General features: G+C 34.1%; 1 pseudogene across 1 annotated transcript; it reads left to right on the top strand.

The window, feature by feature from the left end:
* The first annotated feature begins 40,729 nt into the window (after positions 1-40,729).
* On the top strand, positions 40,730-69,831 carry LOC307051336 (small ribosomal subunit protein eS26-like; annotated as a pseudogene). The gene is made up of 3 exons: positions 40,730-41,124; positions 61,636-61,755; positions 69,757-69,831. The product of its transcript is annotated as a small ribosomal subunit protein eS26-like (transcript).
* Positions 69,832-72,089: the final 2,258 nt, after the last annotated feature.

Raw genomic sequence — 72,089 nt, 5'->3', positions numbered from 1 at the left:
GCATAAAAAGAAATAATTCAATGAGATCTGCTCTTGAACAAGGCAATTCAATCATCTATACTATAATTCAAACTTTATAGAAATGTACTTAGGGAAAGAGGAATAATTTTGGAAACTAACATGATAACAAATATGGCACCCTGGTAATATGACCTCCACCAGGACGTCCAATCACCTCAACTTCCAAAACATATGTAATTCCATCCATCTCTTTCTATACCACTGAGAGAGAAACTGTTTTCTGTGGGGTTAAGGAAGGTCAGCCAGTTGTTTTATTTTGAGATGTTCAGGGTGAGATGTCAACTGGATATGGAGGTGGAGATGTCAAATAGGGATTCTGACATATGTGCTTGGACTTCAGAATTGAGATCAGAGCTGGAGATTGAGAACCGAGGTCTTTAAAAAGTACGTGTATCAAAGTCCTGGCACTAGATGAATGCACAGAGCTAACACAGGGATAAAGAGAAAGAAGATCAGGCTCAAGCCCTGGGAACTCCTCACATTTAGAGCTGTGAAAAAAATAGAGCCCACCAGAATACTCAAAAAGATGTCTAATGAAGGAAGAAGTAATCCAGACCTATGTGTTTCCTTAGAAGCTGAAGGAAAAAGGAGTTGCAAGAAGGAGAATTAGATTAATGAATTAAATTAGCTTTTGAGTATTCAGGTAACAGAAAGATGTGACCACTGGATTTGGCAAGAGATATGTCATTGTCTACCTTGAAAGAGCATATTCAGTGGATTACAGGGAACAGAAACATAACTAATGTGTACAGATGGGATAATGAGAGGGGAGAAAGTGGAAACAATGCATAAAGTCTGCCTTCTTGATATAATAACATGGATGTGATTTTGACTCTGTCATGGGCTTTCCAAATATAATATAGCTTTTCTCTGCTGTATGTATTGAATATAGTGAGATATTTTTATCATTAGATAATTCTGAATCACATTTATGATAATAGACCACACTTCAAGGTGATCGTTAGTTAGAAGTAAGTTGTCAACTTTAAATAATTTTCTTCATTCATGAAATATACCATGGCTATGTATCCTTTTAATCAGTTAATTAACCCTCTTTTATGAAGCCTGTATGCAGACCTCTGGAGTAAACGTTTCGAGAAATACCAAGCTAAGGAGAAAATGAAAACACCCATCAAGAAGCTAATTCTGGTAGATGCGGAGCAGCTAAAACTGATACTTATACCACTATAATAAGATTAAATATAAATAACACAAGGGAAACAACAATAACAATCTTTTTGAAATTAAAGGTTATCTAAGGAGGTAGATTATATACCTGATGTAAATCAGGAAAGGAAATATATGTACAGTTGAGTTCCAAAATATTTCTAAGATATAAAGAAAATTAGAGCCAAAAGAAAAACAAAACAAAACAGCAGTAAGAATCATTGATTATACCTGAGGAGATGAGTCTCATTTGTGAATATAAAGTGCATCACAGGAAATAGTTAGAAAAATTGTTCTCGAGTTTAATTTGAGTGGACTGGGTAGAGTGTTAAGCTTTACTATTTTATGTCCCCCTCTTACTCTTTCTATGTTATATTGTGAACAAATCTTTTTATTAACTTTTAAAATAATTACTTCTATAAAATTATGTATTTTACCAGAAACAGCTGTTCTCATTTTATCATATTCTGATGATTCATCTTGGTTTTGTTGCAATATTATTTTTTTGGAATCATACTTTCAAAAAGTGTCTTGCATGGGAAACACCCTCGGTAATAATATGCCCTCTTATGTAAATATTAATTTGGCTTCAAATTAAATGGTAAGTTCAAAATTATCTTATTTTAGAAATTTGAAGATATTCCTCTACTGTTTTTCTAAAAATAAGCTTTATTTATTTATTTATTTATTTTTTATTTTATTTTTTTTTTTTTGTGGTACGCGGGCCTCTCACTGTTGTGGCCTCTCCCGTTGCGGAGCACAGGCTCCGGACGCACAGGCTCAGCAGCCATGGCTCACGGGCCCAGCCGCTCCGCGGCATATGGGATCCTCCCAGACTGGGGCACGAACCCGTATCCCCTGCATCGGCAGGCAGACTCTCAACCACTGCGCCACCAGGGAGGCCCTAAGCTTTATTTAATGAGAGTTTTAGGTTTACAAAAGATTTGCAAAGATAGTGCAGAGAGTTTGACATACTTCACACTGAATAATATAGTCTTCTGTATGTAGAGTACATTTATTACAATTAATATGTCACTACTGGTACATTATTATTAATGAAACTTCACATTTTATTCAGATTTCCTCAGTTGCTCTTTAATGTCTGTTTTCTGTTTCCAGGCGCCCATTAGAATACCACATCACAATTGAGTCATCATGTTTCTTGACGCTCCTCTTGGTTCTGACCATTTCTCAAACTTTTCTTGTTTTGGTGGGTATGGTTTAGAAATTTTGTAGAATGTCCCTCAACTGAGATACGTCTGATAATTTTCTCATAATTATATCAGGTTTATGTGTCCTGGGGGAGGAGTAGCAAAGAGGTAAAGGGTCATTGTCATCCAACCATATCAAGGGTACATATTATCAACATGGTTTATGGCTGTTGATGTTGACCTTGATTATCTGGCTGAAGAAGTGTTTGCCAGGTTTTTCCATTGTGAAGTTATTATTTTCCCTCTCTCCTTGCTGTGTTCTTTTTTTTTTTTTTTTTTTTTTTTTTTTTTTTTTTGCGGCACGCGGGCCTCTCACTGTCGTGGCCTCTCCCGTTGCGGAGCACAGGCTCCGGATGCGCAGGCCCAGCGGCCATGGCTCACGGGCCCAGCCGCTCCGCGGCATATGGGATCCTCCCAGACCGGGGCACGAACCCGTATCCCCTGCATCAGCAGGCGGACTCTCAACCACTGCGCCACCAGGGAGGCCCTTTGCTGTGTTCTTTAGAAGAAAGTCACTATGTGACTTTAAGGAGTAAGGTGTTATGCTCTACCATCTTGAAAGGGGAGTACTTACGTAAATTATTTGGATTTTCTTCAGCTTTATTGAGGTGTAACTGACAAATAAAATTATGAGATTGTTGTAGTGTACAGTGTGGATTTCCCCACTGAGTAATTTAAACATCTATCACCTCATATATTTACCTTTTTGGAGGGGTGGGAGATGAGAATATTTAAGTTCTACTTTCTAGCACATTTCAATTATGTAACACATTATTATCAGCTATAGTCACTATGTTATATATTAGATCCACAGACCTTAGTATAACTGAAACTTTGTACTTTATTACTTATTGTACTCCCCATTGTTCTCCTCCCCCACAGCCCATGCCAACCACCATTCTATTCTGTTTCTATGAGTTAACCTTTTGTTTAAAGTTTCACGTGTACGTGATAACATGCAGTAATTGTCTTTCTTTGTCTAAGTTATTTCACTTAGCTTAGTGCCCTCCAGTTTCATCCACATTGTCACAAACGACAGGATTTCTTATTTTTTTCAGGCCAAATAATACTTATTGTATATATAAGCCACTTTTTCTTTATTCATTTATCCATTGACAGAAACTTATGCTGTCTCCATACCTTGGCTATTGTGAATAATGCTTCTGTGAACATAGAGGTACCACTTTCTTTTGGAGATAGTGACTTTATTTCCTTTGGAAAAATACTCAGAAGTGGGATTGCAAGATCATATAGTTCTATTTTTAATTTCTTGAGGAAGCTTCATACTGCTTACCAGAGTGGTAGTACAAGTTTACATTCCCATCAACAGTGTACAAGGGTTCACTTTTCTCTACTTCCCAGCCATCATTTGTTTTCTTTTGTGTTTTTGATAATAGATAGGTGTGAAGTGATATCTCATTGTAGCTATGATTTGTGTTTCCCTGTTGATTAGTAATTTTGAGCATTTTCCTTCCTTCCCTTCCTTCCTTTCTCTCTCTCTCTCTCTCTCTCTCTCTCCCCCCTCTCTCAAATTCTTTTAAGGTTTTTATATATACCAATAACTATGTTAGCTGTATCAACTGTGTAAGTATCCACCTGCTCAGTCAGATAAAATGAAGTATGAGAAATACTCAGACACATATCATAATAAAACTTCAAACAATAACACTAGCTACTAGTTTATAGAACATACACTTCAATGAACTGAGAAGGGAATTGTGTGTAAAATGTTCCTAGACTTCACCTGTCCACTACTGTGGGGGTGTGGAGTGGGGGCAAGTATTCCCAAATCCATATGGTTCTTTCCCTGTAGAGAAAATTGATATAAATATGGATCTCCCTTCTGGATCTTTTATTCACTCTATCTAAGTTTAAGTCTAAATTTTTTTTATCTGATTGGAAAACTAAAAAGGAATGAAAAACTAGACAGGCATAGTTGTTTTGCCCTTCTTCCTGTTAGGAGAAAGCACCACATTTGGCGGGAGCAAGTGACTCAGCTATTATGTCAACAGGCAGCCTCATGACAAGGATAAATCTGGCTTTTCTAAGAACATGCAGAATGTGCATGGGATTCTGCCTAATTTTCTATTTATATAGCATGTCTATTTGTTTTCCACGTTGAGTTACGTGCTTCAAATCAACTCCTATTAAGAATAAAGGTTATTCTTCTTCTACCATTCTTTATATTATTTTATAATTTCTTTAGAACATGGGTAGGGAAGAGGGGTGTTATTTATTGAGTCCCTCAGAATCTCCCCAAACAACCTCAGCATCCTCTTCATCATTATTAGTCAAATGAACATCTGAAAATAAAATAATTTTAAAAATTTAACCAATACTTATCTGGTAATGATTGGGAGAAGGAAGTGGGGGGTACAGATAGAAGTAGCTGACTCAAATATAAATACTCATATAATACTAATTATCGAAAAAAACAGCCGAAAAATACTTTATTATCAAGGAAAAAGTTACTGATAAGATGCTTGAAAAATTCACTCTATAACAGAGTACACTTTATGGTACAAAGTTTTGAAGCATTACAGATACTCAACAAAACATGAGCAACATGAACTAAAATGACATTTAGAATACGTTGAAGGCATACTTGTTAGAATAAAGAAAAGAAAGCAAGGAGATGACAATAAAGTTGAGATATTTAATATTCTTTATAGGGGAAAATGAAATCCTGAAAAATGGATTCTCTAGATACAACAGTCATAGGAACAACAATGGGGACATAGGTTAGAATATCACAGAGGAGGGAGAGAAAGCAAACAGGTAAAAATGAGTTTCAAGAAGATTATTTTTCTGGATAGAGGCACTGCAGGTATAAAGTGCATGTAACTGATGTGTTTGAAAATGTATATATAGACCAAGAAAATGATACAGAAAATATCCAGAATAAATATAAGAACATTTCCTATAATAAAAGAAAAACTGAATAGGCAGTTCAAAACACTCACTGTATGTCAGTGACTCAAAAAAAAACATTAACAAAGATAAAAAAGACTGAGACTTTTTTTGAAAAGTCATTAATCTTCAAGTTTAAGGACGAAAACCTGCAAGTATCTAGGGAAAAGAAAAGGAAGTCACTTAAAAAGGAAAATCAGATGATTTTCAATTTCTCAGCAATTTTAGATGCCAGATAACAGCAGAGAAATCTCTACGATGTATGAAAAAGAAGTAAATATAATCCCCAAAATTCTATGACCAGTTGGCATGTCATCCGCTGTACAAAACAAAATGAAGATGAGTTTGACAAACCCAAGGCTTCAGGAAGAAAAACATTCACCTACTCAAAGTTAAAAAATACACCTGTGAAAAATGTCCATTTCAGTAGAATTGCAGGTAAAAAACCATGGAAAAGATAAATATAAGATAGAATGCAAAAACTATATTTTTTAAAATAAAGATGTTTAATATGAATAATAATTTGACTCTAATACACTCATTCGAAATGTGTCTAGGTATTTTACCCAGTCTATTTAGACCAGAAAATGACTAAATAGTTATGAAGATATATTCATTCAAACATTCCTAGTATTTTAAAAATGTATTCATCGAATGATTACAATATGTCAGGAAGCTTTCTGGATAATGAGGCTACTTCAGAGAAGAAAAACAAGAATTCCTCCTTACAGAGCTTATATTCCAGAGGGGTAGACATAAATTCAAAAATGATTAGGTGGATACATAGGATGCTAAAAGATAATCAATGATTTATAGAAAAAAGGAAAGAAGGGGCATAAGAATTGACTAAAATTGAGGTTACAATTTTAAATGGGGCAGTCAATGGAGACCTAAATAAGGTATTATTTGAGCAGATAGCTGTATGACCTTCAGAACCCTGTGTGGTCAGGACAGCTAGATCCCATCATTCTTAAAATAGCTGAGATAGGGTGGAGAGAAAGGGGAGAGATCAGGAGCATGGAGGGAGAGAGTAGCTACATGCTAGGTAGCAAAGTTTGGCATTAATTTTCAGTTTGGAATGGCTGCATACTGGGACAAAATTTTGTCGATTCTGGACAAATTCAAGTATCATAATGCAAAGAGTGTCCACCTCATTCTCATACTACACACACTTTACCTCCCACCCTGGGGCATTGTTTTTGACCCTGAGGCAGGAGAAGCCACAGGACTGACAGATTTCCATGCACAATGTTGACTTTTGGGTGAATTAATGCCCCATAAGGCCAAATCTAAATCAATCTGAGATAAAACTGGTGAATACATTTTTCTTCCTTCCATCTCCCAACAGGTCAAACTGACAATCATTTGCATGGCTTCTTAGAAGAGGATCTTGCAAGACTGAGTAGTCAGTAGTGCTTGATACCAAGTGATGGCTACTTACATGGCTTTCTATCCTTCCCTGTCTCACTCCATTTTTCCTTGTCTTTTTTTTGTCTGAGGTTGTACTCCCTAAAATACAGTAGAAGATAAATATATGTCACAGGGTCTTCTTTACCCAGTGTAAAATACTCTTGATAACTTTAAAATTATAACGATTATAAATTCATGGGTCACTAACTGTCACCATTCAGTTATGTTTGTTGAACATAACTCTCTCATAATGGCATTGTAACTCTCTAGTGGGTCAAAATTGCCCCATTTTTTTTTTCTGGGAGATTAAGTGTATACAGGTCTATTGGAAAATGGGTTAACACATAAAGAAATGTCCTGGAGATAAAGGTGTTAGGATTTTGGCAGAACTTGTAGGACAGTAATCAGCATTTCACAAAACCAGATGTTTTATGAGTGAGAGGCTGTCCCTCTTTACACATTCCTTACCCATTTCATGGAAAGCTCTTTATTCTCCCTCTCAAGGATTAAGGTAAATTTTTGTTACAAATGAATGCATAATAATATAATTGTTCTTTGGTAAGGGAGTGATGACACAGATGAGACCAATGTTATATGTCCCATCTTCTCAGAACACCTCTGATTTCAGCCACTGTAATGGACAATTTCATGTAAGATCAGCTTGTGCTGATGGCATCCCATCTAATGCCTAAACTGTAAGTCATACAACCTTCTACTCCAAAGCCTTTATAAGGTCTTTTCCAATACATACAAAGAATGTAGGAGAGCTGAGATACCCAGGATCATACTTAAGGCATATGGATATATTCCCCAGCTTCCCTGTATTTCAGGAGGAAAATTCTCAAGAAAAATTGTGTACGTTGCTTGGGAGGTATCAACAGAATCAATCCCATTTTCTACAACTGTGGTCTGGGCAAAGCACTCCCCTCATTGGCTTCTCCATCCTCTGTGTGACTGTCTCCTTGCAATCTCCCTCCTCCTTCCTGCAGTTATTACCCCATACCTCCACCTATGTCATTGCTTCAAGCTCTGCTCTGGGGAGGTAAGTTCTAAGGATATAAGAGATTTTATTGCATAGGAAAAGACCCACTTTTGCAAGAATTACATTTATGGTGCAGGAAAAGGAAGGTCTGGTGGAAAGTAAGAAGCAACTATAAGAGAAAAAAAATGTTTTACAAGGGTAGGGGATACTGAGTAAACCACTAAGACAGACCTGTGTGTTTATATAATTTTATGTAAGGATAATCTTACTCATAGGATCAAGGATTTTCATAGATATTTCAAATTGTTTTTCTAATTAAACTATAGTTTTCATGACATAGATGATCAAACTTTCTATATGCTAAATAAAAGCTGCTCTTTGGGGGCAAATTATACAATTTTTAGATAATATGACATAAGCAGGCAATTTAAGAGACCAACCCCCAACCCCCAAAGACTGGAAATAAAAAAATAAAAAAATAAAAGTTTAATAAAAAGTGCCTCTAAATGTTGGGAATTAGAGGGAATACAATTTTTTTTCAAAATTATTTTAAGATCTAATGACATCCAGAGGAGCAAGATTTTAATATCACCAGATTGAAGGCATTGAACATAAAGACAAGCTATTCATTGGAGTTTGTGCAGTAAGGAAACATAAAGAAAGAATCCCAGGGGAAAGAAAACCAAGTCAATTATTGTTTTAATCACATTGTGGGAATGCACACATTAGATTATTTTCTAACTCGTTTTATTTTGACCCCATGCTTGAAACATAGATATAGCTTTGGGATTTAAGAGTGAGAGAGAATTGAGAAAAGAATAGATTGTCCTCATGAATTAGCAGACAAAATATATTGGGTTACTGTACTGAAATATGATGAAATTTTTAAATATCCATAAAATCAACAATATACATTTGTCAGACATAGGTGACAGTTTCATTTACTGTGACCTGAAACAACATAGAATTTTTTATCCATTTAGATATCAATGTGAGATATTTAATATCAAAGAGCAACAATTTTAGGCTAAAAGAATTGCTTGGGTTTAAGAGAATCATAGTTTCCGAAGATTACAGATTTAAGAACCTGGTTTTCCTTTACTTTTTTTTGTTTGTTTGTTTTTGTTTTTCTTTACTTTTAATTTCAAGTTAAAAGTCAAGTAAATTTCATATAAAGTCAATCACTTTATGAGGGCTTTGATTAACTTTACATGTGTACATTTCTTATAAATAAATTAGTTCCACAATTAAAATTAATTCATTAATTTCCTTTAAGCATTTTACGCTGCATTTATTATTTTTTTAAGCTTGATTTTATTTTAAACAATTGATGTCTGATTGAACAAAGTTGAACAAAGTTATTTAAACAACGTATGTAAACCTAGTAAAGCTATAAATATAGTAAAAAGTAGTTTGCTAAAATATTCAAACACTCTGTGCATTAACTAAAAATATTTTATATCTTTCAAACTAAAATCATAAACCTGAAATCAATTTTATATTTTTAGATTGAGATCATAGGACTGATCTACTGGGTTCTCTAATAAGTCAAAATCTTTCAAGCATAACAAATACTTCAAATGACAGATTATTCCTAACTTTAAAAAGTGGTTAATGTGATATATTTGATCTATTTATTCACCTTTATATTTATCTCCCTTTAAAAATAAACCTAGAAAATCATGTATCCCCTAGGAAAGCAGCTTTTCTATATCAAGTAGTTGGAATTACCAGTTCAAATATTTAGGACCATGTGATGATTAAGATCTCAAAAAAGTTTCAATGAGGTCCTGGAAGCTGCATTTCTTCAGGTGAAGAAATTCATTTCCTGCTACACATGAACACTCTTGAGAAATTTTTGTCATTTTCATGATACAAGATATCTCCATTGCTAAAGTTTCCACCACTACATCGAGATTGACTTCAAGCATTCAGTTTCCAGTTCTAATTACTTCCATATATAATGTGTTCATCTGATTAGAATAGATTTAAATCCACACACACTCTTGCAGGTAACTAATTCTATAACTTATTTGAATTCTCCATTACATTAAAGCTTAATATATTTTTCAACATTTAAAATATTTTAATGGCCTTATCTTGAATTCTAAATACCTCTAACAACTTTATCTGACAATCTTTTAATGATTTGGATGTCAGGCAAATGAAATAGAAAATAGAAATAGAATTAGAAAATCAGATTCTCCCTCTGGGTTCAGTAATGCTGTACTAAGCTGTTCTCAATCATTTTAGACATGATATATCTATGCTCTGTAATCAAAATTAGAGTAATAATTTCCATTCTTATGTAGCCTTCAGAAGGAAAAGAATAGCAGTATTATAATTGCCAAAAAGAAATTTAAAAAGCCATTCCACTTTATATACCTCAACCTATTGTGTCTTGTGCAGAATCTCTGAAGAGTTGAAGCAAGTGAAGTATATGATCATACTTGCATATCCCATAGTTGCATATCCAAAAAAAAAATCACTGAAACTATATAGAGGCAAATGGAAGGTATGATGGCCCTGGAAGCAGGGAGATTCCTTAGGAGGCTCCTGCAGAGAAGTAGGCATGAATAATTCACTTAAATATGTTTGGAAGAATGAACAGACTTGGTAGAGGTTTAGGAGAAAGAATTGTTGGGAAATGTTGATTTAATAGAAAGGGTGGAAGATGGGTGTTTGTATAATAAAACTGTGGCTGTTTTGGCTTGATTTGATGAGGATGTTGTCAAAGAGTCATCTTAATTTTGTGTTTTTTGTGACAATTTCCAGCTCTCCGAAGTGTCTAGTGACAGGAATTAGGAGAGATGAAAGGAAGGAAGGAAGGACGGAAGGACAGAAGGAAGGAAGGAAGGAAGGGAGGGAAGAGAGTCAAGCTCTAGATAGATTGAATTGGACATTCTGTAACCTACCCAGGAGGCGCTATTGAAGAAACTGTAAACTATGTGTTTTTGGAGCTCAGAAACAGGTTCTCAACAAAAGAAGATAATTTAGTAATCACAAGCTATGGATAAAGGTGCAAATTCCAGAAATAGCGCGTAGATTGTTAAGAGAATACAGAAAATTGAAGACAAATATTTAAGGGGAGGGGATAAAAAGAGCACTTTAAAGAAACTAAACAAGAGCATAGGCGGAGGAGGGGGAAATACCTACCATAAATTAAGTGATTTGGTAGAAACAGAGAGAGGAACCCTCAATATCGCTACCAACCCTGTTGCACTAACAGACTTTCTTTCTCATTTCACAAGAAGACTCTTGAGACTACTGAATGAATGACTTCTTTCAAAATACCCATAATCTATCTATATGCATCACCCATTAATGTCTTTGCTGTGTCATATTTCACAAAGAAAATCATGGAAACATATATATCTATTCCTCTTATCAACAAATCTGCACATCACTCTGTATTTGTGCCTTTTTCTCTTTCCTGCCTCTTTTTGCAATGAAGGAACCAATGACCATCTACTTCACCCTTTAAGTTTATCAACCTCGTATTGTCCAGGTATTTGATCCACTTTTAACACTTTCTGTCCTAGATCATCATTCTCTCTCTTTCTGCTGGTTGGGTATATATTCCATCACATTTTTTTTCCTTTTAAATGCCATTATATAACCTATCTTAATAGTTACAATTTTTTAGGTACCAAAAAAATGTCTAGACTTAGAGTAGTTTAAATAATGGTGTGTTTTTCTTACAAACCAAGAGTTCTGAAGATGAACTGTTGCTGCCATGGTTCTGTGGTTACACAATGCCTGGAATGTTTTTTCTGAAATTCTTTTGGGCATTCCTTAATTCTTGTATCTCTGTGATCACAAGATACATCACATAGTTCAGAAATCATTTTTATATACTCTAAGGCATGAAGAAGGGTAAAGATTGGATCCAGAATACTAACCTCTCTTTTGGAGTTGTTATGAAGATTCAATGCATAAAATTTTTAAAGCTCTTAGAACAGTGCCTGGTCTATAGTAAATACCACATAGGATAGTAAACAAATGAAACAAACCAACAAACATAGAAGTAACAATCTGTAATCCACTCAGCTTTTAAAATTATTTATAGGACCCATTATTCCATTCCCTTTCACAGACTAACTTCAAAAATAATTGCATAATTTTCTCATTTCCTCACATCCCTTTTTTCTGTTCATCTCATTCTAATTGACCTTATGTTCTAATCAGTCAATTAAAATTTCCTCTATCAAGGTTTCTGGTGTACATGTTTCCCTCCTCATTTTTCTTAGCCCCTCATTAGTAGTATTTTCTGGGGGTGACCATGTGCTCTTCTTAACATGCGTACTTCTTGACTTCCTTAAGACCATACAAGAAACTTTCTTCTGTCGCACAAGGCACTCTTCTTCAAGGTCCTGTGTTTCTGTATTTGACCTCTAATTATAAATAGATATTTTTTTTTACTTGGTCTTATGCCAGTTATCTTTGCTTTATACAGTTTCATAATTACCTCCAGATAAACCTCAAATTTGTCCAATTCTCTATTTCCTTACTCAATTATACAAACTAATACTAATCAGAATTTGAACTTACTCCTCTTTATCTCATGCTACATGTTTTACGTACAGTAGCCTCCTTTATGTTCTCTTAACATAGTTAAGTCTTTATAATTCAGGGACTCTTTTTCTCTTTGTAGTGAAACTTATTATTTGACCTTAACTTAAAAGTGCTTTATAAACCATCTGTCCTTCATTAATTTCTAGGTTAACATCATAGTTTTTCCTTTGTAGTCTATGTCACAATTTTATTTATTTGTAGTTTTTTCCTTGTTCCTAATTCTAGGCAATAAATTCCATGAGATTATTATTGCCTAAATTCTAATTTCACCTTAGACAACAAGTTCAGATATTATTTGCCTAGAATACTAGTTAGTAGAAGAGGACAACTAAGGGAAAGGTCCCTAATACTCAGTCTACCCTTTTCTTTAGTCTTTCCTCCCTACCTGTATGTATTTAATATTTAGGGGAGTGGATGCTGCAAAAGTTAATAATGGATTATTTTAACTCTTTCAAATTTGACATCTTAATATTTGGATTCCCACATAGACCATTTGCAACTCCAATGTATTGGGGAAGGGGAAGCTGTAGGTGATGGCATTAGAGAAACGCATAAATCCTTCTCATTTTTATTCACCATTTTCACTCTTTCCTGTATTGCATTTCATATTTTATCTTATTTGTATGTAACCTCTCTAAATAATCCTGATCATATTTTAAATATGATTTTGTGGACTGTAAGAAAATCATGCAATGTAAGAGCTGTGAGTTGAGTTTTATTCAGGGTCTGGCTGAGGACTGTACCCTGGGCAACAACTTCTCAGGTAACTCTGATAGACTACTCTAAAGAGCTGTGGGAGGAGCCAGTATATGCATGAATTTTTTTGGCTAGGGAAAACATGTATTCAAGCATACATCTTGGTAAAAGATTACTGTTTATCTAAAAGACCAGATATTTAAAGTTAATAATTTTAAAGCTTTTATATATATGGGAAGATGCAAGAATCTGGGGTCATTGAAGTTCTTCTTAGGTACACAACTAGACTACCTAGGGGCCCATTTATCCAAAACACAGAATGCCTCATTTTGTTTTTCTCCATCCTGAATTCCCCTCAAGGTGCACTGTCAGTGGGTGACTACAGTGGGCTGCGATTTAACCCTTTATAAGAGGATGTTACTGAAGCAAAGGTGGGTATGCTTGCCTGATGCACAGCAAAGCCAATCGACCATAATTGGGTTGTAGTGAAGGAAAGCACAGGAAATCAAGCAAGGGAGTGGGGGATAAGCCTCCAATCCACTCCAACTTTGTCTTTGAGTCAAGCTTTTTTTTTTTTTTTTTTTTTTTTTTTTAGGGGAAGAACAAAGAAGGTAAGATTAATCGTCATCTTGTGACATTTGTTAATCATAGTTTTGGGAGTCAGGATGTCTCTGGTTTATGATTCTCTGGCCAGGTGGTCCATGGTTTAGGAATCTACTAGCTCATGTTACCTTGGAGGGACAACCTGAGTTTGTATGTTAGCAATGATATCTATAATAACAATTTTAGTACATTACCAATGTTATCTTATCAACAACAGCAATTTTAGTCATCTGACTCCGGTTGAGTAGTGTTCAGTTAGCACAAGATTGAGGACAGAGGGGTCAAGAAAGGGAATAAAGTTTTGGATAGAGAGATTAATCATATACTCATAAACTCGGTAAGGAAAATTGCTTCTAGGGGACTCAGTTTCAGGGATGTTGTGCTTTGTTCCTTTTTTTTTTTTTTTTTTTTTTTTTACAATTTCATGCTTCATTACAGCTTTTGGAAGCTCAAGTCTCTACAGAGACAATTTCATAAACAATTTGTTAGGGGCAAGCAAAGCTCTCACCATACAAACTGTATATTCACAGATATTCTTTATGGTCTAAAACTGTATTTATTTTGTATAAGAAAAAGAAAAGCTATTGTAAATATATAAAGGTAACAATATAGAGAAATATAAAAACTACTACCTTATAATTTTATGCTTGTATTACTTTGTATGTTGACTTAGAAAAATGAAACAATTTTGTTTAAATATGTGAGTGTAATTTAGGTGATATTATGACCATTGAGGATTTGAACTAAGGAATTATTTAAATATCTGTTTTTCTCAAGAAAATATATTTTCTTTTGCTGCTTTATTATTTTGGCCATAAAATTTCATTATGTGACTCAGAGGTATAATGTTAGGTTTTATGTATTTCTTAGAGACTAGCATTGAATTTCCAGATTATTTAATGAGCCATTTAAATTTCAATTTTCATATTAAACACTTCCAATATTGACAGAAAAAAAAAGTGATATGAACTTTCTTTTAACAGAGATTTGTCCTGAGTTAATGACAGTGCTTATTTGGAACTAAACTCACCATATAGTCATGAAGCTTAATCCACATGGAAAACTGTTAATTCTGAGAATTAAAGGCTTGACCTCCAATGCAATGCTAACACTGCAATCCACCAGAAAGGTAATAATTATTTATTATGAACTTCTGTTTTGAATATATTCTATGCTCATCATCATCATGATTTGAGCCTCTGTTTCTGATCTTTACCATGGATATTATACATAAGTCATTTTTTGTTGTTATTTGTCTATGATTTAGTTTACTTTGGTTATCTTTAGCATGTAAACAACAACAACAACAACACACAAAAATCACGTAGGACGTTTGCATCATGCTCAGCAGGAGTTTTTTCTTGCATTGTGTATACGGGAAGAGAAATGTATATACTTGGCAGCTAATATATAAAAAATAGCACAAACTAAAGAAAGATTCCCAAAGGTGCTCCAGTATCTCAATCCAGCACTTAAGTGTCTATGCTATGCCTTCTCAAAATTTCTAGATGAATCTTCTTTCATTCTTTAAACTAACTTATTACTACTTGTAAAAATTTCCTTTTTACTGAGTTAATGTTGAATTTCTGTTCTTGGCAATCAAATGATCCCTAACAAATTCAAATAGGTTGATAAATACTTTATTGGGTCTTTTCGCCTGTCTTGGCCTACCGATAATCAACGTTGTGACTGGATCGGCTCTTGTAGTTCTTACAATTGCAGGATGCCCTCAGAAATAACCACTAGGAAACTTTGAAAGAGACAAAGCTTATTACTTACAGGTCCTGAAAATGACGTGGCACACCTGGGGCCATACTGTGAAGTCACGGGCAGAGAGGGTCGACTGAAAGAAAAACATACAACGTAAAAGTCGTGAGTTAATTTTATTACGGGACCTTACTGAAGACTATAGCCCAGGAACCAGCCTCTCAGATTGCTGTGAGAAACTGCTTCTAAGGATTGAAGAGGAGCAATATAGATATACATGAACTTTTGTTTTTGTTTTTGCTGGGAAAAACATGTAGCGAGCATAAAAAGATTACTGCTCATCACAAAGAAAAGACATTCCATGTTAATGATTTTAGTGAACTTTAATAATGTAAATTCTTTTAGAGAAAGCCCAATTAGTCCTTTTACTGATTCAATGACTACCAAATTCCACTCTCATAATAAATTCAGTATGTGGAGTAAACATACATATGGCAAAGGGATATCCAGCAAAGACATTTCCAGGTGAGTGTTAAATTATCTAAAACTGAAGGTCATATAAACCTTAAGTTCTGTCAAGTCATTCCAGCTACTAGTATTAAGAAAGAAATTATTGAGTAAGAAGTTAATATGTAATAGCATACATCAGTAAATCTACAGGGTCACCTTTTAGACTGGAAATGAAAAATACACATAGATGTTAATTTCATTTCTTTGGTTTTGTTTTGTCATAATATAGAAGAGAGACCACTTAAATATTAATGATAGTTTCTCCTCAAAACTATTTTGATATGATCTTGAGATACCATAATACTTTAACATTCATTTAGATAATAGATAATATTTCAATTATTCATATACCTATTATATCCAGATGAATGTAAAGGGCACACTAACACTTGTAATAATGCCAACTAGAAGTATTGTAATTGTAATTGAAGATTTATATAAAAATATTTATCAGGTAGCTGATACTTTTATGATATTTAAGTACACAATTTCTGTTTAAATTTCTGTGCTCTAGTCTGTATTTGAATGTCATAGTATAATTATGAATTTAAAGTAGATTGTTGAAATTTCTTAGAAGTCCAACGAACACCTGTGTCTTAGTCAACATTTAAAGTAAAACTTCAATATGAAATAGTTTTATTTCAATTGAATATTTATTATTAAGATGTTATTTGACAATCTCAAAGGCCATAGGATATTTCAATGCTGTATTAGATAATGCAATAGATAATTATCTCAGTCAAGAGTCCTGGTTCTCAATATTGCTAAGACTTTCAACACATTTCAGCCATTAAGATGTGGATTGTTGGATCATATGAGAAATTTAAGGAGGGCAGTTATGTCTTCCCTGATTTAAAGAGTACCTTCTAATTTGAAAGATTAAGTAAACTATGCATGTTTTCATTTAACAAGTTACAGTTTTTCATTACATAAGGGCATTGATGACGGTTCTTTCTTTGGGGACAGCTTGGTACCCACTAGTGGCTATATCCAGATTGCTTTATTATTGTTGCTGCTCTTCTCTCTGATTTCAATTCCTGGCTGTGTCACTGAGCTACCAGGACATGGGTAAGTTACTTCAACCATTTTCCCTTCTCTGAATGGTGACCAGTATCTATTACAGTATTATGTATTAATATATGAGCTAATATGTATTGGTAACAGTAATATTTTCATTGCATAAAGTATATAATATGATGTCTCCTCTATTTTCATAGTCAGAGATGTGTATTTTCTCTTTCAATTTGATTTTATTGATATTATTTCCTCTCTATTTAGCTTACTCTTGATTCATCTGACATTTTGTTGAAGATAGCAACTCCTGCCTTTGAATTTCTCTTGTTATTTTAAAGTACAGCATGTGTGAGTTGATCAGGACATACATAGGACACCATAAATTTTTCAATTTTACTCTTATTAAGAAATTGTCACATATGCCATGTCTGATTGTCCAGTAACTTAAACTACACTTATATAAAAGATAATTACTTCATAGCCTCAAGTTCTGAAATCCATACCCTTATGAATCTGTTAACTCAGATGCGATGGTGATGATGATTATTGGGGGAGTAGTTTGCATGCAAGAGAAAACCATTCTTTCTTATTATTTGAAATTATAAATAGAAGTTAATCTGCTTCATTTTTATTTTATTTAAGAGTGAAGTTATTATTGCTTACATATTTATACTTCAATCTAGTCTATTAAATTCAAACAAGTATTCCTTACAGACCAGGTTTTAATAATTATCTGTAGAATATTAAAATTTCCTAATGCTGCTTTTGAAGCTAGAATCATAAATATAAATTTCCTCCTTAAATTACTACAAATCAACATTCATGAGTCATATAAACTTACTTTTAACAAGGAGTAATATTGAGTTGATAAAGTCAAAACATCAGAAAGGATCTCTCAAACAATTTTATGGATAGCCCTGCAATTATTAGTTCTTAAAGAAATCCCACACCACCAGCAGCAAATCTTTATATGCTTACAGTGTCCTAATCTTATAAGAATGTTGTGTGTGTGTGCTTGTGACAATTAGGAATTATCTAAAAAATTCAATGTCTTTTGGTTTCCAAATATTGGTTACTTTGATGAAAAACATTATAATAATTTTTAGTGGTCTCAAATGTTGCAAATTAAGTTAAAACATCTAAATTATAGAGATGTTTCTCCTGCTCAACTGTAAGTTACCCAAATGTTGTTATTGTGTTCTACTATTACTTTGCATAGTAGAAATAGTTCTTGCTAATACTCTTCTGAGAAGAAGATAGGGGACTGAACAATATTGGGCAAAGTAAATGGAAAGTTAAATGCTACTTCATGTGGACATTGAATAATTAATTTTGTGAATTCATAGTTTTTAAAAAATTTACCATCAAAGGGCCTAGATTAATTGCATTTATTGGTACACTTGGAGACTTAGACAAAACTGGTGTGTGCATGTGGATTTGTGTTTACAAACCACAGGACTTCACATGTCTTCATTATTGTAGCTGGTCTAATGAAAATTGTTATTCTGGAAAACTTCAGTCCTTGATCTGTCACAAATTCTTATCATGAAGACCCAAAATGCAGCTGGATTTTTTCATCAGGGTTTACATGAGACCACATATTGAAGTCACATTCAACATGTGGAATTTTGGGTTTTTGACCCTCTGCTCATGAACATTTTTTCCATTTTATCTTAGCCACTCTCTCCAAGTCAGATTCAAAACGTTTTCTTTTCTTGTCTTTTTCACTGAAAAATATTACAGAGCCTTACTTTCTACACCCACCACTAGAAGTCTAAGATGTTGGAGGCTTCCCTCACTCTTGTTAGACTCTGGGTGCTTCACCAGCCTTTGCCTCTGTCTTTACTGGGATTACTCCTCTTCAAATAGGTTGCTGTATTAAGCACTCTTGAATTATCTTGTCTGAGGACATTATTGTTTTATGCCATGACCTATTCTTGTGATTCTTCTTTTTATTTTGGTTCATGGATCAAGAATGAAGAAATGGCATATCATATTTAAAGCTTTGGGTTTCCTTTTGAAAGATGTCAAGAAATACTGGTGGCTTTTGCAAATAATGTTTATAAGATTATGTATACTTGAAGGGCTTTAAAAATAGATGCTGTTTTTCTTCTATTAACAGTAATGGAGGGTAAAATTGTATGTTCCCGTTAGTGAGGTATTTTTTAATTGGAATTCTGTTCAATAATGTATCTCACTGAATCATGGAGCTGTTAAATACGATGCTTTAAACTTACGTACAGTCAAATCTTGATAATGACCCCTTTTTAAAAAATAACAGCTTTAGTGATATATTGCTCACACACTATACAATTCACCCATTTGAAGTGTATAATTCAATGTTTTTTAGTATATTCACAAGTATGTCCAACCATCACTGCAGTAGATATTATAATATTTTTATCATCTCATGAAGAAACTCTAAACCCTTTAGCTATCACCTTCTGAGATCCCTACGCCCTCAGCCCTATGAAACCATGAATTTACCTTCTATTGCCATGGATTTTCCTATTCTGGACTTTTCATAAAAATGGAGCATGTACTATGTGGTCTTTTGTGACTAGCTACTTTCATCACCATAAGGTTTTCAAAGTTCATCTATGTTGTAGCATACATCAGTAACCCATTCCTTTTTATGGCCAAATGATAGTGTTATATGTGTATGACACATTTTATTTATCCATTCATCAATTGACAGACATTGGGTTGTTTTCACATTTTGAATATTGAGAATAATTCTGGCATGTAAATGCCAGAAAAACATGTAAATACTCTACAAGGTTTTGCAAGGATTTAGTTTTCATTTTCCTTAAAAATATATCTAAGAGTGAAATTACTATATCATATAGTAAATCTATGTTTAACCACCTTAAGAACTGCCCGACTGCTTTCTAAGGTGGCTGTACTATATTATGTTCCCACCAGCAGTGTATGAGAGTTCCAAACTTTCCACATCCTAGACAACCAATATTTATCTCATTTTTTATAATTACAACTATATAATTTTATAATTATATCTACCATAGAAAAATCATCCTATACACACACACAAAATGGGTGCAAAGTGATATTTTATTGTACCTTTGATTTGTATTACTCTGATAAGTAATGAATGATGTGGAACATTTTGTCATTGTACAATATATCTAATCACATCCTTTGCTCATTTTAAAAATTGATTTATTTACATTTTTTATTACTGAGTTATAAGGATTCTTTATATATTCTAGGTACAAATATTTATAAGATTGTGATTTGCAAATATTTTCTTCCGTTCTGTGGGTTGTCTTTTCATTTTCTTGATAGTGTCCTATATAGTTCCATGTAAACTTTAGGACTGGCTGCGTTTCTACAGGAAACTAGTTGAGACTGATAGGGATTGTGTTGAATCTGTAGATTAATTTGGGGGGTATTGTACCATTTTAACAATATATAGTCTTCTGATTCATGAGTGTGAGATTTTTTATATTTCTTTAGATTTTCTTTCAACAATGTTTTATAGTTTTCAGACTGTAAGTTTCACACTTCTTTTGTTAATTTTTTCATAAACGTTTTATTCTTTTAACATTATTTTACATGAAATTGTAATTTCATTTTTATATTGATCATTGCAAGTGATAATCATACAATGGATTATTTTATAATCATATTGTATCTTGCAATCTTGCTGAAATTTTTTATCAGTGCTAATAGTTTTTTAGTGAGTTTTTATAGGCATTTTTAATGTTCAAGATCATGTCATCTGTGAATAGATATAGTTTTACTACTTCCTTTCCATATGTATGTCTTTTATTAGTTTTCTTGCCTAATTACTCTAGATTAAACTTCTAATACAGTGTTGAGTAGAAGTGGCAAGAGAGAATATCCTTGATTTCTTGCAGATCTTAGAGGGAAAGCATCTAGTCTTTCACCACTAAGTATGGTGTGGGTTTTTCAAAGATGCCTTTTATGATGATGACTTCTTTAGCAAAGCATTCTTCTATAATACCATATGGTAACATTAGGGGCATGAAATTGCCCAGTTTCAAAGGTCAGTTTTGGGGTTTGTGTTTTGTTTTTTTTTTTTTTGGTTCAGTCTTCTCTGAGCCTGCTATTGGATAAATAAGTCAGATCAAGATTTGCATAGCAGAATTTCCTGGTGGCGCAGTGGTTAAGAATCCACCTAACAATGCAGGGGGCATGATCCCTGGTCCGAGAAGGTCCCACATGCCACGGAGCAACTAAGCCTGTACACCGCAGCTGAAACCATGAACCTCATATTGGGACTTGAACCCACGTGCCAGGACTTGAACCCGGCCAAAATACAGATTGGCACTTGAACCCACATGGCTGGGACTCAAACCCGGCCAATACCCACAGTCTTCCAACTGAGATCACATACCTGGTTTCAGGACTTAATGAAGCTCAGGGTCTTGATGTCCCATTGCAGAAAGAATTCAGTGAGACAAAGTGATAGGTACGAAGTGGATTTATTTAGAAAAAACACACTCCACAGACAGAGTGTGGGTCATCTCCGAAGGTGAGAAAGGCACCAGGGTATGGGGTTGTCAGTGGTTAATGAGTGGTTAATTTCATCGACTGAGAGGGAGGAGTATTTCAACTATTTTAGGAAGAGGCGGGGATTTCCAGGAATTGGACCACTGCCCATTTTTTTGATGCTTATGGTCAGTCTTGGAACTGTCATGGCAGCTGTGGGTTTGTCATTTAGCTTGCTGATGTGAGTGTATACTGAGGCTCAAGGTCTAGTGGAAGTCAACTTTCCTGCCATCTTGGACCCATTTGGTTCTAATCAGTTGATATTATGTCCTCAGGCTATGTCATTCTTTCAAAGGTGTGTCCTGCCTCCTTCCCTCCTGTTTCACTACTACTGAGCCTTCACTCTAGAGCCCTCGAGCCACAATTACTGAGCCCACGTGCCACAACTACTGAAGCCCATGGACCCTAGGACCCGTGTGTTGCCAACACTCAGCCTGCATACTGTAACTACTGAAGCTCGCGTGCCTAGGCCCCATGCGCCACAAGAGAATCCACCCCAATGGAAAGCCTGTGCACTGCAATGAAGAGTAGCTTGTGCTCGCCACAACTAGGGAAAGTCCATGAGCAGCAATGAAGACCCAATGCAGCCAAAAATAAATAAAGTAATTAATTTAAAAAAAAAGATTGGCATAGCAAAAGTGATCATTTTGTCTGGAGGGAGAGAAAGTCAAAAAGTATACCAAATGCTCTCAGAGCTACATGGCTTTTTCCACTACAGCACTTATCAGAACTGTGCATGGAAGGAGAAGGGAGGGGTTCTTATATTTTCCAGCCATGAAGTCAGTATTTCCATTTGAATACTGTTTCTTTCTTTTCTTTTTCTAACATCTTTATTGGAGTATAATTGCTTTACAATGTTGTGTCAGTTTCTGCTGTATAACAAAGTGAATCAGCTATACATACACATATATCCCCATATCTCCTCCCTCTTGTGTTTCCCTCCCACCCTCCCTATCCCACACCTCTACGTGGTCACAAAGTACCAAACTGATCTCCCACTGCAGTGCAGCTGTTTCCCACTAGCTATCTATTTTACATTTGTAGTGTATATATGTCAATACTACTCTCTCACTTCATCCCAGTTTACCCTTCCCCCTCCCCGTGTCCTCAAGTCCATTCTCTATATCTGCATCTTTATTCCTGTACTGCACTTAGGTTCATCAAAACAATTTTTTTTACATTCCATATGTATGTGTTAGCATACGGTATTTGTTTTTCTCTTTCTGACTTACTTCACTCTGTATGACAGACTCTAGGCCCATCCATCTCATGACAAATAACTCACTTTCATTTCTTTTTATGGTTGAGTAATATTCCATTGTATATATGTGCTACAACTTCTTTATCTACTCATCTGTTGATGGACACTTAGGTTGCTTCCATGTCCTGGATACTGTAAATAGTGCTGCAATGAACACTGTGGTACATGACTCTTCGAATTATGGTTTTCTCAGGGTATATGCCCAGTAGTGGGATTGCTGGGTCATATGGTAGTTCTATTTTTAGTTTTTTGAGGAACCTCCATACTGTTCTCCATAGTGGCTGTATTAATTTACATTTCCACCAACAGTGCAAGAGGGTGCTATTTTCTCCACACTCTTTCCAGTATTCATTGTTTGTAGATCTTTTGATGATGGCCATCTGACAGGTGTGAGGTGATACCTCATTGTAGTTTTGATTTGCGTTTCTCTAGTAGTTAGTGATGTTGAGCATCCTTTCATGTGTTTGTTGACAACCTATATATCTTCTTTGGAGAAATGTCTATTTAGGTCTCCTGCCCACTTTTGGATTGGGTTTTTTGATTTTTGGATATTGAGCTGCATGAGCTGCTTGTAAAATTTGGAGATTAATCCTTTGTTGTTTCATTTGCAAATATTTTCTCCCATCCTAAGAGTTGTCTTTTTGTCTTGTTTATGGTTTCTTTTGCTGTGCAAAAGCTTTTAAGTTTCATGAGATCCCATTTGTATATTTTTGTTTTGATTTCCATTTCTCTAAGAGGTGGGTCAAAAAGGATCTTGCTGTCATTTATATCATAGAGTGTTCTGCCTACATTTCCCTCTAAGAGTTTAATAATGTCTGGACTTACATTTAGGTCTTTAATCCACTTTGAGTTTATTTTTGTGTATGGTGTTGGGAAGTGTTCTAATTTCATTCTTTTACATGTAGCTGTCCAGTTTTCCCAGCACCACTTATTGAAGAGGCTGTCTTTTCTCAATTATATATTCTTGCCTCCTTGATGAAAGATATGGTGACCATATGTGCGTGGGTTTATCTCTGGGATTTCTATCCACTTCCATTGATCTATATTTCTGTTTTTGTGCCAGCCCCATACTGTCTTGATTACTGTAGCTTTGTATATACTACTCTACTGTAGTGTAGTCTGAAGTCAGGGAACCTGCTTCTTCCAGCTCCATTTTTCATTCTCAAGATTGCTTTGGCTATTTGGGGTCTATTGTGTTTCCATAAAAATTGTGAAATTTTTTGTTCTAGTGCTGTGAAAAATGTCATTAGTAGTTTCATAGGGATTGCACTGAATGTGTAGATTTCTTTGGGTAGTATAGTTATTTTCACAATGTTGATTTTTCCCGTCCAAGAACATGGTATCTCTCTCCATCTGTTTGTATCACCTTTGATTTCTTTCATCAGTATCTTATAGTTTTCTGCATACAGGTCTTTTGACCCCTTAAGTAGGTTTATTCCTAGGTATTTTTTCTTTCTCTTGCAGTGGGAAATGGGAGTGTTTCCTTAATTTCTCTTTCAGATTTTTCATCATAATTGTATAGGAATGCAAGTGATTTCTGTGCATTAATTTTGTAGCCTGCTACCTTACCAAATTCATTGATTAGCTCTAGTAGTTTTCTGGTAGCATGTTTAGGATTCTCTGTGTAAAGTATCATGTCATCTGCAAACAGTGACAGTTTTACTTCTTCTTTTCCAATTTGGATTCCTTTTATTTCTTTTTCTTCTCTGATTACCGTGGCTAAAACTTCAATAACTATGTTGAATGATAGTGAGAAATCTTGTCTTGTTCCTGATCTTAGAGGAAATGGTTTCAGTTTTTCACCACTGAGAATGATGTTGACTGTGGGTTTGTCACATATGGCCTATATTTTGTTGAGGTTGGTTCCCTCTATGCCCACTTTTTGGAGAGTTTTTACAATAAATTGGTGTTGATTTTTGTCAAAAATTTTTCTTCATCTGCTGAGATTATCATATGGTTTTTATCCTTCAGTTTGGTAATATGGTGTATCATATTGCTTGGTTTACATACATTGAACAGTCCTTTCATTCCTGGAATAAACCCCACTTCATTGTGTTGTATGATCCTATTAATGTGTTGTTGGATTCTGTTTGCTAGTATTTTGTTGAGGATTTTTGCATCTAGATCTTTATGATTTCTTTCCTTTTGCTAATTTTGGGTTTTTATTTTTTAATTCTTCTATCTCTAATTGCTTTAGATTTAAGGTTAGGTTGTTTATTTGAGATTTTTCTTGTTTCTTGAAGTAGGATTGTATTGCTATAAACTTCCCTCTTAGAACTGCTTTGGCTGCATCCCATAGGTTTTGGGTCATCATGTTTTCATTGTCATTTGTTTCTCAGTAATTTTTGATTTCTTCAGTGATCTCTTGGTTATTTCATAGCATATTTTTTAGCCTCCATGTGTTTGTATTTTTTACAGTTTTTTTCCTGTGATTTATATCTAACCTCATAGTGTTGTGGTCAGAAAAGATACTTGATATGATTTCTATTTTCTTAAATTCACTGAGGCTTGATTTGTGACCTACGATATGATCTATCCTGGGGAATGTTCCATGAGTACTGAGAAGAATGTGTATTCTGTAGTTTTGGGTGGAATGTTCTATAAATATCAATTAAGTCCGTCCGGTCTAATGTATCATTTAAAGCTTGTGTTTCCTTGTTTATTTTCATTTTGGATGATCTGTCCATTGGTGAAAGTGGGGTGTTTTATGGCTGTTAGCATTTGCCTTATGTATTGAGGTGCTCCTATGTTGGGTGCATAACTGTTTACAATTGTTATATCTTTTTCTTGGATTAATCCCCTGATCATTATGTAGTGTCCTTCTTTGTCTCTTGTAACAGTCTTTATTTTAAAGTCTATTTGGTCTGATATGAGTGTTGCTACTCCAACTTTCTTTTGATTTCCACTTGCATGGATAGGCTTTTTCCATCTCCTTACTTTCAGTCTGTATGTGTCCCGAGGTCTGAAGTGGGTCTCCCGTAGACAGCATATATATGGGTCTTGTTTTTGTATCCATTCAGCCAGTCTATGTTTTTTGGTTGGGACATTTAATCCATATACATTCTGGGTTATTATCAATATGTATATTTCTATTGCCATTTTCTTAATTGTTTTCTGTTTGTTATTATAGGTCTTTTCCTTCTCTTGTGTTTCCTGCCTAGAGAAGTTCCTTCAGCAATTGTTGTACAGCTGGTTTGGTGGTATTGAATTCTGTTAGTTTTTGCTTGACTGTTAAGGTTTTAATTTCTCAGTAAAATCTGAATGAGATCCTTGCTGGGTAGAATAATCTTGGTTGTAGGTTTTTCTTTTCATCACTTTAAATATGTCCTGCCACTCCCTTCTGTCTGGCAGAGTTTCTGCTGAAAGGTCAGCTCTTAATCTTATGGGGATTCCCTTGTATGTTATTTGTTGCTTTTCCCTTGCTGCTTTTAACAGTTTTTCTTTGTATTTAATTTTTGATAGTTTGATTAATCAGTGTCTTGGCATGTTTCTCCTTGGATTTATCCTGAATGGGACTCTCTGTGCTTCCTGGATTTCATTGACTCTTTCCTTCCCCATATTAAGGAAGTTTTCAACTATAATCTCTTCAAATATTTTCTCAGACCCTTTCTTTTTCTCTTCTTCTTCTGTGACCCCTATAATTCGAATGTTGGTGCATTTAATGTTGTCCCAGAAGTCTCTGAGATTGTCCTCAATTCTTTTCATTCTTTTTTCTTTATCCGACTCTATGGAAGTTATTTCCACTATTTTATCTTCCAGGTCACTTATCCATTCTTCTGCCTCAGTTACTCTGCTATTGATTCCATCTAGAATATTTTTAATTTCATTTATTGTATTTTTCATCATTGTTTGTTTGCTCTTTATTTCTTCTAGGTCCTTGTTAAATGTCTCTTGTATTTTCTCCATTGTATTTCCGAGATTTTGGATCATCTTTACTATCATTACTCTGAATTATTTTTCAGGTAGAATGCTTAGTTCCTCTTCATTTGTTTGGTCAGGTGGGTTTTTACCTTGCTCCTTCATCTGCTGCATATTTCTTTGTCTTCTTATTTGTTTAACTTACTGTGTTTGGGGTCTCCTTTTTTGCAGACTGAATGTTCGTAATTCCCATTATTTTTGGTGTCTACCCCCATGAGTGAGGTTGGTTCAGTGACTTGTGTAGGCTTCCTGATGGAGAGGACTGGTGTCTATGTTCTGGTGGGTGTGGTTGGATCTTGTCCTTCTGGTGGGCAGGGCCGTGTCTGCTGGTGTGTTTTGTGGTGCCTGTGAGCTTATTATTATTTTAGGCAGCCTCTCCGCTAATGGGTGAGGTTTTGTTCCTATCTTGCTAGTTGTTTGACATGGGGCATCCAGCACTGGAGCTTGCTGGTCGCTGGGTGGAACTGGGTCTTAGCTTTGAGACAGAGATCTCTGGGAGACCTCTCACTGACTTATATTATGTGGGGCTGGGAGGCCTCTGGTTGTCCAATGTCCTCGATTTGGATCTCCCACCTTGGAGGCTCAGGCCTGACACCCGGCCGGAGCACAAAGACCCTGCCAGCCACATGGCTCAGACTTAAAGGAAGAAGACGAAAAAAATAGGACAGATAGACCCCCAAACCAAATGGTAAAAGCAAAACTAAACACACAAAATAACAAAAAGAAAGTTTCACACACTCACTCATAAAAAGAAAACAAACAACAACAAACAAATTAACAGACAGACAGAACCCTAGGACAAATGGTAAAAGTAAATTTAAACAGATAAAATCATACAAAGAAACATACACATACACACTCACAAAAAGAGAAAAAGGAAAAAGAAATGTAAGAAATTTAAAAAATAAAAAATATTGAAAATATTTAAAAATTTAGAAAAAAATTAAATAATTAAAAACAAATAAAAAGGAATAAAGCAACCAAGCCAATAAACAAATCCACCAATGATAATAAACACGAAAAACTAAACTAAGATAAACATGAAACAAAAAAAATCAGATGGGGCCTCCCTGGTGGCGCAGTGGTTGAGGGTCCGCCTGCCGATGAAGGGGACGCGGGTTCGTGCCCTGGTCTGGGAGGATCCCACATACCACGGAGCGGCTGGGCCCGTGAGCCATGGCTGCTGAGGCTGCGCGTCCGGAGCCTGTGCTCCGCAGCGGGAGAGGCCACAGCAGTGAGAGGCCCGCGTAACGCAAAAAAAATAATTAATTAATTAATTTAAAAAATCAGATGCATAAAGCAAAACCCATGTCTTCAGTTGCTCCCAAAGTCCACCGCCTCCCTTTTGGGATGATTCGTTGTCTATTCAGGTATTCCACAGATGCAGAGTACATCAAGTTGACTGTGGAGATTTAATCCACTACTCCCTAAGCTGCTGGGAGAAATTTCCCTGTCTCTTCTTTGTTTGCACAGCTCCTGGTGTTCAGCTTTGGTTTTGGTCCCCCGCCTCTGTGTGTAGGCTGCCTTCAGGCATCTGTTCTCACCCAGACAAGAGTGGGTTAAAGCAGCTGATGATTAGGGCTTTCTTGCTCACTCAGGCCAGGTAGAGGTAATTGTATGGTAGTCATAATTGTAATGCGGCATGAACCTGCGGTGGCTGTGGCCAGTGTGACATGACAACAGCCGGAGGCACATCATGTGTTGTCTCGTGGAAGATGTCCCTGGATCATAGGACCCTGGCAGTGGCAGACTGCACAGGCTTCCAGAAGGGGAGGTGTGGATAGTGACCTGCATTTGCACACAGGATTCTTGGTGGCAGCAGTGGCAGAGTTAGTGGTTCATGCCTGTCTCTGTGGTCTGAGCTGATAGCTGTGGCTTGCACATGTCTCTGGAACTCATTTAGCCAGTACTCTGCCTTCTGTGGGTACATGGAGGAAGAATTCCTCTCTCCTTGTGCACCCCGAAACAATGGTCTCTTGCCTGTCTAGCAGGTCCTGAGTTTTTCCTTGAATCCCTTTTGGCTAACTGTGGCACACTAGCCCTCTTCAGGCTGTGTTCAAGCAGCCAACCCCAGTCCTCTCCCTGGGATCTGACCTCCAAAACCCAATCCTCAGCTCCCAGGCCCTACCCATCCTGGCGGGTGAGGAGACAATACTCTTGGGCTGGTGAGTGTTGGTCAGTACTGATCCTCTGTGCATAAATCTCTCCACTTTGCACTCTGCACCCCTCTTGCTGTGCTCTCCTCATGGTTCTGAAGCTTCCCTCCTGCCCAACCCCTGTCCCCAGCAGTGAAGCTGCTTCCTTGTGTGTGGAAACTTTTCCTCCTTCACAGCTCCCTCCCAGAGGTGCTAGTCCCATCCCTATTCTTTTGTCTCTGTTTTTTCATTTTTCTTTTTCCCTACCCAGGTACATGGAGATTTTCTTGTCTTTTGGGAAGTCTGAGGTCTTCTGTCAGGGTTCAGTAGGTGTTCTGTAGGAGTTTTTCCACATGTAGATGTATTTTTGCTGTATTTGTGGGGAGGAAGGTGATCTTCATGTCTTACTCCTCCACCATCTTTAAGGTCTCTCTGAATACTGTTTCTTTTGGGCATTGTTTTTTTTAGTCAAGAGCCTCAGGTGGAGAAAGAGGAATAGTACGATTTATCATAATAGCAACAAAAAAATGAACAAACAAATAAGAACAATAAATTTAAAAAGTTATTAACAGCCACCGAACAGTAAATATTTAAAATTCTTTTTGTGTTTGGAAGCTATAGGATTTGACTGAATGTGCTTCAGATTTCATCTGCATTAATCAAAAAAGCCAGATCATCTCAAACTCTGCATTTTTACATTATGTTAACATAATTTGATTTGCACATATTTTGCTACACAATAAAATGAATTATGTTCCAAGAAGACCAGGATTTCCATTTTATTTATGAACAATATTTCATTCTTTCAAAAATTTATGAGTGTTTTATCACTTACAAAACTTTACATGGTGAGTAGTTTCATCAAAATGAATTGGTGGATCAGTTTTAAAAAAAGTATGGCACACTTGTGAAAAAAATTAAACACGTAAGACAGATTCAGTTTTGCTGTTTCAGAACTTTTTTACACTGTCACTTTCTACAGAGTCAAAGAGAATCATAAGTGGAGGTGAAAGTCTTAGAAATTTTATCTGAAATATTTGAAGGAGGACATGAAGTCTGAATAAATATTGTATTTCTCATTAAAGTACAGTCTATGCTTTGGATTATTCTAATTAGATCTTTGTTTCCATTTGAGTATATACAATGCTAGTCTCAATAATGTGCATAATCTCTGGAGATAGAGGAAAAATAAAAGATAATGATTCACTATTATCAGGTGAATCATTGCAGTGTGGCAACTAGATTACTTGTGTGAAAGGCACATTTTCTCATGAGAAATGATGTATTCCTCATAGCAATAATCTTTTTTCTTTCCCTTTCTTCTGTACCCATTTTTTCTCACCTTCCCAAATGCAATTTTAATTTTAATGTTGAATGCTCAACCTGGTAGAAAAAGTACTTTAAACGGCATTCTTATTCCTAAACTTTCATGTTAATTAAATAACTCAGTTTATGTCATGTATACCTCCCACAATAATGTAGAATGATTTTGAGTATTAAAATCTATTTTTAAAAATTTTTCTTCCCATTTAAGTTCAATTGTCACAGTTTAGGTGTCACTGATGAACTGCCACATCACCAGCCTTAACTAATTTATCTTTAATATGTTAATTGAAGACCATGTACGTTCTACCATACTAAGATTTATTAAATTGAATTGAAATTCTCAGTATCATCCGTTAGAATGAAAATTGTTTGGGAGGTAAAAATCAGGTGTGATTAATTATCAACCTTATTAAATGGCACTGTTTTGACATTGGATAGGTATTCAACAACAGTTCATTAAATGTCACTGAATAGGACTACACCAGAACGTTATTTCCTGTTTCTTCATGAATCTTAATTTTTATTATTTCCCCTAAAGGAAATTTGGTGTAGTAAAAAACTGAATAAAAGCAAGAGTTAACTATAAAATAATTGTTAACATTTTTCTAATTTATCCACCTTTCTCAGTTTCTCCAAAACCAAACTGGTGATATAAATTGAGCACTGGTATAAGTAAGTAATCAAGGAGATAAATTGAGCACTGGGCGCTGGTTTTAATTAAGTGCAGTCTGGATGAAAGAGAAGTGGTTGTAGGCCTGTCTGACCTATTTTTTAAAGGGAGAAGTGCTTACACAATGTCCCACTATTTTTACTGTGACATCATAGGTATGTTTTGCTTGGTTTTGAATTTTATATTAATGGAATCATAGACATTCTTTTATCTCTTTTTTTCTAATTAATATGTTTGTAAAATGTACCTATGTTCTTGCATAAATACATTTATTCTTGCATAAATGTTATATAATGTTGCATCATATGGATATACTGCATTATATTTATTCATTCCAATAATGATCAGAATTTACATGTTCCCACGTTTAGGGCATTATGAGTACAGCTTTATCTTCCTTTGGTGTAGTAGACAGGAAGTCACCCCATGTAGTTCTCTCTTCAAGGAAGGGCTTTATGTCATCCTTCAGGCAGTGCAGTCAATAGACTTCCTCCTGCTGTCAGTTCCTTCAGAGCCAGCCTCAGAGGTAAAGCCACATTTCCCAAGGCTATAAAAAGCTTGGCCAATTTGGTCTGATGTGAAACAAAGATGAAGGGCAATTTTAATCCAGAGTATCCTTCGTGGTTGGCAAAGGCTTTCCTGGTCCTCCATTGTAATGTGTCATTGTTTCATTCTATTTCCCTTTATTCATGTTGATTAAAAACAAACAAACAGTGCTTCCCTGGTGGCACAGTGGTTGAGAGTCCGCCTGCCGATACAGGGGACGCCGGTTCGTGCCCTGGTCTGGGAGGGTCCCATATGCCGCGGAGCGGCTGGGCCCGTGAGCCATGGCCGCTGGGCCTGCGTGTCTGGAGCCTGTGCTCTGCAACAGGAGAGGCCACAACAGTGAGAGACCCGCATACAGCAAAAAAAAAAAAAAAAAAAAAAAAAAAATTGTATATATGTACCTCAACTTCTTCATCCATTCATCTGTCAATGGACTTTAGGTTGTTTCTATGTTTGGGCTATTGTAAATAGAGCTACTATGAGCATAAGGGTGCATATATCTTTTTGAATTATAGTTTTGTCCAGTTATATGACCAGGAGTGGGATTGCTGGATCATATGGTAATACTACTCACTCACAAAAAAGAACAAAATAAGGCCATTTGAAGCAACATGGATGCAACTAGAGATTATCATACTAAGTGAAGTAAGTCAGAAAGAGAAAGACAAATACCATATGATATCACTTATATGTGGAATCTAAAGTATGGCACAAATGTACCTATCTACAAAAGAGAAACAGACTCACAGACATAGAGAACAGACTTGTGGTTGCCAAAGGGGAGGGGAGGAGGGTTGGACTGGGAGTTTGAGGTTGGTAGATGCAAACTATTACATTTAGAATGGATAAACAACAATGCCCTACTGTATAGCACAGGGAACTATATCCAATCTCCTTTGATAAACCATAATGGAAAAGAATAAAAAAATGAATGTATATATGTTAAAAAAAAAGAAAACTAAAAAGCAAACTCACACTCCAAGCTCTAACAAACACACTGACTTCCACAGACAAATCATTTGTTTAGGAGGAGGGTTTTGTTTTTCAAAAGGGAAACTAGTCTATTGAATAAATAAACCTCTGGCATTTATTTTATGCATAAGAGAATTAGAAGATGATTGATGATTTCCTCATGGCTAACACCCTGTGACTGAAAGGAAGAAACACCTCTTAAATTCTTATATTTTACCTTCAAACAATTGAAGTGCTGTTGGCAACTGACTGATACACAACTTCCCTTTCCCATTCTTGATTCTGTTGATTAGTATATGAAACTAGAGACAAACTCTTCCATTGTCTTGCTTAGAAACCCTCAGTATAATCCTTGACAATTCAGAAAATAATGCTAAGCCTTGGAAGAATTCATCAGTGATTCATGCCTTTTAATTTCCACTTCAGAGTATAGTCCAGGCTCCAAGTACTTTGATAACTTGGATAATCATTTAAGTTACATACTGTTAATAATTTTATTTTAAATGAAACTGGTAAATTGTGTTTGATTTTCTATTTAGAAAATGGCCTGTGGTTAAGTCTTCTCTAATTCAGAAGACTTCCTATTAATTGCCCCAAATAGATAGGATTAGAACTATGGTAGTCTGCCTGTCTGTAATTAATAAATGGACATTGCAGTGATAATTTTTCCGCTTTTATTAACTGAGAATACATGGAACCAACAGAGAACTCCATACTTGACCTTAACAAAGTCTTGTGATGCTTTGAATATATACACAGTGCATGTGTATATGTACGATTTGCTGGTCCAAAGTGTTTCTGAACCTCAAAGTGCAAAGAATCTTATTAATACTGGATGCAATTTGAAAACACAAAAGTAAAACCTTGTTACCAAAATTTCAGGTTAAGCATCCCAAAATAGTAGGATCAGATGAGATCTCACAAGACTGTCGAGAACACGTATCCTAGAGGCAGAAAACCATCACCCTCTCACACCCACACCCATACCCACACACACACACACCCCATGACAATCATATTCCAGATTCTGGTGTTATGTTGATGGGAGGGATTTGAGTCATACATAACCCTAAGTTCATACGTTTTGTGCACTTAGGGTTAATATAATCTTTTAATCTCTTTTTCAAATGTCCATAGTTCTGAAATGAGAGTCCTGTTACTAATTAAGTAAACGTGGTGATTACTGTTTTGCACAATTGGTATATGTGGAAAATGTGAATATCCAAATAAAAGTGACAGCACAAAGTCTGCAATGCCAAAAACAATCAGAAAAAAATAGGACATGACTATTTCGCATGTCTTTAAGAGAAAAATGTTTTCATTTGCCAGTAAAATTTGATGTACAATTGTAAGGTGAAATTTATGATTCGAGAACAAACAAACATTAAAAATGACAAAACAACATTTTGATATATATGCATGCCTTTACAAATAATAAATATATTTATTCCCATGTAGTAGCAGTTAGTGTTTATAATGCCCTCAATCTGTATTCTATGACTGACTTTTCTATACCTTGCAAGGTAGCAGTGGGGAGGGAATCATGTGTTGTCTATGAAGCTTGAAAAGTTTAGAATATTCATCGAGTAATGAAAGAATACAGTGACATCCAAAGTAACAGTTCAAATCAAAAGATCACGTCATGACCAACACCACCACCAACATGTAGTAGATATTTGTTGTGCCACTTCATTAAGTTGCCAACTGGAAATAGGGACAATTCCTGCAGTGATTAATGTGTTCAAACAGAACATGAGAGGAAAACCACAATGTACTCAATTGTTGATGTTATCCATAATTAACAAATCCAATGTTGATATGACTTTGGAAAAGTACCCAAGGCTCCGAGTAATATGCATGGCCTAGAACAGGTGATTTATTCGTGAGTCTGGCACAGCTCCTGTAAATTGACTTTCTTCCCTGCAAAAGAAGTTAACCACTCTGTGTGAAAATTATATGATCCCTGAGATTTCCTTTAATCAAGATAGACTTGATAATGAGTAAGATGACACACAGTACTTGCAGGATTAGTAATTCATTGGATATTGCTGGAGCAAAAGCTCTAGGATGTCTTTTCATAACAAGGAGATCCACATGGACAGACCATGTATTGTCGCTGGACACTCTTTTACTCCTAAATGCAAATGAAATATTTTAAGAGCCTGGTATTTTGTTTATTTCTCCTGTCACCATGTCCAATGACATGAGCCACTGATCATGTTTCTGTTGTTTACCATCTTCCTCTGAATTCCTTTGTCCAAAACCAAATGTGATTTATTTGTCTAGTTTGAAATTTTCAATGTGAATCTATTTGTTTTTATATCCCACTCATTCTAATTCAGTTAGTAGTGAAGCAGAAGCATTTTGAATTTAGAACATATTTGTAACATTATTCTTTGGCATATAAATCATCCTGACACAGAAGGTATGTAAATCCCATGAATACCAGTTCATTTTGAATTGCTACTTTTCAATGTATATAATGACTATATATACTATGTGTATATAGTCAGTCATCATTTGCTGTGATTATAAATTTCAGATTGGTTTATGCTAATTTTTATTATTTGCAAATATTCATGAAAAAATCTCTTAAACTTCTACCCAGTAACTTCTGCAGTTAACTGTTCTCATTAGAAATTCCTAATCTGTAAGAAGGAAAAAAGTTATCTGTGATCTATTATGTAATTTGTAAGTTTCTTCTCATTGATAATGATGTACTTTAGAGGACAATAAAGTGATACATTTTGTTTTATTTCTTGTCAGAATTAATTAGTAACAACTGTCCCAAAATAATCATAGGAGGAGTAAGTTGTTACTGCCAATTCCAGTATATTTGTAGTATTTATTTATGAATTTTAACTGATGACTCAAGGATTAACTCAAATCTTACTTTATTCACAGTAGATCTTTAATGTGAGGAACACCTACTTATTTGTCTTGCATCCTTCTAAGACCTAATAGGGTGCTGAGTTCCATATACAAAAACCGATGAACACATTAATTGATACAGATGTAATTACAGAATTTTCCATCTGTAACCATAGTCATGAATGATAGGCTCTCATTTTATTATAATGCTTTATGATTTTAATGTTAAAAACAACTGAAAGATATGTTGTTCTTATCAGGATCTACTGCACAAAGACAAAAGAAGAAATTTTTAAAAAGAATTACATTCTATATGTTTACCTACAGTAATCATGGGGATACTTTTGCATTGAAAAATGTTTTTGTCTTTATATTTGGAAAATCAAACCAACCTAATATCATTAAGCATTTAAAATGAGAATAAATGTATTAGAATTGCATGCAAATGTACATAGCGAAACCATTTATTGTTTACATAATGTAACTATGTTAATGGAACAATGAGTTTCTACACTTAAGCATAGAAATAGGGCTTCCCTGGTGGCGCAGTGGTTGAGAGTCCGCCTGCCGATTCAGGGGACATGGGTTCGTGCCCCGGTCCGGGAAGATCCCACATGCCACAGAGTGGCTGGGCCTGTGAGCCATGGCCATTGAGCCTGTGCGTCCGGAGCCTGTGCTCCGCAACGGGAGAGGCCACAACAGTGAGAGGCCCGTGTACCAAAAAAACAAAAACAAAAAAACATAGAAATGAGTTTTCTATACCTCTAAATCAATTTCACTTCAGATATATACCCACCCCTAACCTCTGTGGGACTTAAGAAAGCAGAACAAATGGAAGTGTTTGCACCACATGTCACAATTTCTAAGTTGTAAATCAAGCTAAGAAACTATTAAATAAGATATGTTTTCTCTTCCTATCTTGACAGATTAATCTTTATAACATTAAAGTTGAAAAATGTATGTCAAGTGATCTGTGCATCTGCCTGCTAGTTAACCACTATCAAAGACGTTTGAATTTAAATATTGTTGCCCCTGTTAGGCCTTCTGCTGATTGGCCAATATCATGGTGGAGGACATAATTAATAAATCATTTTATATTTATTATAAGAATCATTTATCTTGTATTTCTTTTAGCATAAATGTTAATTAGGTGGTTAAATCAAATTTATTTTCATATAAGTTTTATTCTATTTATAGTATTAATATGTTATTAAAATATAACTGTGTTAAGAATGTACACAATTTATCTTCTTCAAAAATATCAGAACTAGATTTTATAGAATAAGGAATCGTTCTAGAGAAAGTAGCAATTTCAGGTTAAATTTTATGTATGTATGTACAATTTAATAGCTATCAACTCAATAGGTAGTAGTCTTGATTTAATATTTATCCTGATTTTTTCTAATTCTTTATTTTTCTTCACAAGGAGTTGAAATTGAAATTGGCTTTCTCTTTGCTTCTATTACCTCAAGACTTCGGCTTTGTACTCTCTATTCCTTGTCCTCACTTCAGTCTTATTCTTGTTTGACTCCTGGTGTGTTTCATGTTGGATTGATGGAGATATTGTTCAACACATTGGGGAGAGTGGTCATCATAGGTTATGTTTAGAAGTAGGGCTGACTTGGAGATTTGCCTATGGCTCATTACTGTTCCATAGTCTATCAGCTCTTCCCAGAAAAAAAAAAAAATGTCACCATAGATAAAGGATGGGAACAAATGTGCAAAGAAACATTTCAACCTGGTTGGAGCAGTGACAAGACAAGCTCTAAAAGCATGAGTCATCTCCACTCTGGGTACAAAATATACTAAAACATCCCAAGCCTGAAATTTTCTGTTCTTAGAAATGTTTCCACTGACCTGTTTGCAAACATCTTTACAGCTATTGAAGTATCATTTCTCAAAACATTCTCTACTGTCTTTGGGGGAAATTGATAACTTTGCACACTTTGCAACACATTTTGTAATGTACCTGACTTTGTTTAGAAGACTCGGTTACATATATTGCATGTATGATATTTACTGTGTATTTCTGGCTAGTTAGTTTTTCTCAAACTTTAGCTTGGAATTGAATTATGCAGGTTTTCACTTCTTGAGCTTTTCTCCTAATGAGCTTATTTCTAGTTGTCAACTTGTAGTTTACAAAAAAGTTTAGGTTGTGATATCTTCTGAATTGCTGGAAGCTTATTCTTTAGTGACATTTTTCTTTATTCTGCCTTTTTGAATTAATGAGTAGAATAGTCATGACTCTGATTTTGGATCTTAGATACAAGGTCTACATGTCCAGTCAAGTAGTAACAACTAAAAATACATGTGTTCATTTACATGTGGCTGAACACATATATTTTTAGTTGTTACTACTTGAGTGGACCTGTAGATTTCGCATTTAAGATCTAAAATCAGAGTCAGAAATTAGAACACTACCTAACACCATACACAAAAATAAACTCAAAATGTATTAAAGACCTAAATATAAGAGCAGACATTATAAAACTCTTTGAAGAAAACATAGGAAGAACACTCTTTGACATAAATCACAGCAATATCCTTCTTGACCCACCTCCTAGAGAAGTGGAAATAAAAACAAAAATAAACAAATGGGACCTAGTGAAACTTAAAAGCTTTTGCACAACAAAGGAAACCATAAACAAGACGAAAAGACAACCCTCAGAATGGGAGAAAATATTTGCAAACAAAGCAACTGACAATTAATCTCCAAAATATACAAGCTGCTCAATATCAAAAAAAAACCAAACAACCCAATCCAAAAATGGGCAGAAGACCTAAATAGACATTTCTCCAAAGAAGATATACAGATTGCCAACAAACACATGAAAAGAAGCTCAACATCATTAATCATTAGAGAAATGCAAATCAAAACTATGATGAGGTACCACCACACACCAGTCAGAATGGCCATCATCAAAAAGTCTACAAACAATAAATGCTGAAGAGGGTGTGGAGAAAAGGGAACCCTCTTGCACTGTTGGTGGGAATGTAAATTGATACAGCTACTATGGAGAACAGTACGGATGTTTCTTAGAAAACTAAAAATAGAACTGCCTTATGACACAGCAATCCCACTACTGGATATATACCCTGAGAAAACCATAATTCAAAAAGAATCATGTACCACAATGTTCATTGCAGCACTATTTACAATAGCCAGGACATGGAGCAACCTAAGTGTCCATTGACAGATGAATGGATAAAGAAGATGTGGCACATATATACAATGGAATATTACTCAGCCATATAAAGAAATGAAATTGACTTATTTGTAGTGAGGTGGATGGACCTAGAGTCTGTCATACAGAGTAAAATAAGTAAGAAAGAAAAACAAATACTGTATGCTAACACATATATATGGACTCTAAAAAAGGAGAAAAAGTGGTTCTGAAGAACCTAGGGGCAGGACAGGAATAAAGACAAAGATGTAGAGAGTGCACTTGAGGACATGGGGAGGGGGAAATGTAAGCTAGAATGAAGTGAGAGAGTGGCATTTACTTATATGCACTACTAAATGTAAAATAGTTGGCTAGTGGGAATCAGCCGCATAACACAGGGATATCAGTTTAGTGCTTTGTGGCCACCTAGAGGGGTGGGATAAGGAGGGTGGGAGAGAGATGCAAGAGGGAGGGAATATGGGGAGATATATATATATATATATATATATATATATATATATATATATATATATATATATATATATATCTGATTCACTTTGTTATATAGCAGCAACTAACACAACAATGTAAAACAATTATACTCCAGTCAAGATGTTAAAAAAAAATAAATGCATGTGTTCTGTTGACCAAGGTGTCATTAGCTGTAAGCTCCTCTATGGCTGTTTAAACTTAGAATTAAAAAGACTTGGAAGAAGATTCTCTTTTCTTCTCATTGATGATTCTCCACTGTCTCTTCTCTGGAAACATGTCTTTTCACATGGGTGGATCATTACTGAATGTGTAAGTCACATATACATGATTTAATATCCAATTTTCTCATGAAATCATGACTTGGCAATGTTTGGGGCAGAGGTAAGCAAGTATATACAAAGGTTTAAGAAGTAAAGATTTTTAGTAAAGTGTGCTGTGAAGTTTACACAAGAAAACAAGTGATGAAAAGTGATCAAACACAGTGGGTAAAATGCATCAGGTGGAACTAGCTATCAGCATAGCTGAAAGAATTCTGCTGTTATCTTCTACATGATCAAATTTATGAGAATATTTTGAACACATTGTTCTAAGATTGTTGTCAGTTACTGCACTCTTTTTTTCCTGAAAGTAACTCCTTTGTTACTTTCTCATGTAATTCATGGGAATTCAAATGAAGAAATAATATATTTAAAATCCATCTTACTTTTAAAAATTTTAAATCAAATATAGTTTTATATTCCACTCCCCTCTGAAATAGAGCTAGATATTTTTAGTATTGGTTGCTTGTTATGCTTTTATTTTTCTGATATATTGGAGGCAATGACCTTAATACTAGAAATCTAAATTTTTTTATAATTAATGAATCCTGTCTTACCGTAATTTGGAAATATCAAAAGCCAGATCAGATGTTGAATACTACAATTGTGAACAATATAATAATTTAATATAATATAATTACTTCAGCTAACTGAGAGCATAAGTCATGCCCTATCTGTTTTTGCAGCTTAAAAATATAATATTATGCCTGCCAACCCTTAAGAAACCTGTAAATAGAGAATAAGTTTAAAAAAATAATGAAAAAGCATTAATGCATTATCTTAGCTTTGTGATCTTTTTTTTTATTTTATAAATTTCATAGAGCATCTCAAACACCAGCTTATCAAGATATTGAAATATAGGATTTCTTAGGAGAAAATTAAAAATGGTGCTGCACCTATTTTATTTCAGCATCAAAGACCTACTGTAAATAAATTAGTTCTTCTAGCAAATTATCTTTTACAGGGAATATTAATATTGCGGGGTTATAAAGTGTTTTCTCTTATAGAAGCACCAAATATAGCTACACTTTCAAAGTTTATTTTATTTAGTATTTAATTAAAATCCAAATTAAAGGCTATATTAAAATTAAAAGCTATACTAAATACACTGTGTTAAATACAATAGTAACAATAGTAATAGTAGAGCAATAGTAACAAAATACACTATGAAACATTTTAATATTAATATTATATATTATATAATACCAGGCTCTTAATATTCAATAAGCATATAAATTATTTTTCTTGTTTTAAATAAATAGTTTTACTCATTAGGGAAAATTTTCCTATGAGACAATATAGATGAGATATAAATGACATTACATTTAAAATAATAATTGATCATGGATACCATTTAGACCCATAGTTATCAGAAAAATGTATGAATGAATACAAAGAGACAAGTTGGAAAGCCACTGTAGGAATCCAAAGCATACATGTTTTTCACTTGGTACTTATGGTGCAGATGAAAAATAAATGAGATGATATGAAGGTTATTCCAGAGAAAGATATAGCGAGAGCTACTGATTGGCTATGAGAAGAATAAATGAGTAAATCAAAGTGACTTCCAAGTTTTTGGCTTAAACAATTAGATGATTAATGATATCATATACTGGAAAATATGGTGTGCAGGTTAAAACCTGAATGCTTACAGCATGGGGTAGCACAATTTTAGTTTTTTATAAAACTTGCTCTCTCGCCTTCTCACTTCCAAGATGACCAAGGAAAGAAGGAATAATGGTCATGCCAACAAGGGGCACGGCCACATGCAGCCTAGTCACAGCACCAACTGTGCCTGCAGTGTGCCCAAGGATAAGGCCATTAAGAAGTTCGTTGTTCGGCACATTGTAGAGGCTGCAGCTGTCAGGGCATTTCTGATACAAGTGTTTTCAATGCCTATGTGCTTCCCAAGCTGTATGAGAATCTGCATTACTGCGTGAGTTGTGCCATTCATAGCAAGGTAGTCAGGAATCATTCTCGGGAAACGCGGAAGGACCGTAGACCTCCACCCCAATTTAGACCTGCTGGTGCTGCCCCATGACCTCCACCAAAGCCCATGCAAGGAGCTAAGTCCTTAAAAGCTAAAGAAATACTGTCCCCTGGGAAGACAGTAAAAAAGAAATTATACTTAAAAAAAAAGACTTTAAAAATGATTTAACATTGTAACAGATCTTGATGAATGAGTAGAATAGTTTTTACTAAAATAAGTTTTCAATGGATGTAGAATTCTGGATTGACATTTTCTTTCAACACTTAATGTTGTTATTTATTTATTTTTTGCATAGATTCTGAAGGAAAAAAGCAGGATATAATTCATATCTTTGTTCATTTTTATATAATGTGTTTTTTTTCTCTAGATGCCTCTGAGATTGCCTCTTTGTGTTTTGTTTACAGGAGTTTGAATATGATATGTTTGAGTGTTTTGTTTTTATTTTGTTTTGAATTTATCCTGCCTTCTGTTGTCTGAGTTTAGAATCATTGTTTTGCTCCCTGGTGTCTCTGGTATTAATTATGGAAACTTCTCATTTCATATTTACTAAAATATTTTTGATGCCCTGTACTCTTTTTCTCTACTTTTAAATTCAAGTTATTTATTTGTTACAGCACTTAATATTGTCACACAACTCTTGGATATTCTGTTGCACTTTTTTTTCAATAGTTAATCTCTCTTTGCTTTATGTTACATTTGGATAATTTTTAGACTTATCTCCGAGTTCATATATTCACAGCAGTTGTGCCATGTCTCTGAGCAGTGGAAGGTATTATTCATTTCTCTTACTTTATTTTATGTTTCTAGCAGTACCATTGGCTTTTATAATTTTTATCTCTCTGTACTTTATTATTTCTCTGATCTTAATTGTTGTCCACTTTTTATGATAGAACCTTTAACATATTAATCAGTTATTTTAAATTCTCTCTCAGATTTTTCCAAAATCTGTGTCCTGTTTCAGTCTAGTTCTGGTGATTGTTTTGCTCTTTGTGAGTGTGTTGTCTTTTTTGTCTTGCTTTTTCTTGTGTGCTTTGTGTTTTTGTTGAGCATTAGACATCTTGTCTAGGACTGTGGAAACTGAGGTAAATAAATGTTATTCAAGGAACCTATACTTTGTAGTGTTTTGTTCTCTAGTTTATTTTTATTCTTTGTGAAGTGTTATATTTCATGTGTTGTATCTTTTTGCCTATAGTTGATATTTGTCACTTTCTCCTAAATAATTTTATCTCATTCATTTTTTAAAACTTTATTTCTTACTTAACATTTCTCTTAAAGTATTACATTATCTTTATTTCTAGTAACTCATTTGTTTTACTTTATTACTTTATTATTCATTTCTAAAGTAATTTTTAATTTTATATTTCTAAATCTAATCCTTGATATCTGTCTCCTTATTTATGTTTTTCTAAAATTTGATTTCTTTTTTTCTTTCATTTTTTTAGGGAAGGGGACTGTTTGTTTGCTATCAAGTTAATCAAATTTTTTTGTTTGCTCAACTTCATTTTTTTCCCTCATCTTCTGGATGATTAAAAACTATGCCATCAACATCTTTCCAGATTTAATTCATGTACTGATATTTTGTGCTCAGAGATCAGAAGAATTAATATTGTTAAAATGTCCATACTTCCTAAACTGATCTGTAGATTCAATGGGATCCATATAAATTTCTGGCATTTTTCACAGAAATAGGAAAAACAATCCTAAAGTTTGTATGGAACCACAAATGAATCTCAATATAGCCAGAGCAATCCTGAGAAAGAACAAAGCTGGAGCTAACACATGTCCTGATCTCAAACTATATTACAAAGCTATAATAATCATACTAGTATCATACTGACATAAAAATAGACACATAAACCAATGGAACAGAATTGAGAGCCTAGAAATAAACCCTCACTTACATGGTCAACTAATATTTGACAAAGGAGTCAAGAACACTCAGTTGGGAAATTATGGTTTCTTCAATAAATGGCATTGTGAATAACTACAGGCAGCAAAATGAAACAGGACCCCTATCTTACACTGCACACGAAAATTAACTCTAAATAGATTAAATATGTAATGTAAAATCTGAAACTGTAAAACTCCTAGAATTAAACACAGAGAAAAAGCTTTTTGGCGTTGGACTTGGCAACACGTTTCTGACTATGACCCCAAAAACATAAGCAACAAAAGCAAAAATCAGCAAGTGGGACTATATCAAACTACAGACTTCTGTACAGCAAAAGAAACAATCAACAAAATTCCTACCTATGGAATGGGGAAATTTATTTGAGAAAATATCTATCTAATGAGGTGTTAATAATAAGCAACAAAAGCAAAAATCAGCAAGTGGGACTATATCAAACTACAGACTTCTGTACAGCAAAAGAAACAATCAACAAAATTCCTACCTATGGAATGGGGAAATTTATTTGAGAAAATATCTATCTAATGAGGTGTTAATAACCAAAATATAGAACAAACCCATACAACTCAGTTACAAAGAACAAACAAAAAAACACTCTAATTTAAAAATGGACAGAGGAGCTAACTAGACATTTTTCCAAAGAAAACATACAATGGCAAACAGATACATGAAAATAACACTAATCATCAGGGAAACACACACCAAAAGTACAATGAAATATCACCTCACACTTATTAGAATGGCTATTATAAAAAAGAGAAGAGACAACAAGTGTTAGTGAGACTATGGAGAAAAGGAAACCCCTGTATACTTTTGGGGAAATGTGAGTAGGTACAGCCACTATGGAAAACAGTATGGAGGGTCCTCCAAAAAATTAAAAATAGAACTAACATATGATTTAGAAATCCCACTGCTGGGCATATATAGAAAGGAAATAAAATCATTATATTGATGAGATACTTGCACTCCCACATTCATGGCAGCATTGTTTATCAGAGCCAAGATATAAAAACAACTGTGTCCATTGGCAGGTGAATGAATAAAGGAAATGTGGGATATATTTATCTATATTCATATCTATATCTATATTTACCACATTGTGTATACATACATATTTATACAATGAAATTTAGAGTGAAATATTATTCAGTCATGAGAAAGCAGGAAATACTGCCATTTGTGACCTTTGCAACAACATGAATGGACCCTGAGGGCATTATGCAAAGTGAAATAAGTCAGCCAGAGAAAGAGAAATACTGCATGATCTCAATTACATGTAGACTCTAATAAACAAACAAACAAACAAACAAAAACAACCAAAGCTGAACTCAGAGAAACAGAGGATAGAATGGTGGTTGCCAGGGGCTAAGGGGGAAATGAGAAGATGTTGGTCAAAGGTTGCAAACTTCTAGTTTTAAGATCCATAAGTTCTAGGAATTTAATGCATAGTATAGTGACAATAGTTAATGACACTCTATTATACACTTGAAAGTTATTAAGAGTAGATCTTAAATGTTTTCACCACACACAAAATTTAGGAAATTATGTATGGTAATGAAAGTGTTAACTAACTCTATTGTAATCATTTCACAACATATGAATGTATCAAAGTATCACATTGTACACCTTAAAGGTACACAATGTTATATGTCAATTTTATCACAATAAATCTGGGGAGAGGGTAAAGTTTACATTTCTCTTCCACATTTTCTTCATGGAATATATCCATTTCTCTTAAATAAACCACATTCTATGCACAATTATAACTCTTTTTTTACTTGTTCTCCATTTTTCATTTATCAAGACTAAAGGAAATCAGACTTTAATTTTCAAGGAAACATTGTATTTAAAGAAAAATAAGCCTTTATTCATCATGTGTTGTAATTTACCTCTGTCATTGCAAAAAATTATACCTTTCGATACCTTATGAAAAAGTTACGGATAAATTAGAAATTGCAAAAGGAAGCTAACAAATTGCAGATGAAATTTAAAATGGCAATATTTTCATGTGACTAAAAAAATCTAATTTTGTTGCATTTTCTTCTATTTTTCTAAGAAGTTAAGTTAATTTAATTAGGGAAAATGTGTAATTAAATACTCATATTGCCTCATAAACAGGACTTGATAGGATTATTTCCTCAGCAGCAAGGATGTGATAACATTAATACAATTCAATAGCTGATTATTGCTATCTCCACTTTAATTTTAATGGTACAGATCTTTGCTTTAAATTTAATTTGTATCGATTTTTCCATTTTTTGCTCATTAGGAGTGTATTCCTGCTCTTGGGTTCTGTTTTTCTAAGTTAACTTTCTTAAAAATAGTCCATTTAACAAACGCAGTAAGTTTATGAAATCTTTGAACATAAACACTAATGAAAATATTAAAATTGCTGAAAAGACTGTGTTCAGTTTAGAATCAAGTAAGACTTCCATACTTTGAACAAAATACCTCTTTGGAATAACTACACTATTATTATAAATGTCTTCACCTTGTAACATTTTGTTTTTATATCTATGTATTAAATAGCCCACTAGTGTCTCTGTTGCATGAATATGTAAGAACAGCATAAACACTCCCATAAAACAACAACAAAAACTGGGTTTCCAGTTTGTTTCAAATAAACTTTGAAAACAGATAGTCATATATCTATGCTTAGTTACTTTTATTTTGAAACCATTCTATTGATCAGTTTTTCATACATTTTAACTTGGAAAAGATTCTTTTCAGTAGTTTGGAATCACTCAGTAAAAATTAATCAACCTTGATTAACTGAATGATAATGGCAGTCTTGGAGACATCCTGCTTTGTGACTGCAAGGTGAATTTGTAATTAATGAGGACAAATTTTAATAGTCATCACCAAGATAAGCAGTACATACTGAAGTGCAGTGGCCTAGACACCAATTTTAGATTTCTCTAAGCTTCTCTACCCTGATCTCACTACTTCTCTCCTTTGAGGTTCCCTATCAAGCTCTTGTCAGTCTCCCATTCTGTTCATCACTCTTTCTAAGTTTTCTAAAAGTTTATTGAAGTTCTCTATTGTTGGTACCAACTTGAGATGTCTTCAAGACTGGATTTGGGTCCCGATTAATCTCTATTTATCTTCATTTGCATTAGGCAAAGAAATTTACCTTCAAAATATTGACTGAAAAAAATAATTTAAATAATTGAGAAATGTTTGGTTGGATATATGATATTTGCAATACATTTGCTTCTGAAATTTAATAGATTTAAAAACAAGGGTAATAATACGGTATTCAACTGAAAATAATAGTGATAAATCAACATTTACTTACCATCTGTTACTATGCTTGTCGCTATAAGTGATTCAAAATATAACATTTAATCCTCCCTCAAAATACTAATTTTCTAGGCAGGAAGATAATATATACCCATACAAGGTCAGCTTATATAATAATGTTACTAGTTTATACATAATAAATATCTAACTGACATGTGACTTTAAGTGTTACAGAGTTTTGAGTAAAGAAGGGTCTACTATACTTTTAAAAATTTAAGTCATTGTTATTAAGACATATTTTTTGATTGTCACATAACCGTTTACAGAGGAATAGAAAGAACTTCTAAATTCTCAGCTTTCAAACTTTGTTTTGTATTTTATTTTCTGCAAAATTCCTAAGAAAATCTGTCTTTTAATAGTATTGAAAACTTCTAGAAATGTAAGTGATGAATAATCAAAACAAAGCTTTTAAAACAAGAATAAAGACAGGCAACATAGAAGTTGCCATTTCTAATTGTTCCTCCACTCCAAGTTTGGTGCTAGGAAAAAATATGCTTACAAGGACTATTCTTATTAGTGTCAATGTTCTTATTTAAATAAGATGTTAGGGAATAATAAATCAATTTGTTATGTTTTCTTATTTTCATATATCAGAAATAACTTCATAACCGTGTAGTGATTTAGAGCACTAATTTTGCAGCTAGACTGTTGAGTTCAAAACTGAGCTTTACTATGTACTACCTGTGTTACTTTGGGTGAATCACTTAACCTCTCTGTGTCATGGTTTCCTCATCTTTAATAATAGTGTCTATCTCTAGGGTTGTTGAGAAATTTAATGAGTTAATATATGAAAGTGCTTGGAAGGTTGTGTGACTGACAATAAATGTTTTTTTAGTTTGGGTTAAAAAGTTAAAATGATTACTGATTTTTTTTCCTACTAATATAGCTGAAACATTTTTAGTGCTAAATATATAGGAATTATATAGAAAAGTATTTCTTTAGCAAAATGCCATATTAAGTCACACTTATTTGGCGTTTACTAGTCTTACTAGGAATTATATCATGAAGTTATTTTAATTTCACTGAAGTATGTAGTAAACATATTATATCTAATATTTATTCCCAAGTGTTGGTCATTTAAGGTATTTCAAATTTTACAATATTATCAGTAATGTTTCAATAAAAAAGCATTTACATTTAAACATTTGTAAATAGTCCTTAGTATTTCCTTTTCAAAAATTCATAGACAGAGAATTGCTGAGAGAGGACCATTTTATAATTCATATAGGTTTTCAAATCATCTTCTACAGACCACGTATCATATATTTTCTTTCTTCCTTCCTTTCCTTCTCCTTCTTCTCCACACCCTCCTCGTCCTCCTCCTACTTCTTTTCCTCCTCTCTCTCTCTCTCTCTCTCTCTCCCCCACACACACACCCTTTATGTTTTCCTCTCTCTTTCAAGAGGATGAATTACTTGTATAAAAATGGAATGCATGCCAGATTCTTACTAACTGGAGTATATTTCATCTAAATAGAATTCAGTTTTGTTCTTAGGGTCAGCTTTTCTAGAGAACAACTTTTATTTGAAACTAAAACCATCATTAGATTAGACAGTTATTATATGGCTAATGGTCTGAAAAGTAAAACAACTGGAATAGAGAAATCTTCATTATTTAGCGAAGAGGAGAAACTATTTCTCACAATATTTTTTCAGAGACAATGAAAAGTAAACCAAGAAGTGTTGAATGCTAAAGAGATGCCAAAAATCAAAAGTGATTCCTCTGGGCAATATATCACACATAGTAGACTGTTTCACAAAAATCACAAAAGAGAAAAATGAATGTAAATTCAGAAAATTATGTCAAGATTTGTATATAGATTATCATACACCAATTAAAGAATCACCAGAACCTGATATGTTTTTTTAAATATCATAATAAAATTATGATTTAACATGCTGTTCAGATGCTTAAAATATTTTTAAAGGACAGAGTTTACCTTTAATACATATAACAAAGGTAGTATGTATAACAAGGGTAGTGTAACAAAGTGGACAATGATAAGGTCATATATCAAATTAAAAATAATGAGTGGACTATTATACCCAGAGTGAAATACTCAAAAGCATAGAAAATGATTCTCCGTTTGACAATTTCAGTGACAAAATGACACTAGAATACAATTTTCCAGGAATTAAATAGAAAGTGAAGTGAAGTCTCATTATCTATAAAACCATACAGGTTATGACAGGCAGTGTAACAATTCCATAGTTGAGACTGTCTGGTAAAAAACATTTGAGAACCTGAAGAGGAAAAAAAAATTCAAGAGATAATATCTGAACCCCAATGTGTCCATTTTCTTCACTTGGAAATTGAACACAATGCCTAGAATGACATATGCTCACAATTTGAATTATATTTATTTTGAGGAATTGTAGGTACCATATAATGTATCTTAAGTAGACTATGATTTTAAAACTATAGCAAAATGAATAAAAGTCTGAGTTAAGAAAATGAGCTATAAAAAGTGATGATTAAATAGGAGAATTTACCAGAATCATAAATATGAGTGAAAAAATATACAAAAATAAGATCCATCAATAAATTTCTCCCCCAAGGAAAACTAACTTTTAATTAATGAACAGAAGAGTGTATCTTTGTTTAAGTCATTTTCAATCTCACAACCTCAGGGATATTCTGGAAGAATGTTTCTGTATAGATTTGGGAGATTGTTTTTGCATGGAATTTTGCAGCTTCTTTGCCCTATTTCTGAACTAGAGAGTAATAGTGGGTATATATACATGTGTATTTGTGTATTTTAATCTAGATTCCTCTAGGAAAAGTATGGTACTAAGTCTGAAATGAAAGTTCGGTCAAGCAGAGCAGAATTATTAACAAAAAATAATACACAAAGAAAAAAAAACAAAATAGGAATATCATTTGTAAAAATTTCAAAACAGCTTTATTTGGAAATATAAACAGACTCAGAGTTGCAAGAATTATAGAATATTTTCAGAGCCCTATTAAAGGCAAAAGATCATGTACTTACTACAATAAATGTCAGCTTACTTTTTAAATTAAACTAATATGTAAGAGTGGGAGCTGAAAGCAGGCCATGGAGACTTATATGGTCTTATGGTAAATAATAAATTCAATACATTTGATTATTTGTAAAGCTTTCTGAGATTTATAGGTTTTCTGAAACAGCTAGTTACATCAAATTGACAGAAGAATCTGTTCATGTAAAAATAATTACATTTAGCTTTCAATGTTACATAACTTTTTACTTGGAAAAAGAAATCTCTACATTAGAATTTTAAGCATTTGAATTAAATCACCATTAACAATTGAGTTTTTTCCTAAGTTGTTCAAAAATTCACTGGAGAAAAATACCATAAAATGTACGTAGGTGAGAGATAAAAGATTTTGTATTAGTTACCATCTTAAGAAACATTGCCTCATTAGAAAACTTTGGCAGCATAGAAATTCACAAATATAAAGCTGAATAATCAGCCTGAGTGTCTGGTGGTTGCATTCAGGACTCTCCTTTATTATCCAAATAAAGGAAGATGAAAACACTATTGGCTGAAGATAAAATGAGTTCACTTCTGTAAAGTTGAAGTATTCCCAACATGTAGTAAGCACCAATAAGTGTTTGCTTTTATAATTAACGTTTAATGTATTATAATACTACGGAGATTTCAGAAAAAAATGTTTAGAGCATGGATTCCTAGAGTTAACAATAGTGTTCTCTAATAAGTCTAGTAATTGGTAAGTTAATCAAATTAAACTGATCTCTTTACTCCAAACATCCATAGAATATATGGGACAAATTTTAATTCAGGTACACATTTATTATTATTATTATTATTTTACATCTGAAAATCTGTTGACATATAACACAGCCTACATTCCATGTTGCACAGAGTAAATCCTTGATTATCCAACTGCTGGTTATTAATCTCTGCAATGTTAATCAAAATCTTTGAAACACATGTTTAGCTAGGGACTCTATGTTCGTTAGCATTGCAAAGGAAAGAATGTAAGTTATAACTCTGATATAAACACTTTTATTCTCAACCATGTAAACTAGTGGCTATATATAATTGGTTAATTTTAATTTAAAAGGAAATGAATGGTAAAATCTCCTTTTTTTCAGTTTGTGGAACCTCAATTTACTTAAAGTCTAAATCAAACTTGAACCAACATAGCAACTCTTTTTCATGAATAATGGGAGATTTCAAAGGAATGACTCAGTTATGGATAAGGACAGATTTTAAGCAAACTAGAGAATGAGCCAGACCTCATTCTTGTCCTCAGGCAGGTGCATGGTAAGTGATTCTGGTCGGATGTTATCTCACTACAGCTTTCAGCTTTACAGTAAGTCACTCAAAGTGTACACTCAGACCATCAAAATGATGTAATCAATTCAAAAATCCACTTTAATTTTCTGACTTGATTTCTTTGTCTATAGTCACTTTAATCAGAACAGGATTTTAAATCAATTTCAGAAAAATAGTAAGGAGGCCACTATCTCATTCTAAAATGTAAATCACTTCTATATAAAATCTACTGTATCCTATAATGTGAATATTAAATCGGGCTGTGTACAACAGGGGTGTACACAGTTCATTTGTTGCATCTTTACTTTTTTAACAGTCTCTTATCTTTACAATGCAGTATAATGGTAAATACAATTGGATCTTTCTCTAAGCAAGTAATAAGCCAATAAACTGCACTATTTTGAAAAAAAATATTTAATTCAAAGTGTGGCTCACTTTCATCAATACCTGTCTGCAATTCAAAATTGTTTAAAAAGCAACATACGATTTTTTTGTCTGTATCAATAACTGAGCATTCATTTGGGATGCTGATAATCTCTTGTTTTTAAATTGCCAATATCTAATTAGGAAGATGCAAACGATTTTTGCTTTGTGTTGTGTTTGTTAATGTTTGTGGTATTACAAATACTAAATAGAATGTGGGAAACTCTTACAATATTTGCTCTTTTAAAATTTCCTATTCATTCCTCGTGATTCTATTTTCAATAGTAGTCTTGCAAACATTTCTAAGTCTATAATCTCAAGTTTTAGAGGGAGAAATACAGTGACTATATTAAATTATAGGAAGAGAATTTGTATTAGTTTCATTCTTCATTTAAATACATTTAGTAATTAATTACCCAGAACATGGTAGGTATTAAACTCTGAGTCAATATGTGAAAGAATGATCAGTGAAACATGGAAATTTTTTAATATATTTGAACCACCTAGTGCTGTATTCTTTATTCACTTACATTTCCCATTATTCTCAGTTTATGTGTAAATTTTAAGTATATATGAAATATCATCGATCTTCTTTTTTAACCTTAAATAGTCAGCATATGAGTTGTGCTGAGCCTAAAAGGTAAGTGTTCAACAGACTAAAAATAAAATTGCGTTGCATCATGATTTTCCTCATGGGAGTGTGGGCACATCAACAACTATACATCCAGATGCATCATTGTGTCAGTCAAATCACTTATTTTAAAAAAAGAAATTAATTGTCCTCACAAAAAATTAAAGGCTTTTTAAAGGCAATAAAAAGATGTAGATTTTTAACATTTTTTTTTTGTATTTTAACAGATGTTTTGGATTAGCAGATAAAGTAATTAAATTTGTGGGACACCTCTGTGCATTTCTTTTTTACAACTACCCTCTGAGGTAAATAAAATCAACTTCAGTGCATGTTTCATGGCTCTGAGAAGGAGTATCTTATGTTCTTTAACTAAACAACTTAGATTCCGTGATTACCATTACAACTAAGAGCTTGACAACGTGTTAAAGACTCTCTCCTTAATGCCCCTATACATGGTCTGAGAAAATATCAGCTCTGGTTTAACACACTCCTGTAGGCCTTTTCCATGTTTGAGAATTGCTGTCACCCTATAGACTCATGGTGAGGACCAGAGTTGGAACCTGCACACTGCTGAATGGTCTTGTTATATCTCCTTTGCCAGAGTTCTAGCCACCCAACATTTTCACTTTAAAAATTCCACTAAGTTTTCTGCAAGCTCTAAATAACACAGTATCTTTCCACTCAGCCCACATAGAAAGAAACAACACATACAAATGCACTGTGCTATTTCCTAGTCTCGGTTGTGACATCAGATGGGTTTTCATGGTGGCCACAAAACTCCGTGTAGCCAGGAGAATTCTAAGGTTGAGCTTGGAAGTGAGGGCAGAGGGAAGTGCTGTCCTCTGAATCCATGATTTTGTCCTCCAGCCCATCTGTGGTCTCCAGGCCAGCTTGACCACTGAGATCTGTACATTACGAGGCATGAGGCCTCTCTTAATATTGGGTTGGCCAAAAAGTTTGTTCGGGTTTTTCCATACGATGTAATCCGTGATTCCCATTGCATCTGCTGCTTCTTTCATCTATGTTGGGAATTACAGGAGAGGACAGATGGTTGTTACCAACATAGTTAACAAATCATTATCAAATCGCTTTAAAAAAATGCTCTAAAGGCCAAAAGTTAAGAGCTTCTGGTTACATAAACATGAGCATTTCAAAAAGGAAAATCTTGAATTACCTTTATTACCTTCAAATACTTAAATCTATTCTTGATTACATGTAATGGAATGAAATCGACCCTAGAAGTTCATCACTGTTTAGAGCTTCTTCCTTTTGGTTTTTGTTTATTTTTACTTTTTCTATATTGTTTTCACATGGTGCTCGACAGCAATGAACCAAGGCCTCCATGGGAAGCAGGTGTGTGGACCACTGCAGGGTAGCCTGGCAGTCTGGTGCACCAGACCTTAATATTGGAGGAGAGAAAGGATAGAACAACTTACCATATCTAGCCCATGACCTTATGGGACAACTTATTGGACATTTATGGAAGGTCTGTTCATATAATATAGAAAAAGTCCTGTCAAGTTCCCTCCACCCTCCAACCTTTTAAAAGGAAACTTGTTACAGCGACACCTTCTCACATATGACAAGGTAGAGATACAAATCACAGGTACAGCCTGGTACAGAAATGTCATTTTTTGTTTGTTTGTTTTGGTTATTTTTTGCCACACCGCACAGCTTGCGGGATGGGATCTTAGTTCCCCAACCTGGGATTGAACCCTGGGCCCCATGCAGTGGAAGCGCAGATTCCTAACCACTGGACCACCAGAGAATTCCCAAGAAATATCTTCTTTTGGAAATGGAGTTGTTGGGCCATCTCTAGAACTGAATCCGGAACTACACGTCCACAGGGTTTCATAGGTTATAGGAGATGGGGCAGAAGGTACTAAGAGGGAGAGAGCTCTATGCCAGACTGGTAAAAGTTAGAAGACATTTCATGTTAACCCTTGTTTGTGTGTGCATTTTATTCCTTGTTTCTGTGTATATTGACAATGCAATGTCCTAATGTCTAAAGCATTTTAGAAGGACAGATAATAAAACAACCTCTTTATAAATGTTCTTTTGTTAGTTTGTTAGGAAGGATTGCCTTCAGAGAGCGACCATTGTTAATTCTTCTCTTGGAGCTGGACTCGTTTGTGTACTAGTCATTGGGATGGTAAAGGAAGAAGAGGAGAAAAGGTGGAGGGCAGGATGTCCCATGTGCATTTTTTGGTAAAGTGCATGTATTTATTGTGGACAGATTTCGTCCTTTGTTTTGTAACATCTAAGCTTTTAAAATATCTTGAGTTTACAATGTATGATAAAATGTAGAGCTAGTAAATAAACAAACCTGAAATATCCCTTTTGTTACGGTTCATAGAAAAGAAACATCTTGGATAAGGCATTTTTGGACCACCTTTGAGCAGTATACATTAGGAATTGTTCACCGGGTTGGCAGCAGTGGGACAGAAAGAAGCACAAGGGAAGTGAGACACTCAGACGTATTCATACTTACTTTCTGATTTTAATCATTGTTGTACGTGTGTATTTCTTGGCTGAATTATATAAATATATTACTAAATAATTCAATTGAAACCTATTTTTGCTACTATTTTAATAATATATTTGATAATTATCTTGGAGGCATTATACTTACTATATTCTAGTTCTTTATGTGTCATTTGACATCGAGCACTAAAGGAATGCAGTAATTTGCTGTAACTCAACCAATATCTTTGTCCAGATGTCTAATACCATACTATGAATTTTTTGCCCCAATGAGAGGCAGGATTATATTTTTGCCCTTAGTAAATTGGTATAGTATATTCTTAGTTATCAAAATACTCATTGCTTTCAGAGCTTAAATAAATATTTTTGACGTGTGGTGAAGCATGATATACTGTACCATCTCAACCACATAAAAATGTATGCTCAATTGTTTGTTTATACACACAAGGGCTAAGCCAGATGCTTCAGTTCTTAAACTACAAATAGCTTATGATTACAAATTATTTTTCTTATTTTTTTTTGAAACGCACATATTGACTTTTTAAAGGTTGGGGTAATGTTATAGAAAACAAAAAGTTCATCAAGAGTCTATATCATTTCTGAATTTATATATACCCAGTAACATAATGTCAACGTGCATAGAGTGGAAATATGGAAACTAAAAGGGTAAATAGACAAATCCCTAAAAATATTGGAAGGTTGAGGGTACCTTTCTGAGTAAATGAGAGATAGTAGACAAAAACAGCCAATAGAAAATGGATGGGTAGGCTGAGTAAAGATCACTCTTATCAGTGTGCATGAGCATCATCCAATCTGCTGAGGTGCTGAACAGAACAAAATGGCAGAAGAAGGGCACATTTTCTCTCTTTACTTGAGCTGGGACATCCATCTCCTACCCTCAGACATTGGCACTCCTGTGTCCTGGGCCTTTGGTCTTTTCCATGTAGTCCCGTGTTTAGACCTTTGTGGTTTGTAAAGGATTCTGCTAAGTCAGGTAGGCTCTGACCTATAAAGTCACCTGTTACTATTCAAACCTTATATAAAGGGTCTTCGGCCTTAGGTTATACCACATTTAGACATTGGCCAGAGACAGCTTCCTGTGGCAGTTTGATCATAGCAAGAGGCTTTCGGTAAATGCAGTGCTACAGGCATTAGTTATTAGGAACAGAATACATCAATTTCGAAGCTACCTGCCATCTCCAACCTCTTCTTTTATATTTAGAGCACTTCCCCCCTCCACTGGCAGACAATGTAGGAATGTAATGAGGGCAGTAGATGCTTTGGTATCTGGGAAGGAAAGGTAACATGGAAATAACTGGTTTGAGGTCGGAGGTCAAGAAGAAGAGAATGATGAAATAGAGAGATGAGTGGAAAAGTAAAGGATGAAAAAATAAGATACCTAATATTAAAAATCTTACGAGTATCAGCTAATATCCTTTCTTTAAGGCAGCCATGCTAACCTCCAAATGACTTCAGAGGAAAATGTGAGCCAAATAATTTATTGACAAACATAGTTTGAAATAGGGACACGAGCAGAATAGCACGTCTATGTATTCAGTAAACATGGGCTTTATATCTTTCAAATGTGCTTTTCTTGGAAACAAACTGCATCAAGGTCTTCATGTTGCTTTTAATGCCGACTTTTCATTTCCCATAGCCCTGTCTGGATGGATCACTCTATAGTGTAATATTTTGTGCCATTCTTAACATGTCACTGGTGATGATTACCTTTTTAACCTTCATTTCTTCTCTCAAAGCTAATTAGACTTACAGTTAGAAGTAGTGAGAGAGCAGTAACTTTTATAAAATATCTGGTATTATTTTTGTAGTAATGAGTGTTAGTTTGACCCAGTGGGGAAACATTGAGGCAGCTGTACATTGCAGCCAATGTTTCAAATTCTGAACGTTTATTTTACTCCTTGGGTGTTTATTGAAATAAAAAAATATATATATATTTGATTGGTACCTTTGAATCCTTAAAATATGATATTTTAAAACATATGATTCGATCATAATGTTGAGAATCATCTTTCTGTCCTTTATAAGAATTACTATTTGATTGGAATAGCACTCAGTATTGAAATGTACATTGTGACAAAATTTAAACCAATAGACAAAAAAATGTGCAAGATGGAGGTTTTTCAATTTTACTTTGATTTCATGATTATCTGTTTGTATCTTATGACAATGCACTCACTGTAGGTTGTACAGTGGAGAACTGATGTGAAAAGTCAAACTGATAGCATTGCTTCTGTGAGAATGAAACTCTTATAGATGTATTGCAGTCCTTGCAGTTAGAACCAATTTAAGAAAGGTGTTTGAGAAGAGCCTTTTAGGGAAGAAAAAAGGGATCAGTACCATCTTTATTGGGAGACTGAACACCACTAGTAAGTGCAAGTCACAACATTAAGAAGTCTTAAAGCAATTAACCTTACTAAATATTATGTATGTGACCAGTATATGTTGTTGTTGCTGCTGTCTCAATAAGAGCACATCTTAAATCTCTGGGGGTAATTATGGTAATAATAATAATAATAATAATAATAACTTTTAAATAACATTTAATATCTTCCAGTCACTACTATAAGTGGTTAGCATTCTTTAACTGATTTAAACTTTAAAAATTCCCATCCTGTAAACAAAACTGTTGAGATGTAAAGAAGTTCAGAAATTTATCCAAAGTCACGTTGCCTATGATATTTTGTATCTTGGTTTTGAGACCAGGTAATGTTGGTCCAATTTCTCATTTGCCTCTAAATGTGGGTCCACAGTCAGAATTGATTGTCACTTTTTTTCTACATAAAACATTTTTAGCATTTGTTCTCATTTACTGGGTTTCTCATATTTTTGTCATAGTTTTAACTTTATCTGGTCCACATATTTCAAGCCATCAGCTGAGAAATTATGAGCCAATGTTTTAAATTTGTGAATATATGATGATTTCAGCATGAAGATACAGGAGGAAAATCTTAATGGTGTCCAGCAGATATCATCATACCCAAGTTTAGCAGACTCAGAAAAAGTGCAGAGGAAATTCTAGGTATGTGGTGACTGTTTACAGTGAATCCCATTTATTATGCTCTTAGTGTTGGCAAAGAATTTGTAAAAGCCTTGATTTTGCACCACACGGAGGGTACACAGGGGTATTATATGCCACCATTTGGGTGGAGTTGAAGCATAAATAAATATTAATATTAGAGAGCAGCATTGGATGAACCTAGAGATTATCATATTAAGTGAAGTAAGCCAAAGACAAATATTATGTGATATCACTTATATATGGAATCTAAAAAAATGATACAAATGAAATAATTTACAGAACCAATATAGACTCACAGACATAGAGAACAAACTTACAGTTTCCAAAGGGGAAAGTGGGGGAAGGGATAAATTAGGAGTTTGGGATTAACAGATACACACTACTATATATAAAAGAGATAACAAACAAGGATCTACTGTATAGCACAGGGAACTCTACTCAATATTCTTGTAATAACTTGTAGAGAATGTAAAAAAAGAATAATTATATTAATGTATAGATTTATAGTGAATCATTTTGCTGTATCTTTTTTTTAATTTTTAATTTAATTTTTAAAAATTTATTTATATATATATTTTTTTGGTTGCATTGGTTCTTTGTTGCTGTGTGCAACCTTTCTCGAGTTGCTTCAAGCGGTGGTTACTCTCCGTTGTGGTGCATGGGCTTCTCATTGTGGTGGCTTCTCTTGATGCTGGGCAAGGGCTCTAGGTGCACCAGCTTCAATACTTGTGACTCGCGGGCTCTAGAGCTCAGGCTCAGTAGTTGTGGTGCACGGGCTTAGTTGCTCCTTGGCATGTGGGATCTTCCCAGACCAGGGGTTGAACCCAAGTCCCCTGCATTGACAGGAGGATTCTTAACCACTGCACCACCAGGGAAGTCCCCACTTTGCTGTATCTTGAAACTAACACAATTTTGCTGTATCTGACACTAACACAACCTTGTAAATCAACTATATTCAATAAAAATTTAAAACAAAACAAAACAAACAGAAAATCATTTATATGTGTTATAAATTCAGCAGGTGTATGAAAACCTGATCTTCACAAATGAAGGAAAAACTGTTTCAGTAAGCAGATACCAAATGTATTCTTTCAAAAAGCATAATTTGGACTTTGTATCCTGTTCTGCCCAGTAAGGAACAACGAGAGATACATTATCCTGAACCACATAGAGCTGTTAGGCTCTCAGCTATTTGCCTCAGTCACCGATGGGTTTGGAATGAATTAAATACCTTCTAGAATGTGGATCTCTCCTACCTGGGTTTTTTTCCAACTTTTTATGATTAATAAGGCTCAGGAACCATGATCATGGAATGGATAGGACAGTTAATGTAACATCAACAAGCCTAGATAGGAGGCTAGGACCCAGATAACACCACCATGCTGACACTGCATGTTAATTTATTGCTAAAAATATTTTCTTTTTTTTGACACATCCAGGATATTATGAGATATCATCTGTCCTATACAGATGGCCTCTAGGCATACTGAGAAGAAAAATGTGTACATATGTATATACGAGAGATCTTTTTATGTAGGAATTTGGTAAAAGTTTTCAAGAACGACAGTATAGTGAAGAACTGATTTAATTTTTGTTCAAATAATAATGATAACATATGTTAAACAGCAGAAGAGTATAGCGAATAATATTTTTAAAAATATCTTTATGATCACAGACTAAATATTACAGATTTTAACATGTTTCATGTTTGAATTAATGTTTTTAATGAAAAGTTTAGATTCAATAGACCATTGTTATCTTCCATTCTCTTTCCCTCCCAAGACATAATCACAACCTTTAAATATATACTTATACTCTCAACCTGTCTTCTTATAATTCAATATATTTACTGGTATCAATAGATAATTTTTTCATTTAGTGGTAATTATTAAAAATATGAAAAGTGGAGGACATCTACAATGACACATCATAGTTTATTTACTGATTTACAATAGTTCTCTGTATTCCCATCTACTTTATTTGTTGTTGTATTTCTTTTCCTATTGTCATATATGTTTTCATATTCTCCCTTTTGAAGATTATGTATGTGGGTTCTTTACTTTTCTCTATTAAAACAGATCTGCAGAAAACATTCAACAGTTATTTTTTCTAGTGATATGGCTCTGGAACTGAAATTGTTGGTCTTGGAAGACACAAATCTTCTATTGTACTGGATGGTGTGATAGTAATATTCAAAGTGGTTGTAACTGATGACATGTTTAACAATGAGTTAATATCATTTCCTTTTTCATAGTCAGACAAAGCAAATAAAAATAAAAACAACTAATTTAAATTTTGAAACTTGAGTCAACAGAAGTTGTGAAAATATGTTCTATATTTTCTTTTGTTCTCTTACAAGTGAGTGAACATTTTTTCCTATGTTTATTGTAGTATTAAGGTTCCCTTTCCTTTGAATTAACTGCCCATTTATCTTTTCTTTTACTGAGTTGCCTAAATTTACTTATGGGTTTAAATTTGTTTATATATCCTGGATACCAATCCTTGTTCCTTATAAACTTTCAAATATATTTTTACACACAATCACTTACCTTTTAACCCTGCATAGTGTTGTTTTGTAATACACAATTTTGTTTGTTTTTCTAATTTTCATTGGAGTATAGTAGCTTTACAATGTTGTGTTAGTTTCTACTGTACATCAAAGTGGATCAGCTATACGTATACATATATCCTCTCGTTTTTGGATTTCCTTCCCATTTAGGTCACCACAGAACACTGAGTAGAGTTCCTTGTGCTATACAGTAGGTTGTCATTAGTTATCTATTTTATACATAGTATCAATAGTGTATATATGTCGATCTCAATCTCCCAATTCATTCCACGCCTCCCTTTCCCCTTGGTATCCATACATTTTTTCTCTATGTCTGTGCCTCTATTTCTGCTTTGTAAATAAGATCTGAAAAAATTGGTATAGATGATCTTATTTAGACCATCTTAAATATACAATTTTAAAAAGCATTTGTTTGATACAAATCTATCATGATTTTTAATTTTAGTGATTTGTGTTGTTTGTGTTATTATTCTACTGCAATACAATAACTAGATTATCCTTTATTCATTCTAAAAAAATGTTCTTTATATTTAAGTATTTTTATCCATCTGGAATACATTTTTTTTTGTACATGGTGTGTAATAGAAATATAACTATAACTCTTATATGTGACTATATAACTACACACGCATTTCCACTATGGAGAAACTTTGTCTATAACCATATATTGACTAGTGCATTATTTTCTCCACTGATTTTCAATACTTCTTCTGTCACATAACAATGTTCATATAATCACATGCCTATAGCTTGGATCACCAGTTTATTCCAAGTTTCCTATGTCATCCTTGGGCTCAAGAAAAATTAAATTGGAAACAACAACAAACTTTAGTATATTAAATTATCCTTATAACAAAGTACAGTTCCATAATGAATCTTAAGGAATAGATTTTTCAAATAGATATAATAGACTAGGTTCAGTGGCCGAAAAAGTTGAAGAAAACCTTCTAATTGATTAAATCAAGTCAAAAAAGCCAATTTAAATTATTGAAAAAGTATTAACATGAAACTGAAAATGAATCACTGTTTAGAAAAATGCTCTAACCCACTAATCAGCAAATTGTAGATTTATCTAAACAATATAATTTCTGTGGACGAATTGTGAAAATTCACGCATCTTGACTGGAGTACAGTTTCGTATAGCCATGTTGAAGAGAACCTGGGTACTTGAAGTAAAATAGAAATCGGCATGTTTTACATTCTAGCACGTCCTCTTCTCGATAAATACCAAAGTGAAGGAGGTGCACGCAAATCCAAGTGGCGTGTGCAAGCATGCATATCCAACATTGCTTCCCTAGTGGAAAACTCAAATCATCTTAATTGCTTATCTATATCATATAATATTTTGTAACAATGTTATATAAAATGGCTTCCTTTCTGTTTCTTCCTCAAAAAGTTTTGCACAAAACTCCTAGCCTCCTCCCCCCCCCACCTGCTTCTTTCCCTGGGAAAAAGACCTCAGAGTCCATGACTCCACGTTTATCAGAGATGAGTTTCCTTCAATTCCTTTGTTCTTCCTCTTCAACTAGGTCAATGAATTTGCCTGCATTCTTACATACAGTATATAGAAAACATTTCTGAGAGTTTGTTTCAAAGATATGAATCACTACAAGAGAAAGCCAATGTGTATATTTATCAGAGATCCAATCCATGTTCTCTGATTTTGCCAGATAATTGTTTACCGTGGTCTTTGCTTTTCAAGCTTGTTAGTCTTAAAATACACTAATGTTTTATTTGCCCTTTACCAGTTTCCTGTCTTTATACACAATTAATATCATGGGGATATATTCCAAATGTACATCTCTAAATTCATTTGGATTTATCTATCCATTTTCAAGGACACTATTGAAGGTGGTTGTCATTATATCACCTAGGTGTCAACTGCAAATAGCAATCCTCCATGGTTTTTCCCAGCCAAAGGCAGTCGCTCTCCTCAATATGCTTTTATTTATTCTGTTTAGCAATATTCTTATGTTCCTGCTTTTCTAGCATCTTTATCGTTCCATGAGATATTTCTTCGTCTTTACTGTCAGGATTGGGAGTGTAGCACAGAAGGCAAAATATAGTGAGAGATTTTACCAGTATTCTGGTACCCCCAAACTTTTCCAGGTAAATGGCATGGGTATAATTTCTGGCTCTCTTAGTGGTTAGGTTTGTCTGTGTATCTTGTTGTGTCTGATGAGCTGGGAGTGAAAACAAAATGTGTCACTTCTGGGCTGGTGTGTTTCATGCTGATTTAAGGCATCTAGAGGGCTCTTTACCTCTGTCTCTGCTTTATAAGGATGTTTCAGTTTATTGGCTGATCCATCAGCATGCGTCTTGGAGAGAGATCAAGAACAAGATGGGAGGTGAGCCAGCCCCCAAGTGATCTTTGAAGGTTATGGTGTGAACAAGAAATAAACATCTCTTGTTTTAAGCTATTTTATTTTTGATGTTGTTTGTTACTGCAGCATAATTTAGCTTATCTATACTGAGTGATACACAATGACTGTGCTTTTAGTTCACTATCTCTTGCTTTTAAGTTAGAATATACCTTATCAAAATCAATCAATGCCCTTGGATGTCTACGAAAATCAATTTCCAAAATTTCTATATCTTGAGGCAATTTTTGGTCAGGTTTTCTCTGATATTCTTTCAAGCCTTGGACTTTAGTTTCATAACACTTTGGAACTTTGAGACAGATTGGAGTCTGTATGACCTATATGACCTAAATTCCCTCTCTGCAAGAGGAACATGTAACAAGTTATAATTATCAATACATTACCACAAACACCAGGTTGGGCATGAAAATAAATATGAGAAATGAAATAAGAAGGAACATCTTGATATGGCTTTCAATGCTAAGTTTCCATCTTTAAATGATGCATATGTTTCTTTCTTTTTTTTTTTTTTTGGTTTTTCAATCTTCAAACCTATATCTGGGTGAAATATTTTTATCAAACTATATCAAATTATAATTAGCTATTTATCCATAACTTCTCTGAATGATAGCTAAACCAGGAGTGCATTAATTCTTCAAAGGACTGAGTGTGGAGAACTGAGGAGCTCTGATAAAAGATAGGCAGGAAATACCCATAAAAGAAAAACTTGAGAAAAACTCCCATCAGTACAGTATATTTAGGAGAGCAGGGTGCTATGTTTCAAAATTAAAGAAACAAAGTTATAGATTCATTAAATCTCTCTCTCTCTAGTCAGTGCACTCATTGCCTTAGACACTCAGATTCAATCCGTTGATCCGTTGCTAACTAAGCAGACCCCAAGACAATAGGACCAAATTGTTTCACCTCTTTATTATCAGAACCAATGTAGTCAATATACTTCTAGGGTCTTGATCACCACGTTAACTGAAATAATGATTTTAATGTTGGTACAGATCTATGACAGCAGTGTGAGAATATGGAGAGAGGAATTAGAAAATTATCTTTATAGAGATACCTGGAAATTCCTTGTTTTATGGTTTATTTTTCATCAACCACGAGTATATTTTCACTGAAATAATTAGTTTTGGTCATATTTTAGTAGCTACTAGAAGCACTGATTTATAGAAGAAAATAAACAAAATCAAGTTATTGCGTTTAAAAAAAAAGAAGTAGAGATTTTTCATAATCCACCTCATAGGTTTTGACACCAGCCTAAATTCTATATGCTTCAAATATTGGTAAAACATAACCAAATCGAGTCACTGATTACATCCTACAGATTTAATACAGCTTTCTAGTCCTACTTTAAGATAAGGAATCAGCTTATATAATATTGTACAGTTACTACACTTCAATTAAAAAATAACCTTATTTGCACACAAAAAAGTTGTGGAGTTGGTTTTATTTTAAGGTTGATTCCAATAAGTTTGCAATATATATTAAAATAATACAAGTGATTTTACACATTCATATTAAATTGCTTAAGGCCAAGTAACCCAATTCATTTATTATCTCTTCTTAGTGGTAATAATTACATTTGGGGGGAAATATTACGTTTTGGGAACAAACTTTTTCTAAGAGAGTTTCTAAAATTATATTTTTCTATAATGAATACAAAAAAAAAACATTTCATAGATTATGTAATATAAGGAATTCCATCCACACAGAAAATGTCTAGGTTTTTAAATTTTCTTTAAATAATTAGATGTAGATGCATATTGATTATTTATGAAAATAACTACTACACTTGCATCGGTTGGGATTTTAAATACTGAGTTTTTTAACCACATGAAATGATATGATTAATTTATTTAAACTCAAAGATAGAGTCATTTCTTTGGAAATAAAATAAAATACTTTAATGATAACCTAGAGTGAATCCGTTTTGGAGTGAATAACCTGAAATGTAGTAATCAACAGTTTGATATTTCTGTTAACCTTCTCAAAAGGATGTGACAGGATTTCAATAGAAAGCAAATATCTGTTCTTGGGCAGTTCTCTGTGAGTTAGGTGATGTAATGATCCCCAAAATTCTTGAAGAAAAGCAAATATACATGTCTGAGCAAAACCTATTTTTAAAGCTTTCCGGACAAAACCAATACACGTTCACAGTTACACCACGGAGACCTGTCAGAGGCTGTTTAATGAACAGCTAAAGAGGCTTTGTGTTTTGGTCAAAGGGCAAGCATTCTTTTCTTTTAAGATTATGATATCATGTGCTGTGGATTTATTTTGTTTGGGAAGATTCTTATCATAAAAATAGTGTCACTGTTTTTTCTGGAGTCAATGTATTACAAGTCATAGGGACTCTAACAGGGAGAAATGAAGATACAAAAATCCTGAAAAAATTACAATAAGTCTAAAAGCACATTCTAGAAATTAGGGTATCAAGGTATTGTCTAGAAAATGATGAATGTTTATGGATGAAAGGGTCAGACTTTCAAGTATTAAAACACCTTCTAGACATAATAGTCACAACTTTGATTCCTCAAAGATTTTTTTTTTCTTTTTCTTGTTTTACTTGATGTTTTCCTGTTTTGAACACCCTGGATGACACCAGAGGCCGGGATGAGTGGGTGGAGAGTTGTGTTTCCCAGGAAGGCAGACAAAGGGCAGTGGGAGCCCGCAGGGTGCGACAAGAAGTTTCAGGTGTGAGGGTGGAGTCAGTGCTGGTCCAGAGGGTGGGGCAGGGACAGGATGGGCTGGGATGCCTTGAGCTTCAGGGGCTGCTCAGAGAAGGGCAGAATCAGACCCTAGACTGGGCCTTGTGAAAGGGAGCAAAAGGGTAAAATTTGACTCTGACTTTTTTTCCAGAAGTGATCATCATAGTAGGAATATCTAATTGTCTTTGTTGTTGTGTGGTAACAAGACTAGAAGAAGGGAAGGAAATTAAGGCTAAGAAATTATTGCTAAGGTACAATGGGCAAGGAAGTATGATGGTATGGATTAGAGTAGTGGCAGTGGGAATGGAATGAAGTGAATAGATAGATTCAGAATATATTCTTGAGTTAAAAATGGCATGACTTGCTCCTTACTTGGATGTGAAGGATTGAGGAACACAGAGGAATCAAATCCTATAGTTCAGGCTGGAAAACAGTTTAATAGCAACCACTAACGTTGAACCTATACATATGACCCAACAGCTTTAAGCATATACTCAAAAACTATGCATGTATAATACTCACCAAACACTCATACTGGAAGTTTTATAACAATACTATACAAATGAGACCTAGATTGACTGAAAACCACAATAAACTGTAGAATACTCACACTTCGGAACCCTATACCGCAAAGAGAAAGACCACTGCAAAACATGATAAATAATTTTCACAACCAAAATATTAAGCAAAAAGGAGCTTTACACCAAAAATATATATGTGCTGTATGACCTCATATTTATAAATAATACATACATAGTCACAATATTGGTGATCCTTGGAGAGGTAGTGACTTAGTAATGGAAACTGGGACAAAGCTGGGAAGTTTAGGGGTGCTAATAATATTTTTCTTGGATTCAGTGATATTACATGAGTCTGTTCATTTTGTGAACACACAAACTGTGTGTTCATCATGTGCATTTCATATTGTTTAAGAAAAAGTTTTTAAAAAATGGAAAAATTAAAAGATAAAAATAAGGTGGCCACTAAATATGTACCATATCTTTATTGGCCTTTCCCTGGTCCCTTGAATGTTCACTGGAGAATGCAGGTTCTCAGCTGTAAATGACCTGGAAGAATTGAGAAATAGTAGAGTTACTGTGACATCATTGCTCTTTTATTCTCCTGGAAGAATTTAAAATATTATTTCATGAAAGTATGTGCTTCCATGTTAGGTATGGTTTACAAAAGTCAGACTCTCTTGATTCTAGAACAGACCACAAAATCAGTAAAGCTGTATAGTTGTCTTATGTGAGAAAAACAAAGCACCAAGTTGTTCAAAAAATATACAACACTTCTGAGATTTCCATGAAACACAGTTTCCACAAAGAATGAGAGAGAGAGGGGGGAAGAGGGGGAGAGAAAGAGAGAGAGGATAAATATATTAAAAGTGAGAAATGGAGTATAAGGGATAGTAACAAAAATAAAGTTCATTTTTAATGAGAATAGGTGCAGTATTAATATAAATTTACTTTTTGAATTTCCTTACCATTTTATTTTACTTTATCTTTTAAAAATTTTATTGGAGTATATTTGATTTACAATGTTGTGTTATTTTCTGCTGTACAGCAAAATGAACCAGTTTATATACATACATACATATATATATATATATATATATATATATATATATATATATATATATATCTCCACTCTTTGTAAAATTATTTTCCCATATAGGTCATTACAGAGTATTAAGTAGAGTTCCCTATGCTATACAGTAGGTCCTTGTTAGTTATCTACTATTTTATATATAGTAGTGTGTAGATGTCAATCCCAATCTCCCAATTTATCCTTCCCCCCATCTTCTCCCCTGGTAACCATAAGTTTCTTTTCTACAACTGTGACTCTATTTCTGTCAAACATAAAAAAGACCGAAATAATGCCATTTGCAGTGACATGGAGGGACCTAGAGATTATCATACAGAGTGAAGTAGGTCAGATAGAGAAAAACAAATGTCATATGATATATCACTTATATGGGGAATCTAAAAAACTGGTACAAATGAACTTATTTACCATTTCATTTCATTTTGTTATTTATATTGTTGTTAGAACACTTAACATGGGAACTAAACTCTTAACAAGCTGTTTAGTGTACAATATCATACCATTAACTACAGGCAGTATGCTATACAACAGAGGAATAGAGCTTATTCATCTTGCATTGCTGAGACTTTATACCTGTTGAACAACTCCTTATTTCCCCTTCTCCCCGGTAGCTAGCAACCACAATTCTACTCTCTGCCTGCTTCTATGGATTGGAGTATTTTGGATAACTAAGTGGTATCACGCAGTTTTTCTCCTTCTGTAACTGGATGATTTCATTTAGCACAATGTTCTCAAGGTTCATCCATGTTATAGAATACAGTTCAAGTGAGCTATTTCCATACTGACTTTCTTTCTGGACGATCTATCCATTGTTGAAAGTAGGGTATTGAAATGTCTTACTATGTTTGTATTGCTGTATATTTCTCCCTTCACTTCTGTCTATGTTTGCTTTATATATTTAGGTTTCCTGATGTTGGGTGCATATCTATTTATAATTGTATCTTCCTGATGAATCGATCCTTTTACCTTTATACAATGTACTTTTTGTCTCTTGTGTCAGTGTTTGATTTAAAGTATATTTTGTCTGATATAAGTATAGCTACTCCTACTATCTTTTGGCTATCATTTGCATAGAATATCTTTTTACCATCTCTTCACTTAGAGTTCACAGGCATACCTCATTTCATTACCCTTTGCTTTATCGTGCTTCACAGATATGGTGTTTTTTTGCAAATTGAAGGTTTGTCACAATCCTGAGTCAAGCAAGTCAACTGATGCCATTCTTCCAATAGCCTTTGCTCACTACATGTCTCTGCATCACATTTTGATAATTCTCACAATTCCAAACGTTTCCATTATATTTCTTATGGTGTCTGTGATCTTTGATGTTACTATTGCAAAAAAACTTGCTGAAGGTTCATATGGTAGTGATTTTAGCAATAAAATATTTTAAAATTAAGGTATAAACATTGTTTTTTTAAAGACAGAATGCTATTGCACACTTAATAGAATACAATATAGGGTAAACATAAATTTCTTACACACTGGGAAATCAAAAAATTCGTGTGATTAACTTTATTGTGATATTTGCTTTGTGTGGTGGTCTGGAAATGAATCCAAAATATTTCCAAATTATACCTGTATATATGTACTTAAAGCTACAGTGATTCACTTTTAGAAACCATAGAGTTGGATCTTATTTTATTCAGCTACTCTATGTCTTTTGATTGGGAAGTTTAATTCATTTATATTTAAAGTAATTATCGATTGGGAAGGAAATACTGTTGTTTTCTGCCTATCTTAGAGTTCATTCGACATTTTTGTTCCCACTGTTGCTGTCTTCCTTTGTGTTTTGTTGATTTTTTGTAGGGTTATGCTTTGTATTGGTGTCTGCAAATTTGCAAAAGATCACCTCTTCCCATCTTTATAGACAGGCTTCGACAGGGAAAGACCTTCACCAATCAGCCCAGCTAGAGATTTCTGGGATTATTTCTATGTATGCACACCTTCCATTCCTCTCCTTCCATTCTGGGGGAGATGTTTTAGGGGTTTGTGCCTTATCCCTGTCTCTCAGAGCTGATTTGACAGCAATAAGCCACCACTTGTTTTCCCTAAGGCAGTGCAGTGAAAGGTTAGTGTACCTCGATAAACATTCCACCAACATTGGCTCTTTTTCTCCCATTTCAGGGCGACTGTTTTCTGTGCTTGTCTGGGGTATTGCAACTTCTTAACTAGAAACTAAATCTCTCATAAAGGTATTTTAGCCCACGTATCATTATTAAATTAATATTTCTGTGGGGTATGAGTGCTGGGACCTCCTATTCCACCATCTTACTGACATGGAGAAAATGTATCTGTTTTATACCAAAAAATTGTTTCAAAAAGATCTTTCATACTTCACAAATACATAATTATCATTCTCAAGAGATGTGTTTTTAACATATGTTTTAACATGTTTAACATAATCATGATTTATGTTATGAATAGGATTATAAATTTTGAATATATTGAAAAATTCCTTAACATTGTATACAACTGAGTATTAATATATCATGGCCAATGACAAATTGAATGTTTTTTTTAGTATGTTTTTTATAAAGTCTTCAGTGACAATGAATTAATTCAGGGGTGAATGCTTTTAGTTTTGGGTCCATTTCCATATATTTAACCCTCAAGTTAAATATCTTTGTTATAAAGAAGATTAGAAGTAAAGTTAATGAAGATCTCACCTGTATTCATGCATCTCCACATGAAATGAGTTCACAAGTCATGTGGGAATCTTGTCAAAATAAATATTCCAATTCATCAGATCTGGGAATGGACCCAAAATTCTGCAGTTCTTATAAGTGCCCATGTACCAATGTTGTTGGTTCATGAACCCCACTCTAAGTAATAAAGTTCTAGGTAAGGATTCTTCTGAGATCCAAGTATATGCTTGGAGACTCAATGTATTTATTTATTTATTTTTCCATTTTTATTTATTTACTTTGTTTTAAATTTTTGTTCAAATATTATTTATTTATTTATTTTTATAAAGCAAGTTCTTGTTCATCTATTTTATACATATTAGTGTATATATGCCAACCCCAATCTCCCAATTCATCCAACCATCACCACCCCCCAACCCCCACTTTCCTCCCTTGGTGTCCATACGGAGACTTAATAAATATATTTAGTTCTAAGGGAACAAAAGTTGAAGGTTTACAAATAAATTTATCAAAATAAATTATATCAAACAGTCATTAGGAAAGCTGAAATTAGCCTAAATTTAGCTATAATTTTATGCCCAGGATATAGTGTTATGTACTGGACAGCTCTTCTCCATCACTTCTAAATAATTGACCTCACTTTCTCTCTTAGTCAAGGCATCCCTGCAGTGGCTAGTTTTGCACAGCTTCCTTCCATCTTCACACAAGTGGATATTGACAGTACTTTGACAGAGGACGGTGTTGTACTTTTTATTTTGCTCCTGTGTTTAGGACATCTCTGTTATTACTGTAGTATGGGCTTCTGAGAAAACCTATTCGGCACCTATAGGAAATCAGCAGAGTTAATGCTTTATTGGGTAAACTTTTGCACAGTGAGTAGTAAGAACTAATGGATAAATGCATCCCTAATTCTGTCTCCCGGTGATGTATCTAACCAGTAGTCACCCTCAGGAGCAATTAACTTCCTAATGCTTCCTTTACTGTATCTGCTTCCTTCCTTGCATTTCTCTCTCCTTCGACCCTTAATCCTGCCTTTGGGATCAAATTCCTCAATAAAAGGACTTATAAACCAGTCTTTGCCTCAGTACTACTTTCTGGTTGATCCTGGGCTGAGAGGTTAAATGATTTACTTTTTTTCCAGGATAAAAAGGTCACTTACCTAGATTACTTCCATATTTGAACAAGGAAAATCAATATTTCTGAGGAAATTGTGTCCAGACAAAAGGGTATTGCAAGCTACAGGGAATCCTTTTAAATACAAGCCATCTTTAGCTAATTAGAAAATAAATAATTAGTTAAATTACACTGTATTTTCCTATACTTTTAGTTTTGGCATTGCTTTCAAATGAATCCTCCTTATTACTTTGTGACTTTACTCTTACAGTGGGATAAAACGGTCCTGCATAATATATTTAAGCATTTTCTTTTGCACAAGTTTGGGAGTTTTTTTTATTTTTTATTTTTTGGCATCAAAGTCCTCCTTTTTCTTATAATACTGAGTCCCATTCAAACTCCACTTTAGTTTATCTTTATTGATAGCACTAATATTGCTATTTTGCCTTATCAATTGTATTGATTTATTTTGACTGAAACTTAGTCATAGTGTATGCCAACCACCCCCCCTGCAAAGCAAGGAAGATAAAGAATAACTTTACTAACTAGTGGTTATGTCCATTAAGATTCATTGGTAGGCATCTTCTTTATATTGATACATGTTCAATGAACCCATTTATATTGTCTTTAAATAGCCAGAATCTTCTTCTAAAGCTATATTTGTTTTGCTTTTGTGTTGTTTCTATATTTTTCTATTATCCTTTATTCCATATTCCATCCTGGATTGTATACATATTCCACCCTGGATTGTCAGATCATTATTAACAATTTTCTAGATGACTAAGATCTTTAGATAAAGTTAAAGTTGCATCACTCTTTTCATGCAATTGGCTACCATCCAACAATTTCCATGTCCTTCTGCTGATACAAGATATTTCTTGCTGTTAGCCTGTTTTTTCCTCTTAGCTATATACCAGGCTTTGCATAGATCATCTGTTTAAGTCCATCAAATAGAAAGTAAAATGTAGCATCTCAATAACTTTTCCAGCTTTCCTAAAATGACAGCATCCATCATACATAATAGCATCCTTTCAAGCACTAAAACACAATGTATTTAAACAATAAACACATGAATCAAAACAGGACATGACTTGAAAATACTCTCTATTAAGTGTACACAGTTAAAATGTTTAGCACTATTGCATAATTATAAAGTTTTACTGAAATAAATAATCAGAAGTACCAAATTAAATTTAGTTTTCCCATTTAGACTCATTCTTGGCTTTCTAAATATTATACTAGACTTTGGTTATACATTTTGTATTTAATGTGAAAATGACATTGACTTTTGGCAACAAAAACTGTCTTCTGCTACCTGAAGTCCTTCTAGGGTATTTTAAGTACAGGTTTGCCCCGCTATCTGAAAGTAGAGCATTCCTAAAATGGCATAAAGCAAAGAAGTAATAACCTTCGGACACATCTTGCTTGATGCACAATATAAATCTGGGTAAAGCACAGATGCTCACAGACAGTTCAAAGCTATGGCATCTTGATTCTGAGAGTAGTTCCCAAGGAAGGAACTTGGAGGTGCCGATCTTGCTGCCTGGGGTGCACATTGCCTTTATAATGGTTTGCTGCAAAACAAATGCCTTCTGGCTTCTTTTGCTTCTTGACTTGTTTTGCTAAAAGTGAATATTTTCTTTGGATTTCTTTCAGTTAGTGCACACAAGTACTCATGTAGGTCTTTTATAAAAATGAAATGATGTAAAGCAAATTTTCAAAAAGCAGGAGATAGCTGTATACCCATGTTTATTTTCTAACTGATTGCATTCAGGATCAGAGCTTTGTTGTCTGTTGATTTTGAGACTGAATTTCGTATGCTTTTAGTACAATTATAGAATTAGGGAGCTGAATCACAATACCTAGAAAGTCACATAAAAAATGAGTCTGTAAGATGAATGGATAAAGAAGATGTAGCACATATATACAATGGAATATTACTCAGCCATAAAAAGAAATGAAATTGAGTTATTTGTAGTGAGGTGGATGGA

Source organism: Hyperoodon ampullatus (genome assembly GCF_949752795.1).
Source record: "Hyperoodon ampullatus genome assembly, chromosome: 4".
NCBI classification, from domain to species: domain Eukaryota; kingdom Metazoa; phylum Chordata; class Mammalia; order Artiodactyla; family Ziphiidae; genus Hyperoodon; species Hyperoodon ampullatus.
The sequence above is the reverse complement of the archived record's forward strand: the minus strand, read 5'-3'. Positions and strand labels throughout refer to the sequence as shown.